This window comes from Gordionus sp. m RMFG-2023, chromosome 4 (genome assembly GCF_954871325.1).
Source record: "Gordionus sp. m RMFG-2023 chromosome 4, tfGorSpeb1-WG-v2, whole genome shotgun sequence".
Classification (NCBI taxonomy): Eukaryota; Metazoa; Nematomorpha; class Gordioida; order Chordodea; family Parachordodidae; genus Gordionus; species Gordionus sp. m RMFG-2023.
In genome coordinates, this window is record NC_088778.1 from 500,856 (window position 1) to 572,944 (window position 72,089).

General features: G+C 28.1%; 4 protein-coding genes and 1 long non-coding RNA gene across 7 annotated transcripts in view; 2 read left to right on the top strand and 3 right to left on the bottom strand.

Moving 5' to 3' along the window:
- The window catches only part of LOC135928282 (uncharacterized), a 15,095-nt gene extending 14,356 nt beyond the window's left edge, over window positions 1–739 (bottom strand). For both annotated transcript variants that reach the window (XM_065464699.1, XM_065464700.1), the window contains exons 1-2: window positions 436–739; window positions 117–320 (exon numbers count right to left, since the gene is read on the bottom strand). In XM_065464699.1, the coding sequence (XP_065320771.1) occupies window positions 117–320; window positions 436–649 (418 nt within the window). In that variant the 5' untranslated portion in view covers window positions 650–739. The remainder of the gene's footprint in view (window positions 1–116; window positions 321–435) is intronic.
- A 21,559-nt stretch (window positions 740–22,298) lies between these two features.
- Window positions 22,299–26,835, top strand: LOC135928964 (glyceraldehyde-3-phosphate dehydrogenase-like). Its single transcript, XM_065465425.1, has 6 exons — window positions 22,299–22,506; window positions 22,556–22,753; window positions 23,006–23,260; window positions 25,257–25,520; window positions 25,740–25,837; window positions 26,376–26,835. The coding sequence occupies exons 1-6, from the start codon at window positions 22,381–22,383 to the stop codon at window positions 26,455–26,457; spliced, it is 1,023 nt and encodes a 340-aa protein (XP_065321497.1). The 5' UTR covers window positions 22,299–22,380; the 3' UTR covers window positions 26,458–26,835.
- Window positions 26,836–29,876: 3,041 nt separating this feature from the next.
- Window positions 29,877–30,397, bottom strand: LOC135928969 (uncharacterized). Its single transcript, XR_010572431.1, has 3 exons — window positions 30,358–30,397; window positions 30,141–30,310; window positions 29,877–30,091 (listed from the first exon to the last, which is right to left on the bottom strand). It is a non-coding gene; the product is annotated as an uncharacterized LOC135928969 (long non-coding RNA).
- An 84-nt stretch (window positions 30,398–30,481) lies between these two features.
- Window positions 30,482–31,838, bottom strand: LOC135928089 (uncharacterized). Its single transcript, XM_065464421.1, has 5 exons — window positions 31,644–31,838; window positions 31,153–31,532; window positions 30,882–31,088; window positions 30,622–30,841; window positions 30,482–30,499 (listed from the first exon to the last, which is right to left on the bottom strand). Exons 1-5 carry the CDS (start codon window positions 31,836–31,838, stop codon window positions 30,482–30,484), a joined length of 1,020 nt encoding a protein of 339 aa, XP_065320493.1.
- An 8,606-nt stretch (window positions 31,839–40,444) lies between these two features.
- LOC135927829 (exocyst complex component 5-like) lies at window positions 40,445–52,322 on the top strand. 2 transcript variants are annotated; one of them, XM_065464029.1, is made up of 17 exons: window positions 40,445–40,518; window positions 40,563–40,805; window positions 42,163–42,453; window positions 42,502–42,601; window positions 42,850–43,067; window positions 43,194–43,238; window positions 45,184–45,324; window positions 45,988–46,070; window positions 46,429–46,539; window positions 46,817–46,912; window positions 47,424–47,607; window positions 47,701–47,809; window positions 48,174–48,315; window positions 48,685–48,898; window positions 50,686–50,842; window positions 51,426–51,592; window positions 51,870–52,322. In XM_065464029.1, the coding sequence occupies exons 1-17, from the start codon at window positions 40,471–40,473 to the stop codon at window positions 51,954–51,956; spliced, it is 2,436 nt and encodes an 811-aa protein (XP_065320101.1). In that variant the 5' UTR covers window positions 40,445–40,470; the 3' UTR covers window positions 51,957–52,322. The 2 variants fall into 2 exon arrangements, with proteins under 2 accessions (XP_065320101.1, XP_065320102.1); XM_065464030.1 differs by lacking the exon at window positions 40,445–40,518 and having other exon boundaries at window positions 40,609–40,706; window positions 40,753–40,805; window positions 51,870–52,321.
- Window positions 52,323–72,089: the final 19,767 nt, after the last annotated feature.

Here is a 72,089-nt window from a genome sequence, read left to right on the forward strand (position 1 = left end):
ATGGAAAAATTACCGACCAATCATATTTTGTAAAATTTAAAATAAATTCATCAATTTGAAATTTAACTTTAAACGTATTATTACTATTTTGGATTAGGTATAAAAAAAAATTTTACGTTGGCACGGGGCATATCGTTGTCTGTGTCTTCTCCCATATGTCTTTAGACATTCACAAACCTCTATACCCGCTCTGATCACACATTCTTCGTGACTACTGCATCCAGAATTGGTGCCTATAATACAAAGGGATGCTCCACTCCCAATCTCTTGCAAGAGCTCTCTATTGACATAGGCTATGGAATTATCAAAGTCCGGAAGCTCTAATTATATTTTTTCCCGTAAGATTACTTTTATAATTACTCAAAAAAATTTATATTGCTATATTAAACATCTAACACTAACACTAACCCTATTAGCTATAAGAAAATTGCTTACCTGAAACTCCTGGAGGTTCTTCAGAAACGGTCCTTATGGAAGGAGTCAAATTTTTCAGCGGATATGTTTGATAGGTGATTTGTTTGTTGTAGTCAAGATCTTCTGAAGCAACACTTTTTTCAATTTCATCCAGTTGACCTTCACCATTAAGATCTTCATTTTTCTTAGTTCCTTGAAAGAAGTAATCTGACGGTGAACTAACCGCATCTCTCATAACAATTAGAGATTGATCTGTTGAAATGTCATTCGGTTTGGAATAAATAAAGGAATTATTTAAGCCATCTACTGGATTCAGTGATGTCTCTTTTTTATCTTTATAAGATTTAACTCCCTCTATTATATTCAAAAAAACATTTTTGCTGGCGTTTGAATGAGTGGATTTCTCTACTTTCCAAATCTTAGGTCGACTTATTTGATCGAAATTTTTACTGGTAGAGCTCATAAATTTCATAACATTATTAATATCAGTAGCTGTAGTATCGAACATGTATCTGCGAAAGGTATCGTCTTTGATTTTTGTGACTAATAGTTTGTGCACCGGTTTTTGGAGATCATCAAAGCCTAACATTTTGAATCTTGTCAAGTTGGCAAATTTATTCCTCGATTTCGCTAAAATTTTTATATTATTTACCATATTTCCTTCATAATGGATAGCGTTCATTATATTTTTAAGATGATTTTGATTATAACTCTTATTTTTCGTGAAAATGTTTAACACTTTAGGAGAGTGCATTTCATCTAAAATACGATCTTTTTGGAGCATGGATATTGGTTTTTTAGATATCTCGCTTATATTTTTTGACAACAGAACATTACTATTTTTAGTTTTTTTTCCCACATAATTATCGATGCTAGAAGGGTCCCTTATAGTACTATATGAACTATGGTTTTCGATTAAATCATCAAATGTTCTGGCGTTGTCAGTGACTTTTAGCATTTTAGCATCGTATACCTCATCGATATAGCCCTTCCTTCCGCCATTCTTCATCGTCGAAACAATTACTACCGGTTTTGTTTGATACTCTAGCGTCAAATCGGTACTATTTTTTATTACGTATGTATTCGAATTGTGAACGGATTTCGTGTCATTTATTGGATTCTTTTGATTTGATAGGCTTTCTAGATTGCGATTGTAAGCCATCAATATTGTATAAACGCTATCTATTTGATTGGCAATATTTTGATTGACATCCCACTTTTCCGTAAAAGTCTTAGTGATTAAATACTTTTGCAAAGTCAAGATTAATCCCATTAGTAGTTGTAAACGAAAACATGTGAGCATCTTTTAAATATTTATAATTTAAAAAAAATATGTTTTAAACGCAAAAAAAAACATAATAGAGTTCCCTAAATCGTCACAATGTTTGTTACTGATTTTGAATATAGCTGCTTCTTCTGGAAAGACTCTAGGAACACTCTTTTCAGCTTTTTTTTCAAAGAAAATATAGTTGTTCGACACTAATGGAGTCCATATTTAAGATTAGCTTTAAATGTGGAATTATTTAATTTATTTTTTTTTCAGGGGCTAAATAAATTAAATTCTATTTTTTAGAGGCAAAACTATTTAAGAATTCTTGAGAGTAAAAAAGGATGAATCAGAAGGCAAAATTGATAATATGTTTGCGTTAACGTAGATAAGAACGGTCAAAACGCCATGTCGCTTCTTCCCATATCGACGGGAAAATAAGAAATAGTTAGTGTATACGCTATGTGGCATCTCTCTATTATTCCCTCTTGTAATGCCTCCTTTTATTATCTCCAAAATTTCTACTATTCTATTCCCTACTTTAAGTTCCGTCATAATCGTGATAAAAAGGACATGATTTTTTTCGCAAACGTTTTCGGCGAAATTTGAAACCTTTTTTATTCTTAAAAAAGTTTATATAAAATACTTTCTAAATTTCTTTCTTTCTTTCTTTCTTTCTTTCTTTCTTTCTTTCTTTCTTTCTTTTTTTTACTATTTTTTTTTCTTCTTTTCATTTCGCTTTTATTTCATTGTTACTTCCCTATCCCCCTCCCCTGCCTCCTTGAGATTCCGAACCCCATATTTTTTTAAAAATTTTTAGTAGAGGTCGCCACGGGGTAGATTAGTCCAGCCCGGCCCATAAAACGGGCTTTTGTTAGCGGAGCCATTTCCTATTTTTGAGAGGTATATATTTCATGTATATATAAATTTTACCGTTCTTGGATTTTTTTTTTCTTTAGAATTCCATCTTAGAAGGCCTTCCTAGGAGAAGCGAATCAAAAATGGTTCAAGCGTTTTTCGTCTTAGTCCTCACTTTAAAAATGGTTCAACAGACTTATTCGACTTTTTCGTAAATGACAGTTTAAATGAAAATGTCAAAAATTATTTATATATTAAAAATCTTTTTAAAAAAAAAGTGTCAATAATTATAGGTGTGTAGGATTTTGAATTTCTCATTGTGAATAAGAATGGAAAGAAAAAAAATTGATTTTATTCTCACACAAAATTACAATCATAAATCAAAAAGTATTTTATTATACTTATATATGTCGCAATTATTTTAAAATATTATGGTAAAATTAATTTTATTATTTTATGAGATCTTTAAATAATAACTACCAAGGAAAATAGGAACTTGATAAAGGGATTGGAAAATATGAAGTTTCATATTATGTGGATAGTGTATAAGAGGAGTTGTAATTAATGGTTCTTTTCATTCTACATATAAAAAAAAGAGGTGATGGGGATAGAGGTTGGTGACTTATTTCAATAATTATTTGGAACTTGAACAAAATGAACGTCTCATAAATCACAAAAAAATGATTGGAACGTCACAAATGTACATGGACATGTCCGGATCAATATCGATTCGTCCTGATCATCATGTAACCACTAGCAACTTTTGAATCCTCGAGGGTTTCAAGTCCTAATAAAAATAAAAAAAATTAAAGATTAATCGCTCGAGAATGATTCCTAACCTTTAATCAATGACTTAAAATTCATCAACAAATCAAATTTTATTTCTTTCTTCTTATTAAATCATTCCCTTTTTTATTATCTTAATAAAAAAAATTTTTATTATGACAATTTTTACGCTTGACACTTTGATTTTCACTTTTTAATGAATATATTATAAAATATTGAATATATTATTTAATATGATTAATTGTGCTTAAACTCAGGTTTGTATATTTTTTTATTAAAAATATCTTTTGAACTTGCCGAATTACGTGAACTAATTGGTGAATAGACTTTTGGTAACTGAAAAGTGAAGTATATGCGGGTATAAGATATGGATAAATAATAATGAATTCAGGGCAGGAGACGTAATTTAAAGATTTGCAGCTGGAGCAAGAAGCTATGACTTCTTAAAAAAATAGTAAGAGAAACCTCTAAGATGGGCAGAAAACATTAATTTACGAATCTTTGAGGTAAAATTATATAATATCGAAGTGTTTCGTAATTATTCTAGAAGACTTCGAGGGTCCTGGCGGCCCGAGACCCTTCGGCCAGTGGGCCGGATATGTACCTAATATTATATTTTCTAGCGAACTTGGAACGGTCCACAGGTTTTTTGAATTTTTTTTTTTAATTTATCGATTAACATAACTGCCCAATTCTAAAATTATAATTTTAAAAATATACAAGTTAATTTACTTCCTTATAAATTTCATAACTTTATAAAAACCTTAAAGCTAAAAAATTTTTAATAATTTCTAGAACTTTTTAAATATTAATAAACTTGTAAATTTCGGATAACAATTTAGGCCAACCTATTTTATATGCCATCAAAAATAGCCTTATATTAAAAATTATGTTTTAAAAATTTTGGAGGCAGCCTAGAGCGAAAAGAAGATTATAATTTGCATTTTTAAATGGATCTAGATACAGATACATCGTCTAAAATAATATCTAGATACAGATTAATCAAAAATCTATCTATATACAGATACAGATACCAAATTTTTATATCTACATCCTTTAACAACTCTGCAATTTTTATATATAAATATATCAGTTTTATGAATTGCATTTTTGTTGAATATATTACATAAAAATTATTAAATTTACATATTAATGTGAACAAATTTCAGGTTAATCATTAATTATGACCTCATATCAAAGAGCGTGACATTTAAATAAGATTGCTTCCATCAGGATTGTTTTCCTAAAAAAAAAAATGGAATAAATAAATTTTATCCTAATTTAAAGAAACTGATATATCATATATTTACAAATTAGAAACATTGTCGCAATTCTAACATTACGATAGGTTATGGGGAACACTAAAATATGGGCGAAAATTTTATTTTGGAATTTTCTATTTAAAAAATAATCAATTAAATTGTAATTTTTTTTTTAAATATACCCGGGTCGAGCCTGAAAATTTCTTTCAAATAAAAATATCCGGGCAAAGCGGTATATTTTAAAACCGAATATTTGAAATCGCCAGCTATAAAAATCAAAAATATTAAATATAAAACCTGGGACAGGGGTCCGGTTAGAAAAATGTTTTCAAATAATGAAATCCGGGCCGGGTGAGTCGTGGATACCTCTGCCGGTTTCTGAAATATTGCCAGTTGGATCTTGCATGTAATCAATATAGATCTATAGATTATGGGTAAAGAAAATGCCGCTGAATGATTAAATAAAGGAATAAATACGATATTCGTAAAGCTAATCATTTCCAATTATATTTTAATCTTTATCGAATGCTTCCTTCCTTTCTTTTCTTTTCTTTTCTTTTCTTTTCTTTTTTTTTCTTTTTTTCTTTCGACATTAAAAATGTAATTGAGGTTAAATTATTATAATCCTTGCTTTTGATGAAACGGAAGTAGAGGGCGAGTTATTCAGGTGCGCTCTACGCAATTCGCTTATGTGCTTTGAACACATACGGGATTTTTTCTACAACGGAATTCATCAGAATTTTCCCAGTCTATAAGAGGGCCGGATAAAGTCACTTGGATACCCCTGGGAAGGTGACAGGTAGTTGTGTCAGCAATCGCTTCAAATTATTAAATGTATAATTATAATTAGTTTTGACATAGCCAGTCAATCAACAATTACTGTATTTTTGCTTGAACAACGAAAATAATAATATTAATAAAGATAATTATTCCCCAAATTCCTGATGCTAAAAATAAAAATAAAAAATATAGTTATTTATAAATACCATTAAAAAAAATATTAAGAAGTCTACGACCAATAAAATAGTTTTCCGGGATTATACATGCATCGACCCTCTGGTCGTCAAGTTTAAACAAAGATTCCATAGTCGGGATAAGAACATGACTAATATACCGAACAAACCATATCAGTATCACATTGCCCCAGTCATTATGACCCCAATAGCGACTTTTGATTCTCAAGACATGATACAAAAAAAACTGGACTTTCTTCTTTATAAAAAAAAAATAATATATATGTTCGTTTTATATAAACGTAATTATTTAAGACGCAAAAAATAGGTATAGCGGAAAAACGCTAAAAAATGGGCAAATTAAAGGCAAAAATATTATTAACGAATTTTAGGGGCAATTTTTTTTATAAATTTTATATTTTTTATCGAAATACGAAGAGAGAATGCTTAAGGAAAACTGCTGACGAAGGTAAAATCCTTCATTTGGGGTCCCCCTTATAAATTATCAATTTCAGGAAGTTATATAAAAATTAAAATATAGTGCAAAAAGTATCTGTTTCCAGTTTATGTATCTCATGAAAGATAAAGTGTTGCGTTATTCTAATTTCTTAATCTTATTATATATTTTTATTTTGTTATAATCTAATTTTATTTTATAAACGGCGTAACCTTACTTTTTTAATATTATTTTACTTTTTTATATTTCGTTTTATATTCTAATTTATTTTTTAGAAAATGTATTTATACCTTAAGAAAAGTAAAAGAAATCAGTTAATAAAATATATTTTTACTGACTCGAACCTCGCGCCATATCGTCTCCATCCTTATTCTTTGCATGGTGCCCTTTGTGTGGTGGACTAGAAAAAGATGACTACCTAATCTGCTGAGATGACCATCTAATCTATGACGATTGTTAAATCCATTGAGATGACTCTATTTATATGACTACCTATTGACTACCTATTGTATTGAATGCTTAACCTATGGAGATGACTACCTATTATGACTCTACCTTGTGCTTAACCTATGGAGATGACTACCTATTATGACTACCTTATCTATTGTGACTACCTAATCTACTGAGATGACTATCTAACCTATGGAGACTGCTTAACCTATGGAGATGACTACCTATTATGACTACCTTATCTATTGTGACTACCTAATCTACTGAGATGACTATCTAACCTATGGAGACTGCTTAACCTATGGAGATGACTACCTATTATGACTACCTTATCTATTGTGACTACCTAATCTACTGAGATGACTATCTAACCTATGGAGACTGCTTAACCTATGGAGATGACTACCTATTATGACTACCTTATCTATTGTGACTACCTAATCTACTGAGATGACCAAGAATCAAACCTTAGTACGTCCTTTCATGCAAAAAGCTTCTTTCTTTATGGTGTCCCGGCTCTGGATGTTGGACTGGAATATGATAGCCAGCACCTAACCTAAGGTGGCAACCTAGAAAGAACCAATATGAAAGTTGGACGTTAGGTTATGAATTCTATTTTGTGAGACCAATGATGATTACTTATTATTCTAATCCACGTAAGAAGAAAAGTTATTAAAAATTAAAATTTTATGCCAGGATAAAGGCAGTTATAAATTTTTAAAATTACTAAAATGTAAAATCATAATGGATAATATTGATATTTTTTGATTTCTTGAATGATGACGAATTGTTGTTAATTAACAAAACCTAAAGATGAATTCTTAGATATAATTAAAAATAAACCATTAAAAATCCTAAACAAGAAGATAAAACTTTAATTTTAAATATATTAAAATGTAATTAAAACATGAATTAAAAGGGATTGATTTAAATAACCCTTATAAATAATACTTAATATGATAAAAATGTTTTTGGAAATAAAGCTTTTGAAGACAATATAAAAATTAAATATCATTATTTTAAAAAAAAATATTGTGTGAAATTTAAATTTTTTTTTAAGAGAGGGAAATGTGCATAATATTTGCATATTTTAACCTCGGAGTTTGAAAATAAATAAAAATAAATTAAATATTAAAACGCTAGTAATTAAATATTGAAACGCTAAAAAATGTAAAACGTAAAAAATGTAAAACGCTAAAAGTATAAAACGCTATGATTAACTTAACACCTAAAAAATAATATAATAATCATTTATCATTCCTTATTTTGGATTTTATTCCTTATTCCTTAAATTATCATTCCTTATTACATATTATTACATATTTTATTGTTCCGAAATTCAAAATGTTATTCGTGCATATTATTCATATATTTGATTTGATCAACTATTCCAAATTACATATTCTGATTTATTCCAAATTCCAATATTCAACTGGATTAATGATAATAACAATTTTGAGAAATACAATAAGGATATCAAGCCAACGATAACGTTCAACGATTTTATCAAACTTACGCGATTGATTCAAGCCTGAAGAAACCGAATACAATCGAAACGGGAAAAACTTCTAGAACAACAGTTTTAGTTAATCTACATAGTCCAAATTATATATAACCTTGTAAAGGATAATTATGATTTGTTGTTATTAATATTATTAATATTATTATTTCTCCGATGAAATTATCAGAAGAGGGAGAATGTTGCGTTATTCTAATTTCTTAATCTTATTATATATTTTTATTTTGTTATAATCTAATTTTATTTTATAAACGGCGTAACCTTACTTTTTTAATATTATTTTACTTTTTTATATTTCGTTTTATATTCTAATTTATTTTTTAGAAAATGTATTTATACCTTAAGAAAAGTAAAAGAAATCAGTTAATAAAATATATTTTTACTGACTCGAACCTCGCGCCATATCGTTAAGAACCATATTCTTTGCATAAAGAATATTTTTTTTTAAAGTTATACTGTTAGATTCAGTTAGTTTTCTAAAATATAATAGCTCTTACTGAAGACAACTAGGCACCCATTAGCCGTCCTACAGAAAGTATGCCTCATCCCGATATTAAATATATGAATGCCCAATTAAGATCCTATTTTATCCATGGCCTTTTAATTTTTTGTTAAAATAGAATAAACTATATATATAGCGTGCCGACAAGTGATTTAAAATGATTAACGCAAAGTAATTAGTAACATTGATGATTTCATCCAAGTCATGTGAATACTGGCAGGCCAAAAAAAAAATTCAAAAAGCCAACTGATCTAAGAAAAATCAAGCAAGGATTAACTATCCCCTTTGCATCTTTCGATTTCATTTCAATCAGTTTAACGATTGTTTAAAAAGTATATATGTTAGCTTGCAATGTGTATTTTCCGGAAATGTGCTATATTTTTTTTCACCAGGGAATCTTGGAGTACCTTACCCTATGATTTTCAGATAATTTTGGCCGTGAACCTTTTTTGAACTTATTATAATGTTTATATAACAAATTTTTCCGTAGAATTTTCATATGAATTTTAAATTGGCATAAAGAGTTAACAACGGTAAGATTAATCTACAATTCATAAGATGGGTATTATAAAGCTGGATCATATTTCCGGTAGCTATAAAAAATTAATTAAGGTTGGAAAAAATGACAAATTCCAGCTAAAACATGTACATATAATTAAATTTAAAAGGGGCAGTTGAATTGAAATAGGAAAAGAGAAAGAACGTGAGTATCTTAATTCCTTGTCAGTTGATTAATTAAGCAGGGTATTTAATTATTAAAATGTCAATCGATATTATTTCGATTTTAATTGGTCAAAAAAAATTTTCAATTATTTGATTTTAATGAACCTAAATTTTGAATTTGAAGAATATACGCCATTATTTTTTATCCGATGATATGTCGCGATTAATTTTTAATGTTCATACTTGATGAATATTGTCATTATTTTATGGAGGAAGAAATATTTATAAAGATTCATAAACTTATTTCTAAAGCAATTTACTTAAGAAATAAACGACAAAATTATTATTATTATATATTATTTGGGCAAATTTTTTAAACTTTTGGGAGTAAGGAAAGGGAGTCTAAAATATTAGAAAAATAGGCGTTCTTAAATCGAAATCTTCTTGGATTTTTATAAGAATCCCTCATCCTCGAATCCAATTTCTGATCATAATGCGACAAAAGTCAGTCTTGTGCCCCACCTCTTAACCTCAGCAACCATCTTAAAAATATTTCTAGCTACATCAGAATTGTATTGTAACAAATAACATTGGCTAAGGGTTGGCTCAAAAAATATATATTTTAATATTTCTTAGAATATAGTTTTTCTGATAATCAGCGCTATTTGAGCAGCGATTTTTAGGAACGACCAACTCAATTATTTAAGTAAGAAATATATTTAAAGGAGTTTCGAGATTTTGTCATCTATTAGCAAAATCATCAAGTTTGCGCGTTGATATTATGTCGGAATAAAATAAAATTGAGTCAATCAACCATTTTTTTTTAAATTGGGTTCTAATCGACCCATTTAACAAAAGTACTTGGGATCCATTTTAGCCCTTTTTTATTTATATAAAAACGTAAATGGAATTTTTTTAATATATATATATGTTTTTAATATCCTCGTAACGTGATGTACGATTTCAAAAATCTGATAATTATTTTATGAAATTGATACAAAAGTAAGAAAGAAAGAAGGAAAGAAAGAAGGAAAGAAAGAAAGAAAGAAAGAAAGAAAGAAAGAAAGAAAGAAAGAAAGAAAGAAAGAAAGAAAGAAAGAAAGAAAGAAAGAAAGAAAGAAAGAAAGAAAGAAAGAAAGAAAGAAAGAAAGAAAGAAAGAAAGAAAGAAAGAAAGAAAGAAAGAAAAAAAGAAAGAAAGAAAGAAAGAAAATAAAATCTAAGCAAATTCTTTTATAAAAATTAAATAATTGATTGGAGGTTTTAAAAAATAATTTTTTTTGGATAATAATGTTAACATGTTTAACTCGATTAAATAGAAATTTCAAAATTTAAATTAATTACGCCAGCTAGCGTAATAAATATTTAACAATTTTATTGCTTAGTTACCCCCTCCCCCCCCCCAATAATTAATTATTATAACTACTTTTATATAGATATTAACAAAGTCAGTAACGTTCTGTACTTCAAAATATTTACTAGAGAATACACGTTCGTATATTTTTTTTCTAAGGGTGCGGGAGTTGCCATTATTAGGAAAAAATATTATACCCATTTCCCTTATGCTTATAGACCACTTATTTAGGAGTATCATAAAAAACAGAGATTATAACAATCTCCTCAAACAAGACATCTGTCACATAATATGTAACTATATTAATTTTATTTTTATTAATACTCAATTTATATTACTTTTAAAAAATTGTTAATACGAGTTTGCAGCGATAACATAAAAAGATATATTTCTTATTATATATAAAGTTCATGAGAAAATTATAGTTTGATAGTAACAGATTTTATTTTTATGCTTAATTGAATAACATAAAGAAATCTTCCTTATATTCTAATTAAGCTAGATCCCTACTACTTATACCCATTCTACAAAGCAATTCCTCTCAAGACCCCAACCTCTAATATTCTATTTTAAACAAGACTTTTCCCCGCTTGGTCTTTTAACATCAATATGTATTTTTTTTAATGTAATTTATCAAATTACAAAATTAATCAATTGATGGTTTTTTGTTACGAGACATTTGTAAATAGAATTGTAAATCAAATGATTGCTTAAAACTCGAAATTGTTTTAGTAAAAAAAATAAATAGCTGCTTCATTTACATGTAAGTAATTGAAAAATGACATTTATAACAATAGAGCTCTAAAATTTATTATCAATTATTCGCTGTAAAGATTAACACAATTTTGTGAATCAACAAAGATTCATTGGATTGCAATTGCATATAAACATCATTGTAGAATTCTTAAATGAGAAACCATGCCTAAAAAATATGCTTCCGCCGATTGATTTTCAAAATATTTGGACAGCTTTGATAATTTCAATCTAAAAAAATATTTTTTTTAGAGGTTCACAATATTTTAAAATTCTATCAATGGCAGGTATTAGTGTTATTAATCTAATAGAGACATGTTGTACCAACTCACACCATTCCATATCATACATGGTGCCTCTGCTTGACATTTGCTGAAATAGGGATTGTTTCTTCATAATTCGAAAGCAATGCTATGTTTTATAAAACTGGTTATAATATAAATATAATGAATTGAGGTGTTGTGTTGTGTTATTACTGGATAAAACATATTATAAAATAGGAAATTGACAAACTAGACAAGTTTATTGAAAAAAATTTTTTTTTAAATTTATTTTAAAAAATATATAATCAATCAATTACTCTTTCACGAAATTATTATTTATGTATAAAAAAATGTTAAAATGCTAAAAAAAAAAAAATTTAATGAGGGAGAAATTTTAACATTACGAGAGATTTTTGAGGAGCATTTCCAATTGCGGGAGGGAGATGCCCACATGTAAATTAGAAAAGTCCTGCAGTCTGCTGATTGGGGGGAGGAGATCTGTTCTGTTAGAGGAAAGATCTGATAATTTAAAATATCTTTCAAGATTAAATTATTTTTTTTTAACTCGAAGATAATCATAAATTCTTTTAACTTTCCTCAAAATTGTGTAAGAAAAGAAGAAAAAAAATCTAAACTCAAAGTGAAAATTTTAATTAATATTCCATACTAAATAAAAATTAAGAACAAATTCCTTAAAATCGCCTTAAAAATTTAATAGTTTATTTTCTTATCATAAATTTCAACAATCATATTATTGGATTTATATAGTTTATAGTTTTGGAGGGGCGTAACAGGGTATAGGATAAATTTTTTCTTTAAATTTGTAAAATATATTCAATTTAAAAAAAAAATGTATATAAATTATCACATCATAAGAAAGTAAAAGAGCAAAGTGTTTTATATCAATTAATATGACAACATAGATTATTTAATTCGATTTAAATTAATATAATATAAAAGAAATAACAAAAAAAGTAACAGATAATTTTAAAGTAAAATAACAGTTTCATTTAAACTACAGTTGAGGATAAAAATGTGAAATATTTATAACAGAGACCTGCAGGCCCGGCCCTAAACCCGGCCCGGGTTTTAAATTTTTTAAATATAACCGGGCCGGGCCGGGCCTAAAAAAAATTTTTTTTAATATATTCGGGCCGGGCCGGGTCGGGCCTAAGATTGTTAAAACCGGGCCGGGCCTTAATATTTTTTATAAAAATTTTTACATAATGAGTTAATGGTTATAAGATTATTTTATATTATAGTTATGATTAATATAATATTGGGTGATGGTTAACACACCTAACACCCACAGATCGATCTAATTATTAATTTCCTGCAAATTTATTCAAAGTATTAATATATTTTTTTTATAATTCATATCTAAATTTTCACAACATATTTTACCAAAACAATCAAATAAAGGAATATCTTAAATAAGCCCCAATATTCAAGTATTAATAATATATATTTTTAACAATTCATATCTAAATTTTTAGAATATTTACCAAAACAATCAAATAAAGGAATATCATGGCACAAAATACTAACGATATAATTAATAAAATTAAAAATAATATTTATTCTTTTAGAAATACAAATCTAAATTTAACATCATCATAGATGAAAATAAAAAAAAACATTGGCTACGTACAATGTAAGAATTGTTCAAGTATATTATCTTATAATTATAAACATGGTACATCACATCTAAAAAGACATAAATGTGATGGTAAATTCATGAAAATTAATAATTTATTTTTACAACTGAAAAACCAACCTATAAATGTAATATAAAATATTTAAAAATTATAAAATAAATTATATTAATATTGTGCAATTAGATTTTTCAAAATACTATTTATTATATATGCATTTTTTTAAATAGAGATTTATTTTATTTTATAAATTAAATAGTAAATTAAATAAAATATATAATATTCTCAAAATATTTTCCATTTTTATAAATTAAATATTAATTTTATTTTTTTTAAATGCAATATAAAATATAGTATATGCTCAAAATATTATTACCATTTTTATGAATATTAGTTTTATTTTTATAAATGCAAAAAATATAGTATATGCTCAAAATATCCATTTTTATAAATAACAGTTTTATAATTTTTATAAATTCAATATAATATTCTCAAAATATTAGCTTTTTTCATGTATTTTTTAAATAATAAGCGATAATACTTGCTGAAAAATATGGTAAAATACCTCATAGGTGAATTTTTGTATATACCAGGTCGAATATAATTTTAAAAAATTCCAAGCCGCGGGCCTTTAATTTTTAAATCCAGGCCAGGCCGGGCTGTAAAAAAATTTTTTTAAATTTATCCGGGCCGGGCCTTAAATCTTTAAATTTGGGCCAGGCCGTAAAAAAATTTTTAAAAAATTTAAAACTGGGCCGTGCCGTGCAAATGGTGCCTCTGCAGGTCTCTGATTTATATTATTCTAAAGCAAAATATTTAAAAAATGAGTCAACATCATCAACAGTATTGAGATTTCAATGATTTGTATTATAAGGATTTTTTTTAAAAAACTAATTAATAATATATATATGTAACTAATTTCCATCTATAGCATTTATATTTTACGTATGAATGCCAAGCATTATGAGATTTGAAGACTTTTCAGTCCATATATTAAAGTATAATATTATATTTTATTAGATAATAAAAATTTTCTAAACATAATCATGTCATATAATTAAAATCTATATATTTTATTTATTTATTCTGAATATAAATATAACAATTATATTAAAATCATTTATCAGAATAAAAATCTTAATGGATTAATCATTCCCCCTCCTCCTGATCTTAGATTTGCATCAATGTCTTCTCCAGAAAATGTTCCTTGAATTTTTTCACAATTTGGATTGAATACTGAATAAGCACTAAGCGAGTTAACATCTTGATTTGGTTCATTCAATTGGATATTTTCATTATGGATTATATTGTTTTTACTCTTTGATTTGGTATTTGTTTGTAGGCATATGAATATTAAGATTGAGCATATTAAATATATAGCCCCAAATTGTGCATAAACAAAAAATAAGAATCCTGTTGACCATAAAAGAAGTTTTAAAAAAAAAATTTGACATTTTTTTGAAGGGGGCCATGATTTAAAATTAGGAATTAGTTCATTGATATCATTTTCTTCATCATTATCATTTATCAATACACTTGAAACATCATTATCAGACTGGGCAGAGTAACCATCACTTATGGTTTTTGTGAAATTACTAGTGCATACTAATTTGCTTTCTAATGTTTGACTATGGTTATTTTCATTTATCTTACAATTATTTTGCCATTCTATATTCTTTAAAATAAAAATGTTAACAGATTGGAATATAATTTTTGATATTTGCTTAAGCACAAACTTAAATGTAAAATAATACTTTTGTAAACCTTCTAATTAGCAGAGTAACAACATATAATTGATGTATGTTCATAAGTAAATATTAAAAATTGTTAAATTACAAAAGAAATGCTTCGGTAACGTGTAATTTACTCTACATATCCTTAAGTAAGATGTGCATTTAATATTACATTTTATATATTATAGAGAATACCTTTTTATAACGATAATTTTTTAAATCATCGTAGAGCTTGTTAATATCCATATGATATTTACGGTTCAACGTCTTTATAGAGAAACCATTATAGAGAATGTATTTTATAGAGAAACATTTATAGAGAAAACAATTATAGAGAATGCATTTATAGAGAATTGTTTTATAGAGAATGTAATTTATAGAGAATGATTTTAAAGAGAATTATTTTATAGAGAATGTCCTTTATAGAGAATGACTTCAAAGAGAATGATTTTATAGAGAATGCCGTTTATAGAGAATGTCGATTATAGAGAATGATTTTAAAGAGAATTATTTTATAGAGAAGGTCCTTAATAGAGAATGACTTCAAAGAGAATGATTTTATAGAGAATGTTGTTTATAGAGAATGATTTTAAAGAGAATTACTTTTATAGAGAATTATTTTGTAGAGAATTACATTGTAGAGAATCATTTTGTAGAGAATTACATTGTAGAGAATTATTTTATGGAAAATTATTTTCTAGATCTTGATTTTATAGAGAAATATTATATATGGGACAATTGTAGAGTTCAAAAAATTTATGCGGGATTTGAAAAATATATCAAAATTAACATTTTAATAATACAATTCAGTTTATTTGTTGTATTTTTTCGATGACTTTATTTGTTTCAACAATGGTTTTTTTGTAAAATCTTTTTAGTTCATATCAAGGTTTAGCTTGATTATTAACTCAGCTAAACCAAACCTAAAACTATTTGTTAAATATGTATTAACCGTTATTAAAGAGAATCTAAACTGAACCAACCAGTTTTAAAATTTTTATATATTGCATTTATATGTCAGCTACCTAAATTAGCCTATAGAAGGGTTCTTAACTTTACCCTTAAGGATATAATATGACGGACGAGAATCTTGATTTTAATTTTAATTAAGAAAAGGTTTTAACCAGTTGTTTGGGTAAAAAATATGCCACATTCCCGTTCGTTCTGCGTTTCAGAACACGTTTCTAAATATAATTTTCTTTCTATTTTATTATACAAATTTTATTCATAAATCTTTTTAATATAGATAACTAAGAATTCATTAATCTCTAATGATACACATTTAGATGTATGCGATGGCTTTAATATATTGAGTGTCGAAAAGTGCCGATCTCTATTTGGGGTTCCATATATTTATAGAGAAATATTTTTGATTTATAAGCACCATAATTTTGTCCTTCCTAAAAAACCAAAACCGTAAATTGAAGGTTTCTATATAAAATATTATAGCGAATGCATTACCGCAAATGAATTATCGCGAATGTATTATAGCGAACACATTATCATGCATTATAGCGAGTATAATATGGCGAAAATATTATAGCGAATGCATTATTGCAAATGTATTATCGCGAATTCATTGTCGTGAATGCATTATCTCAAATGAATTACATCAGTTGCTATATCGGGAATGGAGTTTGATGAAAACTACAATTTTATATTTATCGGCCTTTAGACAGACTTAGTTGAACCTGGAAATTAAGTTAAAGTTGGGCTTGGGTCTAAAAATATTTTTTTTTAAAATAGGGTTAAGGCTTTTGATTTTTTTGACTCAAAAAATATAAAAAAGATTCTAAGCAATAAAATAGATTTCTCTAAAGATTAGGGTAAAGGAATTAAATTTTTAAATTAATTGATTGTTTAATATGCGTTTAGGTATATTTTTCAATTAAATTTGGGACAGGACAAGATCAGGCCTAAAATTTAAAATTATGGCTAGGCTCCTAAAAATAAAGATTTTGGATGAAGCTTTGGCCGAAATAAATAAAATTTGCAAGGCACTAAGAAAAAAAGTTTTATTTAAAACATTGAGCCAAAAAGATAATTAGACCTTGGATTTATATTATTCTTTGACAAAGCATGCTTTAATTAGTGAGGGATTTAGTATGGACTTGATAAACATTTTTTGATAATAAATTTATATAAAGTTCTCTTATTGTTTAATCAAAAAGACAAGGTCAAAGCTTATCACAACAAGACATGAAACAATATTCAGCATCATAGGTAGATTGTCGAATTGAATTATTATCCATCTCAGTACTTAATTCGTGTAATCTCTGATGATGAAATTGCCACTATTGTGACTTAGGAATTGGGAAAAAAATAGATTATTTATTTCCTTGATTGATTCTTGCTAAGTTCTTGCTTCCTGACGAGTCTTTTTTCCAATTATGTGATCAAAGACTATAAAAATAGATATAGAAATATAATAAATATAAGTAGAGCTAAAATTGAATGAATTGAACATGCCTCATATATTATTAAAAATAACTTAGCTATTTTTAACACAAATTATAGTATATTTCCATTTCAGTTCAGTTGCTATATTTTATTAATCTGATGAATGTCGTAAATTTTATTAGAGTGGCGATAATAGTGATTGGACGTTACTATCATCGCTGAAGATGAGAAAATTTAATGGAATGAAATATTTACTTTGTGAGTTGTACTTCAAGGAGTAGATACAACTCTAAAAAATCGAAAGGTGGAAAATATCTATTTTTTACATTTTCTATGCCTTTATATATAACTGTCTCAGGAAGCTTAGATAATGAAAATCCTTATGCTATGCTGGAAAATAAAAATATTGCTTTAATCATGAAAATTTTTTTATTAAGAAACATCCACCCCTCCTCCCAGTTTGAATAAATAATTAGCCCTAATGATACGAAGAAATTTAAATATTAATGATAATTATACTTGCTTATAACCAAATCTATAGACCGACTACCAATAATAAAAAGACGCTTAACCATTCAAACAATGTTAAACAGGACCTTTTACCACAGGGGAAGGGGTTATAACTCATGATTTGCATTGAAATTAAAATGGGTAGTTTGTATTTGGAATTCCGTTCTTCTAATTTTGATGTGGTATAGGAAATAAGGAGAGTGGGGAAAGAAGGGGGTAGTATTATATTATATGATGAAAAGTCTTTTAATAATTAGGTATTTGAAATAACTTCTAAGTGTAAAAGAATTAGTAAAATATTGTGCAATCTGCTGCAAATATCAAGCTTCGATATTTTTTAAAGAAAGACATTACAATGTGATGGAAATCAGTGTATATCATGATACAAAGCTTCTTATAATCATATGATGACAAGCTTGTCTGTGAACCAACCATATTTAAACAAATTGGTATCAATAAATATAATCCCTATATATAAATAAAAAATTTCTTATAAATATTAAAAGTCTGATCTTCGGAATGTTTAACAAGTTCAAAAAACCTATAAAAAACATTTTAAACTTTTTGATTCACCTTTCTCTACACTCCTAAGGTGTTTAGGCTTGTAATAAAAAATTTTTATTTAAAATCAATTTAGAGAAAAAAGTGTATTATTTTAAATTTTGTCGATGTATAATTTTTAGGTAAGGGTTTGAACTATCATTTTGTATTTTGTAAATTCAGATACAATTATTTTCGGACCTATGACGATTTTGACAGAAATTGATCCAACCACCCCCTGGTCTTCCCTGCCTACCCTGTGAATATTAGACAGTACTCTAATGATCTTTTAACTAAATTTAATGTTGGTAAGGCGATAGTTTAATGGGTAATGTTTTATTTTTTGTTATTATTTGCATTTAAAATCATTAATTGAGTGCGTTTTATTAAATTTAAAAATCTGATTTTGACAGATGCACCTAAATAAGTGTAGAATACCCACCCTTAATGTTGCGCAATCGGTTAATTTTAGGCAATTCCAAAACGGTAGCCAAGTTTTTAGATTAAAAAATCGTCTAAGCATAATTAGGCTTGGCATAAAAATAGCGAAAACTAATTATTCAAAAATTAGGCATCGGCTAAGGAGTCGGTTAATCGCCCGTCATATATCGTTACATAATAAATATATAAAATAATTTTAATAAAGGCTAGGCTTAGTGTTGCGTAACGCTGACGGGCGATTAGCCTAGCTCCCAGTCCCTACATTTTGTCTAATTAGTTTTAGGCGAATTTTCGGTTAAGCCAAATTATGTTTAGCTGATTTTTAGGCTACTAACACTACTTAAATATTTCAGATTAATGTAAATTAAAATTTCTTCAGAAGTTTAATATAAGATCTTCTGAAATTTATAGGGTGGGTATATTCTACACTTATCATAATGCATTTTCGGCAAAATCAGATATAAAATTTAATAAAATGCGCTCAGTTTATGATTTAAAATGAAAAAATAGAACAAAATAAAATTATTAAATACAAAAATATTTTGGCGCAATCGTATGAAATTCCCATGGTAGATTCTCTTCGGAATTGGTAAAATCAGATTTATAAGGGAAATTATAAAAGCGCACTATAAATCAGAGACCTACAGGCCCGACTTTAAACCCGGGACGTATTTTAATTTTTTTAAATACACGGGCCGGGTCAAAAAAAGCTTTTTTTAAAAAACTCGAGCCGGGCCATATATTTTAAAACCAAATATTTTAACACCATTATTATCTAGGCAAATTAAAAATAATTAATATATTTTTTAAAAATCGGGGCCGGGCCAAGCAGATTAAAATAATGCACAAAGCAACTAAATATTGACAAAATTTTAAAACAATTGGCGTAAGGCTGGCTTTGTTGCTAATAGTTTTTTTTTAAATGGCTACTCTACTAGTTAAAGCAAAGCACTAATAGAAACTGATACAGAAGGAAACATTTTCATAATTTTAGTATTACTACTTCTAATTGTTCAGCGTATTTTAAAAAAAATAACAAGAGGAAACTCAAAAATATTATCATAGCAATACAAATCAGGAACGTGAATAAATTTTTTTATGATTATTTTTTCCCTTTTTCTATTCAAGGGTTCCGAGAATTTATATGACGGCATCTGGCTTTTTTTGAGAAAATTGATTTCTAAAATAATACTTAATTCATTTTCTATAAAATTCTATAAAATTATTCTCTATAAAATCCTTCTCTATAAAATAATTCTCTCTAAAACAATTCTCTGTAAAATATTCTCTATAAAATAATTCTCTGTAAAACAATTCTCTGTAAAATATTCTCTATAAAATCATTCTTTATAAACGACATTCTATATAATTGTTTTCTCTTTAAAAGTTTCTCTATAAAATAAATTATCTATAAAATCATTCTCTATAAACGAAATTTTCTACAAAATCATTCTCTATAAAGGAGAATCTCTATAAACCACATTCTTTATAATTGTTTTCTCTTTAAAAGTTTCTCTATAAAATAAATTCTCTATAAAATCATTCTCTATAAACGATATTCTCTATAAAATCATTCTCTATAAATGAGATTCTCTATAAACGACATTCTCTATAATTGTTTTCTCTTTAAAAGTTTCTCTATAAAATAAATTCTCCATAAAATCATTCTCTATAAACGATATTCTTCATAAACGACATTCTCTACAATTGTTTTCTCTATAAAAGTTTCTCTATATTTGCATTCTCTATAAAAGGTTCTCTGTAAAGACGGGATACCGATATTTACATGAATATTTTGGGACTAATATATTTTTCTAGATATATATCTTCGACACCGGTCACTTATCTAGTTGTTATTTATTTTTTAAGTAAATTATGTAGAATTATATTAAGAAAAATATGAATTAAAGATATATATTAAATGAAAGGATGTTAAATTATTAGTTTTCTTGTTTAAGAATCTAAATATAACTCCCAATCTATGATGTTAAACTATTTTCTCCATAAGTGCAGTATGTCCTAGATGACAATTCTACACAAGTATAACAGTCATGCGCGTACGTAGCTGAATAAAAGATCCCCCCAATCCCAAAAATATCAGATGCCGGCTAAAATACATTTAAAAATATTACTGATATACTACATCTTATTGCACATTTAGTTATTACATATTCACAGCAAAAACCAATATGCTACTAATTTATTCTATGATTAATATCAATTTCAAATTATTTGTATATTTTATTCCATCGAGATTACACCCCTCCTCACAGTTATGTTTTTAAAATGCCCAATTCTTTGCCAAATAGTCCAAATTTTTTAACCATACAAGCAAAATCTCAAGGCTTATATAATATTATTTTGGTTATAATCTTAATCGGACCACTTTTAAAAATCTTATATCGGACTTTTTAACTATATTATCTCTGAGGCAAGAATTTAAATCCCAATGCTGTTACTATGATAATTCTTTGTCTGAAAGGTAAAAAAATTAACCTTCTCCGGATGGTATTTCTCTCATACCCTGGTCTAATGGTCTTCCGCTAACATGGGATTACACTTGCGTTGATTTTGCAGCCAAGTCTAACCTCTCATTTTCTGCAATCGAAAAGGCAGAAATCCTTAAAAAAAATAAATACGCTGGCCTCGCCAACACTATGTTCATTCCCATCGTTACCAATACCCTAGGCATGTTTTGAAACGAGGCCCTCAATTTCATTAAAATTATAGGAAAAAAAATGAGACATACCTCAGGGGACCCCAATGATGGATTTTACCTTCGCCAGCAGATTTCCCTGGAAATTTGCCGGTCTAATTTTTTAAGTATTCACTCTTCTCTTGGATGATATATACCCCCCTTTTTAAAATATATATATATTTTTTTATAGTCCTTTTTAATGTCTTCTTAGATTATATATATATTATATATTTATTTATTTATTATATTTAATTTTTAATATATCCATTTTAATATATATTTTTTAATCCTCTGTAATTTAATGATTATGAATAAATAATAAAGTTATCTATAAAAAAAAAAAAAAAAAAAAATTACTTATATCATTTTTAATTACAAAAATTTGCTAATAAATTTATAGTATTATAGATTTTATAAAATAGTAATTTAATTAACAGTTTAAAATAGGAAATAAAAATAAACATGAGTATTTAACGGGCGATATTAAAAAATAAAGTTGCTCATAATAACAAGAAAAAAATATTATTTGAAGAATCTAATAAGATAATACAAAATTAAAAGTTAATAATATCAACATATTTAAGGTATTAAATGAAATTTGTTTCGCCAAATTACAAATTAAAATAATAAAATTATAACACTTATTAAATTAATCTTTAAAAATTATAAGGCTTAAGTTACACCAGAATTACAAATTTAGAACATTTTAAAATAATAGAATTGTTGTATGATAATAATTATAATTCTCACAATTTTTATTTATTGATAGAATTTTTTTCGATTTGGTATATTTTAATTTTTGCGGTGGTGATATTTTTGTCCCTCAATTTGAATAACTTCCAGTTGACCTTACGTTTCATTCATATTAATTTTTTTTCCTATATATTTGAATTTATCCTAAATAATGGCTGATTTTAAAGTTGGAATCAATGGTTTTGGAAGAATTGGCAGACTTGTGTTGCGTGCTTGTATCGCACAAGGTGTTAATGTGGTAGCCATTAACGATCCCTTTATTCCTGCTGATTATATGGTATGACTTCATTATTAAATCCAATTTATTTTTATTTGCATTATGATAGGTGTATATGTTTAAATTCGATTCAACTCATGGACGTTTTAAGGGGGAAGTATCACATAATGGTAATAACCTGATTGTAAATGGAAAACAAATCAGAGTGACATGTGAAAAAGACCCAAAAACCATAGATTGGAAATCTATTGGAGCAAGTTATGTTGTTGAATCAACTGGAGTATTTACTACTATTGATAAATGCAAGGTATAATCATCTTTGTTACTGTACATTTTTAATATATTATGGGTTAGATCTTTTCAGAACCCTCATGTGAGAGAGGAAGATTCAATAGCTAACTTTTATATTTAAATCATAAAAACGATTATTTAAAAATATTCTTATAATTGTCACCATTAACATATATATTTAAATAGTACACATCTATGTGAAAAGGTACTTAATTGGCTACCTAATGTGTAATATATCTTACGCCCATTTGTTTGGTAATAAATTTAGGCTCACTTAGATGCCGGAGCTGTTAAGGTAATCATCTCAGCCCCCTCTGCTGATGCCCCAATGTATGTTATGGGTGTCAATGAGAACAAATATGATGGAAGTGCTCATATTGTCAGCAATGCATCTTGCACTACCAATTGCTTGGCTCCCCTTGTCAAAATTATTCATGAAAGATTCACCATTATTGAAGGACTCATGACTACTGTTCATGCTTACACTGCGACACAAAAAGTTCAGGATGGGCCTAGTCATAAGGTTTGATGATTTTTTTCTTTACATTTTTTTTGCCTTGTTGGCTGTTAAATATTTGACTTTTTTTTGCTATTTTAAAAATATTCCATATTGTTTATTTAAGAAATTATTTGTATAGAATTTAATGTTTATTTTTTATAATTATAAGAAATAGATTGTTAATTTAAATTTTTTCAATCCAATTTGATGTATAAAAACATATGGTAGCCAGATGAAATCTTAGGCCAATATTTAAATTTAAATAAAAAAAATATAAATGTGCGATAAAATTTGTTTTCTTTCCTTTCATCAAATTTTCAATAAAATTGATCATCAACCAAACATGTTAGAATATCCTAGTTGTAATGTAATGACAAACTAATCACTTTTTTTAAATGATCATTTCACAAATCTATAAGCACTGTTTATTAAATATAATGTCGCACTCTTGTGGAATCACAAATGTGCTGGAATGTCCTTTCAAATAAATAAAATGTGGAATAGTGTGACATTAATATTTGAACGATACTATTTTAAATGCATTGTTTTTTATATAACGAAATACAAATGCTCAATTTGCTCGCGCTATAAAGCTAAAAAATACTATTTAAATTGCAGTTTTTTCCCCGAATTTGCAAATTGTAAAAGAAATTCATTCTTGCATATTATGATTTAAATAAAATGGGAGGGGGGGGGGTGTTGCAGAGTTTTTGATAGGTGTTCTCTTAATTTTCTAAGCACCTTTCATCAGGCTATCTAAATTAAATATATTTGAATGAAGCTTCTATCTCAACAATTATATTTTAAGATTTTTAAAATTAAATGAACATTTAGAGGCCCATACTATATCTCAGACGTATTTTAAGATTTTTTTTCTTATTTGTAATAATATGTTTAACGACAAATGTGTTATTATTTTGGCGCGTTTTTTTAAAATATTTAAAAATCTGATTGTTTGAAATACACATGTACAAATTTCAGATAATTTTGCCAACTTTTCAACTACTTAATATAATCAAAAGTTACTGTATCTACAAAATGAACATTGAAAAAATAACACATTCCCGCAAACATATACAAAATCTTGTAAAAATAACACATTCCCGCAAACATATACAAAATCTTGCAAAAATTTTTTAAAATCTGAGAGGATCAGGTTGAAATTCTTACGGAATTCATTATACGCAAATTTATTAAAATTTTTATAATAATCTCTACTTGTATGCACCTCCCTATAAATCCCCATGATATATATGACTACTTGTCATACTTTAAATTCAAAATTATGGCTTTTTTCCCCTATATTCATGACGTTTTTTTTAACAATAATATTTTCTTTATTATTAAATCTCGTTATTGTGTAGTGTTTACTTTCTTAACATATTTATTAATTACGCAATTGTAATTGACAATAAAATATTTACGGCACTCTCAATGACATATAATATTACTTGAGCTGACACAGCGTCGTTGAATGCAAATCAGCTGGACCCGCCATTTTGGTAACTAGTAATTATTCTCATGTTATAAACTGCTATTAAATTGATAGCTTGCTTTCTTATTATCTCGAGAATCAGGCAGGCAATTCTTTAATAAAGTTTGTGTCAGACATAGGAATAAATTGGCCTATTTTTTAAAAATTTTTAATAACGATATGGGTAATTAAAACGGCCCAGCTGTTTTCATTGATGTACACTTTTAATGAAAGCATCATCAATCTAGATTTTGGGACCTTCCTTTAGTTATATAATTATCGCCAAAAAAATTAAAATATGCAAATTCTAATAGTTTAATGACACCATTATTTCTCAATAGGTGTCGGGTATATTACGATGACACGATCTCTTCAATCTTAAAAAATTTACCCGTCTGCCCATCGTCTATGAGTTTTTTAAATCTACCATGTGCTAGCTGGTTAATACCCGCCCATAGCCCTCCTCCCTCTATAATATAATTTGGGATTACTTGCCACATAATCTTATATATATATTTATTGCTTCTCTAATAACAAAACACACAGGATTGGAGAGGTGGCAGAGGCGCCGCCCAAAACATTATCCCATCCTCGACCGGTGCAGCCAAAGCTGTGGCGAAGGTTATACCCGAGATGGCAGGCAAGCTCACCGGCATGGCTTTCCGAGTTCCGGTTCCGGATGTTTCGGTTATCGATTTAACAGTCCGACTCGAAAAACCGGCCGAAAGTATGGAGGTTATTGGGGACACCATCAAGGATTACATCCAGAACAAGGGCATGGCACGTTACGTGGGGTACACCAACGAAGAGGTTTATTATTTTTTACCAACAAAACGGTAATTAGTATGAAAAGAATGAAACCAGTTCAAAATGAAACAAATAAGTTGAAATTTTCGGATTTGCAGCTGAACCTTTTTAGAGATTTTAAAATATTTTAAGTGAAATTATCCCATTTCTTTACCTCTAAATGGCTATAATTTTTTATAAAAAAATCTATATCATTTTTTAAAAAATATTTATTTTGAAAAGGTTGTGAATTCTGATTTCATTGGCGACACGCATTCGTGCATCTATGATCACAAAGCTGGCATTGCCTTGAACCCGCACTTTGTCAAAATCATTGCGTGGTAAGTAAACTTTTTTTAAAACACTCTAAATAACATGCGTTTCACTTTTGTGACATGAACCTCGGATTGTTAATCTCAACTTCTGACTAATAGTCAAAATGGAGGGTATTTTACCTGCACATATTTTTACCTGTAACATTACAAAACAAATGTTTTCTCTTGGACATTTAGGAAGAAACGTTTTTATATAGGTTAATTTAGCATTCAAAAGTCCTATATCATTAAATAGATATAATTCTTCAAATTTCATTCTATTTATTCAATAAAATGTATATTTTGTTCAATATCAATTTTTATGATGTAAAGAATAGTTTTAAGGATTAATTGAATATTCTTTATTTAAGAAATTAAAAAGAATTCTTACAGTTTATGTAATAATTCACTTAAAAATTAATTTGCTGAATTATGACTAATTTCAAATCAAACACCATCCGAACATTTTGGGATCACTGGAAAATAAACCAAGGTCCATCTTAAAATATTTAAACTAAATTTTTATTCTAATCTAATTGTATTTTATTTATAAAATAATTTTTAGGTATGACAATGAATACGGGTACAGTAACAGGGTTGTTGACTTGATCAAACATATGGCCGAAGTCGATGCTAAAAAACACTAAATAGTCGAAATGCTAAAACAGGAAAAAAAGCCTAAATTTACGTGTTCCTTAAAAACAATTATATATTTATTTTTTTAAAAAATTATTTCAAGACAAAAAAACATAATCAGATTAATTAATTATACCTTTTTTTATTTAAGTGTGAAAAATAGGAATTTTTTTTTATTCTTTCGACGTTATCAAGAATATTATAATTTATATGTGAATTTTTTTTTTTAAAAGTGTTATTTTTTTGGTTTTTTAAATTATATACTCATAAACTAGCTAAATTATTTGCAATCATGTTATTATTATTTTTTTAAAAAAAATCAAATTTTAATTAGCGAATTTTAAATTGTGATCGTTCAAGAATATCAAATAAAGTTAAATGTCTATATATTGTTAATGTGTTGATCATATGTTTTTGTAAGACCTAAACTCAGGCTGGCCCCGAATTTTTGTTTGTTTGTAGACCCAAAGTATGAAGCAGCTATGCAAACCCGGACAAATTTTTGCCAGCGTTCGTTCGGTTTAAGGTTAATAAAGGTGGGTTCGGTTCAGGGAAATATTTTTGAACCCGGGTTCAGCTCGGGTTTAAGAATTTTTGAATTGATAAAATAAAATATTCTATATTTAAATCATAATTAAAAAACTAGACGTGAATTGGTATAAAAAATAAATTTTTTATTTTATTTATATGTTAAATATAGTTAAAAATACAAAGTCATGTGTATCAATTTTAAAAATTTTATTTAGACGTAAACAATATCCAATATTATAATTTTTACTTTGACTTGTTCACTTTCATTTTCCTCTAATTAATAATCTTTGAGAATAAATTAAAACGTATATGAATTAAGTTGTCTAAAATTTATTAACAATTCACCTAATTGGAAATTTGAAAATTTTGTAAAATGTCAAGTAAATTATCAATATTTAGTATTTACAATTATACAAATTTCTTATATTAATTTAAAACTATACATTGTTAAATCAAAATTATAGATTTAAATAAACATTATTTTTAAGCCTGGTTCTGGGTCATTTTTAAAAAAAAATTTTGACAACTAGTTCTGTTGCTTTAGATTTCTAGAAATGAAACATGCTTTGTTACTTTCGAATAGTTTATTAGACTTATGCCAGATCTGTGCGCCGGAAATACTATCGGCGGCCACCTTCGGGGACCTAAAAATAATACATCACGTGAGTCTAATAAACGCGGCCCATTCTTTTAGTTGCCGTCAACACAGGTGGCGTAAAGCTGTGCGCTGTAATCTTGTAAACGAAGTTCATTTTATTTCTGACAAACGCTTTCGTTTTTTTAACATTCTTTTACTTATAGAAAATCTTATTATTAATTTGAAAATAAAAAATTATTAATTTTAATCAGCTGTTTTCCCTTTATCACATTTGATTTTTTTTTAACCAATCACTAATAGTATAGTTTATTTTAAATATTATTTATAGATTAAACGTAGGCATGGGTGTTGTTATTTCATTAATATCTTATATCTTCAATAAACTAATTAAATCCTTCCCAAATGTAAAGTGTGTCCAACAACAAGTATGATAGCTCAAAATCTTCTAGTTCTAATTTAAGGAGATACTTGATTGTAAAATTTATTATTTTGTATAATACAACTATTATTCATTTTAAAATTTTTCTTTAGAAAATTAATTTTATTAGCATAATTCTATATCAGAACTAGAAATTGGTAGAACTGTGTCAAAAAAATAAAGTAATTGAGTACATTTTTATAGGAAGTATTCTGGATAACAGTTTTTTTAAAGGTATCATTTCACTATCTCTAAGTCTGGCTTTGTTAGGATTTCTAACAATCAGCTAATCTAACAACTGTAAAAATTTACTCAGAATTATATTCATTTCAAATTTCATAATTTTTGTGATTACAATTGTCGAGCTTATTATGACGTTTGGAGTCGTAATTTACTTATTAAACAAGTAAATTAAAAACAATTTTTTCTTTCTTTTCTGAACTTCATTTGACATCAATGTTACGTTTTGCTTATACAATATTACAAAAATTAACGATTTTTTACAAAGAATTAGAAATCAATTTTTTTTTATAAAATGATTGTTTAATAATTCTAAAGATAAATTTACAACTGAACTAGAAAATGTTATATAAATATAATATAGATTTTTTTAAAAAAATAATTTTATGAGAAAATGCATTAAGATAGAACTGGACAAGTTCAGAGAACTATGATGTCACAATTCCCATCAAAGAAGAACAATAATTTTTTCAAGATCCATGATTAAGGTTTAAAAAAAAATGTTTATATTTTAATGTATAAATACAATGGATATTCATATAGGTTGGTCTTTGGCGATCTCAGCTATTACCTAATCTAAAAATGAATTTCCATGATTTCTTTTTTAGTAAATTTAATAAATTTTGAAAAAATCATCGATGAGGTTCTATATTTCAGGCCCGGTCCTGATTTTGTTTTTAAGAAATTTTAACCACCCGCATCGGATTTTTCTAAAAAAAATTTTTAAATACCCCCCCCCCCCCCCCCCCACTAGAAATTTTTTGATAAACTTATTCGGAGTTTTTTTTTAGAAAAAAATTATAATCATTTTGGCTATATCATGCAAATTGTTTCAAACGGTAAATTAAAAATATGAGGAGTGTAGACCGGGGTTATATTTTGTCCATATAAAATATTGAAGTGTTGTAAAAAAAAAAATATATGAAGCAAATATTACAAAATTTTTAAAAATATTTTTTATTCTTTACGTAATATCAACGGCAGACAATTAATATTTAAGATAGAAATCTACGAATTATCAAAAACACCCGGGGTACCTATTATCTAGTGATGTTAAAAGTTACTTTTGAAACATAACTAGTTACAGTTACTAGTTACATTGGCAAAAACATAACTAGTTACAGTTACTAGTTACATTTTTACAAAAGTAACTAGTTATTAGTTACAGTTATTTTCAAAAGTAACTAGTTACTTACTTTATACATCATTCATATGCGCATTATTTATTTATTGACATTTATTTAATATAAAAAAAACAAAGTATAATCAGTTATTAAATAATATACAATTTATTTATATAAAAAATATCGCAAAATTGAATATTTACATCGAATACAAAAATATATATTTGCATTGAAAAAAAAACATTTATTTTTCATAAAAATTAGAATCTAATAAATGTTTATTTGCTTTTAACAACAAATTAATTTCAAAGTTATTATCTAGAAGACGTGCTCGTTTATCTTCAAATATGAGCTTACCTAGACTGAACAAGCGCTCTACGGGAGCACTTGATGTTAGAACAACATTATATTTAATAAAGAGTAATTTTAACTTTGGAAAATCGTTATATAAAGAAAACGTGTTGTTATTAGATTTGATAAAGTTTTCTATAAGTTCATTATCCAGAATATTTTGGCGCTTTAGGTCAAAAAATTCAACTACATCAAGTGATGTTGGTTTTGAGCATGATTCATTCGTCTGGGATTCACTCTGAGGTATTAAGGTATTTATTAAATTTAAAATTTCCTCCTTTTTTGCTTTATTCCTTTCTTGCCTAATCCAAGGCCAGTCAGTTTTAAATAAAGGGTGAAGAATTGAAGCAATGATGTTGTCATTATCATAAAGATTATTAAACCTATAACATGATATTATTAATTTATAAATAATTATTTGATTTAAGTTACCTTTTTTCAATACTAGCTAATATAGTATCCTTTAGAGGTTGACAATATTTTAATACCTGCACATCTGCCATACATATAATTATTTGTGTTATTGTTGGGGTATAATAACCCAGATACATGTACTTTTCACCTTCAAGAATATCAATGGCTTTGGACACTGGTCGCATAATCTAATTTTTAAATTGTAAATTTTTATAAGACTTTAATTTAAATTTACACTACAATATTCTTTTATAAAATCACGATCATCTGATGTGAATCTACCCAATTTTAATTCATCACATAATGAATCAAATTCCACAGGCACTTGATTTAAGAACGATAATATTTTGGCCAGGAATTTATAAAAGGAACCCCACCTTGTTATAACGGGATATGGGAGTTGAGAATGTAATTTTTTTAAAATAAGTTCGGCAGATGGCCCAGATTTATTTTGAAGGTTCCACAAACGTTGGCATTTAGATATAGCTAAGTTATAAACTTTCCTATACCCCTCATTGTTTAAAAGTAACTTGTTGGCATCTTGTGTTGCCACTAAGTTTAATGTATGGCAAGAACATCTTCGATGCTTGGGAAGGTAGTCGAAGTCATTATTATCATAACTGGAGAGCCCAGAAGAAGACATTATATCTTCTATTGAGATATATTCAATATCAGAAACAGAATCTTCCTCCATTATAATAGATGGGCAGCTAAATACTCTAAGAGAAATAATTTATAAAGTAAATTAGTTAGGCATACCTAAACGCCTTTGAAAAGTTGCTAGCATTATCCGTTATTGTGCAGATATTTTTATTTTGGATATGGAACTCCTTAAAAACAGCAGTTAAGGCTTTGCTGATCACATCATATGTATGCCTACCTTGTAGTCTTTGGCAGGCTAGAATAGCTGAACGCCTTTCCAATTTCTCCACATCAATCCAATGCACTGTTATACCAATATAGGAGCTATTATTAATATAACAAAAGATAACCAAATGTATTGTGCACTTTAGTAAAAAATAATATTTACCGATTAAATGCTGTCCAGCAGTCAGCTGTTGTACAAACATAATTAGGCTCTAACAATTTTTCTATTAGAATATCTTTCATTTGAACAAAATATTTTGATATTCTTGAGGTTAAGGTTTGTCTGCATATAATCTTCATATTAGGTTGCAGGGTGTTTATCAGCTCAACAAAATCTTCATCATCACAGGTTGTATATGGGTGATTTCCATTTATTATATATTTAATAATTTGTGAATCAAATTTATCTTTGCTGATACCTTTAAAATTTGATTTTCCACCAAAGTCAAGTTTAGTTTGTTTTAACTTACTTGATGTGGCTGAATTGTTTTTTTTATTATCTATGGTTTGTTTTATATTTACGGATTGGTTAGGATGCTTTCTCTATAGATATATGTTTTATTTATATAAATATTTAATTAATATTAATTATTGTTATAAAGTTAATTCATTTAATTATTCTATATAATATTAATACAATTTATATAAACTTACAGAGATATGTTTCCATAAATTAGCTGTGGATGACTTAGATGCTGCAATATACTTTTTATATGGTAGGCATAAGAGGCATTTGACAATAATATTAGTATTATTACCAGCCTTGTGGTATTCAAAATATTTTTCAAAACTTGGCCAAGGAAGGTCATTTTTTTTTGCAATTATTGTAGGAGAGTATAATTTCTTCATCTGACTCAGAATCCATATCCATATTGTATTCTGTTTCTTCCATCTAGGAGATAAATATAAATAGCACTATCTAAATTAGGAATAGAATAATCAATTAGAGTGAAACATACAGTTCTAAAATGTGTCTATTTTATATATAATTTGAATATAAATAAAATTCAGGCTAGACCAAAAAATAAATTTCAGAAAGCAATCATTTTTTTAAATTTGAGTCATGTTCTTATGCTTTTGTTAGACATGGTTCTTGTAAGTAATGATTAATAATTTAATATTAAATTCTAAAATAATCTGTCTTTGTTTTTCCTTATACTAAAAAATTTTTTTTATTACGTATGATATGAAGTTCCAATGCTTGTTACTTGACGGAAAAAAATATATTGTGCTACATTTGTAAATAAATATAATATTAAAATTTATTAAATTACTTGAATTTCCTTACAAAATTATGAAGCCCAGCAGCAATGTAACAATTTAAGAAAAGAAAATCAATTTGAACGGGAAATTATAACAATCAGACATTTTCACAAAATATTAAATTAATAAATTTAATTTAAAATTAATTTATCACAAATATTAAAAATAAAATTAATTATTTGAATATATCGTTAAAAGTAACTAGTTACTTTAGGCAGTTACATTTCAAAAATTATAACTAGTTACAGTTACTAGTTACAATTTTAAAAATATAACTAGTTACAGTTATTTTTTGTAACTAGTTACTTGTAACTAGTTACCTTAACATCACTACTATTATCCTTCCGCGTTGCGAGTCAGCTAAAAAAAATTATACAGAAAAATGTTAATTCTAAATAAATAAATTGTCAATTATGTCAAATTCACCAGGTCCATCTATATTATATATATATATCACCAGAAAGAACTTGTCAATTAAAAGTTAAAACTGTCATATAATTTACAATAAATACGTCAATCATCTTTATATTATCATTCGGGGTCCTAGACAAACTAGTGGCTTTCAGTGTTCTCATAAATTTAATCTGTTTTTTTTTAAATTCAAGATGAACTCTGAAACAGAAAAGAAGAAAAATTCTGCATTATAATTTTGAGAGTCAAAATACTTAAAAAAAAAATAGGATATTAAAATAATTTTGATGTAAAAATTTTTTCAATAATCAAATTAAATTGCTTTGTTGTAAGAAATATATTTTAGAAGTATAAAGTTATTTTCATTATTAATTGTTGTATAATATCATTAAAATTGTATAAAAAATATATAACTGCAAAATTATCATATTTAAAGAATTATGTTTTTTTAGTGGAATAGAGTGGAAGAATAGATATATTGATTTTAGACGGCTGAGAAACAAAATTTGCTTTGGATATCGAAGAATTCAGGTTTAGTAATTGTTATTTAAGTTTTTAAAAAAAATCGCAACTAATGTTCGTAAGCAATAATATTTATATGAATGCTTCTAGGATCATCTAGCTAAGTCTTTGGATCTTATATTCTATTTTCAAATATTTTTTCACTCACAATGAAATTCCTTTCACTTATACTATAATCTTTATAATGTTGCTAAGACAATTAGATGAACCTAAAATCTATTTTGACTTTATTTTTACGTTATAGATCAAAAATCAAAGTGAAAAAGAAGACGGTTAAAATTACTATATAAACTTTTTAACAATTTTTTTTTCTTCTTGCACAAAATATCTAGATTTGATTTATTCTGAAACTATAGATAATTGGTTTGGACATTGAAAAATTATTTTCTGATCTGTTGATTTCTGGGGAATTTTCCAGAGATTCTTTTCCAGGGTTCCGATAATAAATTAAACAAATCGCATCATTCATGAGTTTAGTTTTGAATACTACAGATAAATTTGCAAATGTAACTGCTTCTTTAAAAATATGTATCTTGAAATTTATTTACGATTTTTATAAAGAGAATCTGGAAATCATTTATTAATATCGAATCTTTAATTCAATGATTGATTTAATAAGTTAAGATATATATCTTTATGTGCAATGAATATTATACGAAAGGAGAGGGTGTAAAGATATGATATTGTAAAATACATTACCATAAAAATGGGGGATACAGCTGTAAGATGGCTTATCAAATTATATCTGTTAGGAGCAAAACAGTGGGTTGGATATGGGAAGAAATCAGGTTTAATTGTTATTTTGTTTGTTATTGGTTTATATAAATTATTTTTAAAAGATTTCAAGTAATAATAAGGCAAGGTTGGACAGCAGGTGCAGGAATACATTTATTTTATAAAATCTTTGAGAAACGTTATGGATAGTTTTTGACAAATTTTTTAAGATTTATGAAATCAGCCTAATATTTAACTAAACTAAATATGAGTTCTTAAATCTTTTTTTTTTATATCTAGGATTAGAATAGCTATAGGAAAAGAGTAGGATTAGATTAGATTAATTATTTTTTAAATAAATATATTGTAATTCGTAAATATTAGTAGAGTAGTTCGATATGGTTAATTTTTTATTGAAATTCAAAATAATATAGATCTCGGAACAGGATAATAGAAGATATTCAAATTGGAAATGGAGAAGGAATTCGAAAAGAGATAGATGAAAGAATTCCAAAATGGATAAGGGGGGGGGGAGGACTTAGAATCCGGAAAGTAGAAGGAATTCAATAATAGGTAACGCAATTCGGGATTAGAAGGGTAATTCAATACGATACAGGAAATGGATCTCGGAACAAGATATTAAAGGATATTCAAATTTATAATGGATGGTGAAGGAATTTGAATGAGGATAGGAGATGGAATTCGATAAAGGATAGGTGTAGGAAAGCGAAACGGGATAATGTAAGGAATTCAATAGTAGTTAAGAAGGAAACTCAATATGGGATAGGTAAAGAAGTTTGGGATGGGAATAGTAATTCAATATGGTATAGGAAATGAATCTCGGAATAGGAAAATAGAAGATATTCGCGTTCAAAGAATGGAGATGGAATTTTAAAGTGGATAATAGAAGGAATTCGAAAAAGGGACAGTGTAAGTATTTCAACAAGAGTTAGGAAGGAAATTCAATATGGAATAGGTAAAGGGGTTTGGGATAAAAATAGTAATTCAATAAGATACAGGAAATGGATTTTGTAAATATTTATAAATTCGAAAAACTGGAGACATAATTCAAAAATAAATTGGAGAAGGAATCGAAAAGGGAAAGCAGAAGGAAATCGAAAAGAGATAGATGAAAGAATTCTAAGATAGATAGGGGGGGTGGGGGGGGGGGGGGGGTAATTCGAATTGGTATATTTAGAAGAAATTTAAAAAGGGATAGGTAAAGGAATTCCGGATTAGAGGTTTAATTCAATAAGATACAGGAAATGGATCTCTGAATAGGATAATAAATGATATTCGAATTCAAAATGAGGATGGAGAAGGAAGGAATTCGAATAGGGATAGGAGATGGAATTGGAAAAGGGAGATTGGAAGGAATTCTAAATAGGATAGCAGAAAGAATTCGAAAAGGGATAGATAAAATAATTCTAAAATAGTTAGAGTGAGGAATTAGAATCCGAAAAGTAGATGAAATTCTATGAGAGTTAGGAAAGAATTTCAGTATAGGATAGGTAAAGGAATTGGGGATAGGAAGGGTAATTCAAATATAGGAAATGGATCTCGGAACATGATATTAAAAGATATTCGAATTCAAGAAATTAGAAGGAATTCGAATAAGAATAGTGGATGAAATTTGAAAAGGGATAGGAGAAGGAATTCTAAAAGAGATAGATGAAAGAATTCTAGAATGGATAGGGGATAGGAATTCGAATCTGGATAGAATAAAGTTCGGAAAAAATTTCAATAAGGTATAAATGAATAAATTCGGGACAGGAAGGGTATTTCAATATGATATAAATCATGCAATAGGATGAAATATATATATAAATTCATAAAGTGGATCCATTATTCAAAAAGAATTAAAGATGAAATTCGAAAAGATAAGTAGATAAATTAAGATATGAGAAGGAATTCGAAAAGGGATAGATGAAAGTATTTAAAATGTATAGGGGGAGGAATTCGAATCGTATTGTGTGAGGAATTCAATTAGAGTTATTCAATAAAGGATAGGTAAAGGAATTCAGGATCGGAAGTGTAATTATAGTACAGAAAATAGATCTCGAACCAGGATAATAGAACATATTCGAATTCAAAATGTGAAGGGAGAAGGAATTCGATTAGGGATAGGAGATGGAATTCCAAAAGGGAAAGAGAATGATAATGAATTTTGTGTAAGGAATTCGAAATCGAATGAGGAGGAATGAATTCTAGATAGTAGAATGAATTCAATAAAAGTTAGGGGAAAAATATATTTACTGAATATAGGGAATTTGGGATGTAGGAAGAGCAATTCAATACGATATAGGAAATGGATCTCGGAACAGGATAATAGAAGATATTCGATTTCAAAATTGGAAATGAGAAGGAATTCGAATAGGGATAGAACTCTAAAATGGATAGGGAGAATAATTCGAATAGGGGTAGTGAAAGAAATTCCATAAAAGTTAGTAAAGAAATTCACTATGGTATAGGTAAAGGAACTAAGGATGGGAAGGATAATTCAATAAGATATAGTAAATGGATCATGCAGTAGGATGATATATATAAATTCAAAATAGAAGATATATTATTCAAAAAGAATTAAAAATGGAATTTGAAAAGATAAAGGAGATGGAATTCAAAAAAAGATTGGAGAAGGAAAGAAAAGGATGAAAGAATTCTAAAATGTATAGGGGAAGAATTTGAATCCGTGTAGAAGGAATTCAATAAGAGTTCTGAAAGAAATTCAATAATGATAGGTAAAATTTAGGATTGGAAGGGTAATTCAATAGTACAAGAAATAGATCTCGAGCCAGAATAATACAAGATATTAAAATTCAAAATAGGAATGAAGAAGGAATTAATTCGAATAGGGTTAGATGAAAGAATTCTAAAATGGATAGGGGGAGGAATTCGACAAGACATAGATGAAAAAATTCTAAAATGGATTTATTTAGGAATTCGAATTCGGATAGTAGAAGGAATTCAATAAGAGTTAGGAAAAAAATTTATTGACAAAGGAATAATTCAGGATAGGAAGGGTAATTCAATAAGTATAGTAAATAGATTTCAGAACAGGATAATAGAATATATTCCAAATCAAAATGGAAAATGAGAAGGAATTCGAATAGGGCTAGACAATGGAATTCTTAAAGGGATAGAAGAAGGAATTTGGAAAGGGATAGGTTAAAGAATTCTATAATGGATATGGGGAGGAATTTGAATCAGGATAGTGTAGAGTTAGGAGAGAAATTTATTATGGGATTGGTGAAAAATTCGGTGTAGGAAGGGTAATTCAATAAGAGGAAATGGATCATGCGATAGGATATATATATATTGAAAAAATATAGAAGGAATTCAAAAAGGGATAGATGAAAGAATTCTAAAGTGTATATGGGGAGGAATTCGAATCGTGATTGTAGGAGGAATTCAATTGGAGTTAGGAACAATTCAATAAGGGATAGGTAAAGGAATTCAGGATAGGAAGGGTAATTCGATAGTACCGGAAATAGATCTCGATCCAGGATAATATAAGATACTCGAATTCAAAATGGGAATTGAAATGAATTCGAATAGGGATAGGGGATGGAATTCCAAAAGGGAAAGAGAAGGAATTCGATAATGGGTGTTGTTAGGAATTCGGAAACGAATAGGGGGAGGAATCGAATTCTAGATATTAGAATGAATTCAATAAGAGTTAGGGAATTCTAAATAATTCGGAATATGTTGATAGAAGATTTTTTGGAAAAGTAATTCGAAAAGAGATAATAGATGAAATGTGAAATGGGATAAGATAAGAAATTCAAAAAGAGATAGGTGAAAAAAATTTATAAAATTGATAAGGGGGAGGGGAATTCGAATCGGGATAGTAGAAAATTAATAAGATGAAAAAATTCAATAAGAGGTGGGTACTGGCATTCGGGATCGGAAGGGTAATTAAATACGGTATGGGAAATGGATATCGCAATAGGAAAATAGAGGAAATTCGAAAAAGATTTTTTTAGAAATAATTCAAAAAGGGGATAGGAGCACATATTCGGAAACAAGTATGAAAAAACAATTTTAAAATAAACAGGGAAAAGGGATTTAGCCAAGGAATAGGAGAAGGAATTTGAAGTTCTAATGATGACTTCTAGATTTTTTTTCTTAATATTAATTATTTTAAAAATGTTCCACAAACTTTCATTTATTAAATTTCAATTTATTTATTAAATAGGTTCAGGTTGTATTATGGCTTTAAATATTTTTAAAACCATTATACATCCTTGGTCTTGGTGTTTGTTTATTTTTTTCGTAAACCAAGACCTAAAAGCACTTAATCATGGTTGCCTCCAAGTTGGCTAAGAGCGGAAACATAAACATATGGCTAAAACCACCAATAAACCAATAATTGTTTTTTTAAATTTTGTTTACCAGTAACGCCACAGGGTGAAACTTTTCTAAATATTAATTATCCAAAGGTCTCTCTTTGTGGGAATAGAGCTGGACTCTTCCCAGGAGTCGCGAAATGACACATCTTATTCCCACTGATTTCTTAACTCAGATCTGGGTAAAAGGTTTTACGTATTTGAATTATGTTCCTTATATTTTATGTACATTCTTCACAATCATAAGACGAATTTCAACATTTTCTATTCAAAATTATTGGTTGATCAAAGAAAATATTTTTAATGGTTCAAAATACTTATACAACTTTTTGTGTATTTTTAGGAAAAATTTGATCAAAATTTACGGTTTAAATAAGCATTTCTCAAGAATATTTTCTCTCATTTATTAAACTTTTTGTTACTCGAATATTTTTAATCAGACAAGTTTATATCCCTGTAATTAATATCATTATCCATTCCTTATATCTTAAATTCTATGTAATATTATAAACTTGACCGTCTTATCAAAATGATCGCAATCATAATTAGGAATCGTCGATCTGGTATTTATCAAAATATGCTTGACTGCTAATTAAATTAGCGAATGTATATTTCGATTTTTTTATCAACATCTTGGTAAAATTATTATAAATTCGGAAATGGTACTATCAAGATAAAAAGATAGTATTTTTTTCTTTGTTAATATACTACTATCATCTCTCATATACTCGTCGTCATTAAAATAAATTCATTAATCACGAATCACATCACAAAAGTGATATATATATATGAAAATTAGTATTGTTAAAATGGCCGATTTGGTCGATTATTAAAAAGGGCCGGATTAGCATTTTGGTCAAAATAATACTATTTGAGCCTCAAAATTTGGTAAATAGATGCCCCCTCATGTCATCTATGAGAAAAATCTTTAAAAATCAACCTCGAACCTATTTATTAAAGAATGATAATAATGACATAATAAATCCATATAAACTGTAATATAAAATGTATGAAATATAATAATATCTTCTATAGCATTTATCACAACTTTGAAACCATTTATTAGTATATAGTTATATATGTACTTTACCTTTATGATAATTTGTTCCAACTCGTTTAGAATCCTTCCTTTTCTTCCCTAGTCCCTGTTTTGCTATATCATGAAATCTTTTTTTTTATTGTCCAAAATATTATATTTATAAATTCAAAATTATATAAAGTAATTCCTATAATTTTATTAAAGTTCATTGTTAAATAAGGTTTCTCTTATTTTATTTTAAACTAGTTCTTTTTTTTATCCCTCTTTTGCATATAAATTAGAAATAGCCTTTTTATATCTCTTTGGTTACATAAAATTAAATATAGTTTTCTCAAGTCCCTCTTTTGTTTGATTTTATTACATTAAAATGAAACATAGTATTTGTCTTTTAATGAAAGGTTTCTCATACTTTGGAATTCCTTAGTAAGGTGTTTATTCATTATAAATTAGATAGGTAGGCCCTGCAGATCGTCCTAAATCCGGAGGTTTAATTAGAGTTCCGAAAAATATAGGGGGTTAGTTTTATCCTCAATTATGTTATAAAACTAATACAACTCCTCCTGGCAAGGTTCCTTTTTCACTTACGCTATATTTTAATTTATAATTGAGCTCTTTATTTTCCCTATAAATGTGACTAATGTTTATCTTTATCTGACGATCTTATATTTTAATTTATAAATTTTTACTTAATTAATTGCATTTTATAAAAGTCTATTATTTTTATGGTTTAATAAAATATTGAGTTTTAAAATATTTATAAATTAATTATATTTTATAAAGGTCTATTTTATATTTTTGTAGTTTAATAAAATTAATATCGAGTTAATCATGATCCTTACCAGATCTCAAGGGTCAGAGGATCTTTAAGCGGCTGTTATCGTGAGTGATACTACGACTAATGTACCTGAATCTGAACTTCTTAAATTTTTATACAATATTATTTATGGTAATTAATTGTTAGCTGTCATGGTGATAGTTATAAATCTCATATTATTTTAAGGAAGATTCAGAATATTATTAAAGTCTTCTTTTCCGAATTCGTTTAGAATTCTTCTTATACTTTGCTATCATTCCTATATAAAGGTTCATTATGATGCGATATTATTTATGGTAATTGATTGTTAGCTGTCAAATGTTTGATAAATGTTACTAGTCATAAATTTTATCTTATTTTATGTAAGGTACAATGTCTCATATCGTTTTAAAATCAGCTTATTTACAAGATTTGGAACAGGCAATTTATTGATACAAATAATCGGCAAATATGACTTATTTTAGGAAAACTTTAAACCAGAAGTATTAGTTGAAAAGTTAGCGCTGAAAATTTTGGGTAATAGTACTACCTGGCGTCCAGATGTAATGCATCCTGAAATAATGAGGGAAGCTATGTATGAGGTGTTAGAAGAACTAAATGTTTTGAAGGTAGAAACTAATAAAAAAATTGATTCACTTGAAAATGAAACTTTAGAAGAAGAGAAAAAATTTATTGAAATGATTATTGGAGCTGGCAAAAAACATCAGGTTATTTTTTATTATGGTAAATTCCAGAAATGTGCTAATACTTTGGTATTAGTATCAGCCAATAAATTAGCTTATACCATTGGCCATAGGTCAATTTTTTAAATGGTAGAAACATAATTAGCTAGGGATTTCCCAGTAAATTTTATTGTAGAACTTCAGACCTACTTATTATAAATAATTTAGGGTCTGCTTTTTTTATAATTTAAAAGAATATTCTTATTTATAATGACATATTGGGATCTTTCAATTTTAAATGATTTATTCAGGGAGATTCTTAAAATTTGATTTTAATAAAAATATATTCAAGCATCAAACAAATTTCAACCAATTTTCCATATATAATTTTTATATACATAAAAATTAATATTATAAATCAAAAGTTCTTAACAAAATTGTCTGAAATTATAGTACAAGTACTCTATATAGTATAAAATTTAAAAATTTCCCTTAGTTAAATCATTTAAAATTATGAGATTCCATATCCTGGGGGAGGGGGAGTGTTGGGAAAAATTTCCTATTATTATCCTAAAAAGATATTTAAAACCAGGCAAATTTCTGAATAGCCCCTTTTTGCTATAACTATAAGCAATGAATGACTAGCATAGATCATGATTATTCTTATTTATCTAAATATGTGAGGTTTATCAAGATTTTAGCAAAAAATCTTATCTAAATTCCAACATTTTGTCAAAAGAGTGGCCAATATTAATATACCTTTATATAAATTAAAAATCACCCAGATTAAGCTATGAATTGAGGAAATAAAATATCTACAAATTTCTAAGCAGATGGGAAAGAAAAGAAAGAAAGTGCCATTAATTTTTTATCTTAATACATTTATTTTTTATAAAATAAAATATATCCCATACAAGCACGACTAAATTTTATAAAAGTATATAAAATAAATTATGCTTATTAAGTTTAATTAATATTGAAAGACATTTTTATGACAAAATGATAAAAAAAATCAAAAAATATTTCTGTGGGAAATGAAGACTGAAAATGTCATGTAATATTATTATTTTTTTAAAAAAATAAACTTTTTTGAACATTTCATTCTATACTATATTACAATGGTGTGCATATTTATCAATTTTTGAAAGTCATTATTTTATTTACAAATTAATCAAAAATATGGGATTTTTTTTCATCAGATCTGCACAACACTGTGATTAGTGTGTGAATGTTGGGGAAAAAAAATTTGGTAAATAATATGTCTGGTAAATTTTAAGCTTTACAAATAACATTTTGAAAATAATTTTATAATTAAAAAATTTAAATTAATTGAATATAAAATATTTGTTTAACTAGTCACCACACACACTTAATTTAATTCTATATTTATTTGATTGTTAAGAACATACTGCACAAATATCAGGATTTAGATGATAGAATAAATTTTGTGGCCAACAAAGTTATTCACCTCGGGGACCAACTTGAAAGTGTTAATACTCCTAGACTCAGATTGATGGAGGCTAGAAAGCTTTTCAAATATTACTCTGAATTTTTAAGCGAACAGTCAGAAACCCCAAATCCTGTAAACAGAGAAGCCTCTTTGACAGATACCAATATACCTACCATTGTTGTAACTAATAAAGATAAAGTTTCTAAAGAAGATAAGGAGTCAATATTCAAAGACCCTAATCAAGTTAATATTCCTTTAATTAAGACATACATATATATATATCAAATATAGTTGATGGAAGCTGCTGATATAATTCAAAAATTGCATGTCATATCTCAGGAAATTGTCTCAAATGATCGCCCTAACACCAAAGGCCCACCTAACGATAAAAGTAATTACATTTTGAATACATCGCAGAGAGATGGTTATTTTCTATTGACCAGGAGTGTAAAAGTCACCCTAAAAATCTTGGGGGCCAAGATGAACCCGAACCAGAGTATCGTGTATACAGGGGGTCTAATTGTCTCCAAATTATGGAGAGAGGCCACGTGATAATTTTTATGGTGAAGGGATGGAAGGGGGCAGCCAAATAAAGAAAAAAAATCACATCTTAAAAATTAAATACCGTCAATAATTTAGATCCTTTCAGCTCAACTGACCCAGTCAAGAACGCCTATGATGCTACTCTCGCCCGAGTGGACCTCATATACGAGCAAGTCGAATTATCCCTAATCGAGGCCTTTGTCTCTGCCTCGGCCACCGGTCTAGCTTCTTCTCTTCCGGAAGGAGCACAAGATGGCGATGGGGGAGAGATGGAACGCATGCGCGGGCTAGTTAGGACGTCCGTCAATTTCAAGGTGTCACAATTTTACATTTTTTCGAAAGTAGCCCCCCCCCCCAAAAGGGGGTGGGGGAAACCTTCTTAATTATTTACTTATATTGAAATTGTAATTTATTGTATTTTTGTTTGTTTGTAAAAATAGAATTATTATAGATGTGTTGACGCTTTCATGGAACAATGTCAGCTGGTATTATGCCTATTCCTTAATTTATTTATATTAAAATAATTTGTAAATACAGACAGATAGTGGATGGATGGATGAATAAATGTATGAGAAATTTCCGATTAGACTACGATAAATTAAGGAGGGAGGGGGGTGAGGAAAAAGATAAATAAATGCATATTAACCAGAATTTAGAACATGGAAGGTTCCCATTCCAAACTCTGGTTGCAAGTATAGTTGGGTAATTAAAATATATTTTTTTTACCGTTTAGGCGGTCGGCTAAACCAAGTTTTTTAACCGGAAGCTATCACTTTGGCCTCTGGGTTTTTCTTAAAAAGATAGCGCTTCAAATTTGGAAGATACTAATGTAAAATTAAAACTCCTTAATGTTAAACTATTTCCCCCTGAGCTCGTCCGATGATTGAACCCGATATTTAGCCATTACCCTTCTATAGTTATAAGAGACAGGTCGGGAATTGGTTGAGCAACTTTGAACTAGGGACATAGAAACTATTTTTTTTTTGGAGAAATGTTTATAAAAAAGTATATCACTAACCTTCCTTGTGGAAATATAAAACTAACTTTACAGACCGTTAACGACACTTTTAAAATGTAACAAAATCGATACAAATTACGATACATTTTTTTGGGGGAAAATAAATTTATTTATAATTAACAATTTTGTTCCGTATTGAGAAATTGGCGAAGCATTGTATAAAATAGTTGGAAAATTAATACTATCCACACTTAATAAAAAAAATCAAAAAAAAATGATGATATCCCATCTAACGGCTAACTCAATCCTAATATTAAGATATATCTCCCACCCTTTAGGGTTAGGGGTACTCTTAGTTCTTCTGAGAGTAGAGACAGCTGTTTTAAGATAGTGTCTAAGCCTCGAATATCTGATAATACATGTCTATAACATTGTTCTTTCTATGAGCATAATCTTCAGGCTGGCCTAGTATTTTTTTCTGGATGAAATATTGAGTCAGCCGTTTTTAAAAATCGGCTCAAAACGGGCCGGCCGTTCAACAACCCCGATTCCCATCTTTAGCTACCCTTCCTATCGAAACATTGCGAGCAAATAAATCGATTTGTTTAAAAAAAAATATTATTATTATCATTAGGAAGATACATGTATTTTTTGAAAATATTATATTATTATTATATGTATAATATGCCAACGTCAGTGTGTAATTTTCTTTTTAAAAAAATGAGATTTTACCGGGTGGAATACCTTATCGTCTTATGATAATTGTAAGGCAATTTCGCTGTTAAACCTTTGAGTAATTTATAATTTAATATAATTTAAAAAAAAAGAAGGTATCAACGGAAAATTTAAAATAAAATTTTCTTTTTTAAAGTTTTTAAAAGTTCTTGGGGGAAAAAAAAATTGTCGGAAATTCGTAGGGGTAGCTAGGTATTCCAAACAAGATGGCGCCCATTTCCGGTAAGAATCATATTTTTTTTTAAATTTAAAAAAAAAGGCGCCCAAAGAAATGATTTAAAGTTGAAAAAGTAACACATTCGACGTTAAACATATGTAATCAGAGAAAGAAAGAAAGGAAGGAGAAGAGAAGTAATTTAGATAAAGATATAGCTTCCAAATCAAACGAATAATATCGGATCAAATTGGTTATTTTTAAAAAAGAAATAATTGGTATGATTCGATTTCTTTAAAAACCAAAGATTCTGTGAATATCGTACCTGAATATATACGGTCCTTGAAGATAAAATCGAAATAATTTTTTAAAAAATATGGAGGTTTTTATCGTTTTTTTTGTTCTCGTTAAAGAGGATAAAACCGGTTTTTAAATATCGGATTACGTAATCGCCAAAACCGGGTGCGCCAATATTGATACCGTCTTATATCATCTATCGGTTCGGATCCGATCCCGTTTTTAAGAGTGAAATCGGTACATTTCTCCATTTTATTTTTTTCTCATTTTATATTTTAAAAAACAGGGAGCATTTTATAGGCAAGATATATTCGGAGACGCCCTCATACTCTGTAAAAGAACTTGCAAATTGATAGAGAACATTTTCCCCAACCCTCAACGAGTGTATTCCAAATTCATCATCAACATTTTCCAGGGAAAAATAAACGTAATAATCTCAATATACCGCCATATATTATAAAGGGTTTATCACATGAATTCTTCTCGATAAAAATAAACCAACTAGTACTTTTTCTAGTACGTGGGAAGATGTGATAGGTCAATCTGTAATCTTCTAAAGGCCGCATTCATGGTGGATCCGATCCGACATGATAGTAACAGCTGATCGATTTTTAAAATCTGTTTACGAGTTCAATTTTTAAAAATAAACCAACTAGTACTTTTTCTAGTACGTGTGAAGATGTGATAGGTCAATCTGTAATCTTCTAAAGGCCGCATTCATGGTGGATCCGATCCGACATGATAGTAACAGCTGATCGATTTTTAAAATCTGTTTATGAGTTCAATTTTTTTTTAAAAAAAAATATTAATTTTATCTTTAATTCTATGCATGATAATAACCTAAGAAATATTAGGTTTTAATAAAGAAAAATTGATTCTCGTAAACCGATTTAAAAAAATCGATCAGCTGTTAAACCGAAAATCGATCAGCTGTTAAACCGTACCGGATCGGATCCACTATGAATGCGGCCTTTAAGCCTGTGCCATTTAAAAATTGACTTTTTACCCAGAGATATTTCGTTAGGACATAATGGCGCGTAATCACGGATTTAAATAAATGAATGAATGAAAAATTTTTTTTTTATGGCAGGATCACATTCAACAAATCCTAGAGGAGAAATCTGCCAACAATACAGAATTGTATCTAAAGAATCTGCACGAGCTCTATACCAAGTATCAAATTATAAATAAATTCGGTTAAGCACGTTTCCACTTGGGTCTCCTTGGAAACAGCTGAGCGCTGAGTCACTCATTTATCTGGGCTCCCCCGCTTGAGAGTTTATTTGGACCCCTTTCTAGAGATTAAATACTTAGCCAATTCATGAACTAAGGAATCGGCATGGGCCGACTTAAACTCGTCCATTGCCCGGAAATTTTTTGATCGGGGTTTTTTTGGCTCGGCCCCATAAATTAATAATTTTGTACGGGGTAAGTTCGATCCCGAAGTAATTCATCTGCCTCGGCACGAAGATTGCTCAATTTTCCGGTAAGTTATGAACACAATCTTTTATTCATTTTTTTTTGTTCAAAGAACCCAAAATTTGTGCGATAATTTGATCGACGTGAAAATGGGGATTGACGAACAGTTCCTGAGTAGGCTCATCAAAAATTTATTCGGGAGATATCTGGAAAAATATATCAAGTTTGTTTTTTAAAAAAAAAATTTTTTTTTAATTACTCTTTTCTTATTTTCTACCTTTTTAGATCTTTGATCCTTCGTGCCCCACATTCGCAATTAGTGGGTATTGGCGCCAAAATATACAAAAATGTAACGTAATTTGTATATTTTGCCGCCAATTCGCGGTAACTTGCCAACGCGAGGTTAAGAAAGAAAGAAATATTTATTCAAAAAAAAATGCTCTAATCTAAATTATAAAAAAAAATATATATATTTAAAATATTTGTTTTATTTTATGAAGCATCGAAATCAAATTTTTTCAGGGCAAATGCCAAACTGTATTGGACGCGTTTTACTCAAGTTTGCACCACGAAAAAAAGCCCATACCAACCGGAGGGTATTATTTCTATATTGTTTTTTAAACCCTGGTTCACCCTGTCCCTTTTAAATATAACCTATTTCTAATTCTAGCCTAAACTGTCACGAAATTTGTTTTTTAGGGGGGGGGGGGAGTGTTAATGTTGAAGTTTACCGAATCAATGACCCGAAAAATAAGGTAAGAAAGAGGCGACAGTTCTATTAAGGGACACTTAATATGGCGGGCACATTTATCGCACGTCTAAGGAGCGTTACGGTGTAATACGGCTCTTCCTTTTTTTCATCCTTTTTTTTTTAAAAAATATAAATTTCGGTTTTCCATCGCCTGTGTGACTAACCTATACTAAATATAATGCATTAGGTGCAAATCCTGATGGGGTAATAAATTTACTTTCAATTCCATCAGCGTCAAAACCGCCAAAAAAAAACGATCCCTGATGGGGTCTCAAATCCCTTAGGCGGGAAAACCCTTTTAAATTGACCTTAGTTTAAAACGCTTTTCTATTTAAAAAAAAAAAATAAATAATAAGATTGACGGACTTTAAGAGGATGATAGGCGTGGGACAGAACGAACCCCTTTATATCTACAACGAATCGGAGCCGGATGCCATCAAATCTCGCCACAAGAAAATGGCGCTGCTTTTGGTTAGCGATGACGTCGTCTGCAAGAATATGTTGGAGGATATCAAGATTAGTCTGAACCGCAATAAAAAGGTTCGTTTTTTTTAAAAAAAAAAATCTGAAAAAAAAGAAAGAAAAGTGAACAAAAGAAAATGTCTAAATATATTTTGATATATGCCTAATAAGCTATCAACATCCAAAGCGGCAACCAACAACGCGTTTCTCATTTACGACGTTTTGGTGGAATATCTGTTTGTTCAACATCTGGAATACGCTATAGACATAGAATTGCAAAGTATGCCCCCCCCTTCTCTACCTCCTTTTTAAATGCGACGTTTATTCGATAGTTATTATGAGAGGCTTTTAAATAGTTTATCGAGTAGTGTCATTGATTTAGCTTAGAAATTTTTCTCGTAGGTGGCAGAAAAGTTTGGACCTCTATTTGCTAAATCTCGCAGCTTACATAATAATATTTTGGCTAAAATCTTATTCGGACCGTGGTTCCTGGAACTTATTTTGACGCTTGACTAAAAAGTGGTTAGGAGTTAGTTAAATATGGATATCTCTTCAATATGAGTGTGAAAAATAATGACCTCTCCACCCAAGAAGCCATTTTTGACAATAAAAAAATTTTTCCTCTTCCTCTCCACCCGTTACAGATTTATTGAACATCGATTCGAATTTGAACAAGTATTATCCGGATTTCCCTGAGGTGACATTCCTTAGAACTCTGAGAACCACGACCCGCATATTCCACAAGGTAGAAGAGGTGCACGACGAATATCTCACGCCAATTGTCAGGTTTTTTATTGAGTTTTATTTTTCTTTTTTCGTAACCCTACGCCAAAACCTGTTCATTGACGTATACTACTCTACCTAGACCGATGATCCATTCTTTTAACACGTGTAACGGGTATGAATCAGCTGATCTTTGAACGGCCTCTTTTATTACATAAGAATTTTTGTATTCAAGTAAGCGAAAGGGTGCCCCATCAGCTGTTTTATATTCAACAACGCTTCGAAACCCATTTTGAATGAATGAATGAATCATCGGTTTATCAAGCAAAACCCGAAAAAGAATCACGAATTCTAAACTATTTAAATTGATTATAGAGCAAAAAAAAATGTACCCATACTTAATTATAAATGCGAAATATTTAAACGCCAAAGTCGGGACCGGTCCGATTCGTTGACCCGCAAATGGCGCAAGTGGAGAGATAACCTGGAATCGAAGGCGGCCGCTGGGCTCGAAAGGTTCGCCCAGACCTTGGTCTCTCGGGCCCGTTATACGTTGACCGCTTTGCAGAAAAAGGTCGATTTTGAACCCAAAGGTGGCAAGGAAAACTCGGGAACTAGTTACACTACGGAAGCCGCAAAATCGCCTGTAAATTATTTTTTAAAGGGGTATTTTTTAAATAAGGCCAGGGAAGCAATTTTGAAATAGTTGCAGTTAATAGATGGAAGTTAAAAAAATTTTTTTATTATTTTTGGAAAGAGGGTATTGTGAGATCTGACTCGACAGATACTGAAGATAGAATTCTTGAAATCCCAATCTCAGGATTTCCTATCTTAAACTTATCATTCTTTTCTATGTTATATTGATAGTTCTTTAGAAAAATGTTGATTTCAAAAAGTGCCATGAATAGGGATGTGAATCCATTGACCAGAAAAACAGGGTCTGACTTCAGTGTTTTCGGAGAACAGAATATTGATTCAAAATAACACAATTTTTTTTAATGATTATAAAAATACGCATACATTAAGCTGCTAAATTTTATACGCCTATGTTTTGCAAAAAAATTTAGCCCAAATATATTGGCCTTTATGGCTTCTATATTTGGATGCTTTATTAGTAAAAACCAAATTTCCTACAAAGGTTATAATAAAAGTATTGGTAAATATATAACAAATAAAAGGATTTCTTAGGAACCTAAAAGAATAACAATGATTAATGGTTATTATAATCGCGGTATATATATTTATTAGTGTGGGGAAGATGTGTTCCTAAATGTTCATTGTTGTTGAGATTTGGTTTTTGTACGGTGTTGTTATCCTTGGTTGAGGTCGATGGAAATCTGGTCTAAGTTCCAGGATGTTGTGGAAGGTATCAAGAATCCCTATCGTTTAGGATTCGTAGAGTGATCTGCTGGCTATCTTGTTCAACCGATGGGAGAGTTATAGTTGGCTCATTGACGTTTTCGAAGAGCAGCTGGATGGTTCATCTGCTGGGTTCTCATCCGTAGGAACCTTTATGAGAGACGGTGGTTAAGTCAGGCAGTCCCATTTCCTCGAGAACTTGGGTCAGGACTATCTCAATTGATGGCGAGTGGAAGCCTCTCTTTTTTAGACTTGCAGATCGTGGAGTCGGTAAATATTACATTTTTATCAATGGCTTGGAGAGCACCCATTCCTGCTGATAGTACCTCTATGGCATTGATATGGTCAATGGCGTGTGATGGGATGTTGAACAGACGAGATAGACATGTTGTAATCTTAAAAGAAGATGCCTATATGCGAATCGGACCCATCTACATACAAGGCGTTATCGGCAGACTGAGTTGAATAGGGTGTCTTGTAGTGCCGAGATAATGACATCCGCCTTCTTGAAGCCATGTATGCTATGAGCGTGGCGATTTCTGATTCATTGTTGTGTAATGCGGGAAGAAAAGCCTGGACATAACGATAATGGCATAGGCTAAGTGGTTAATCACTCTCAGTCCTTGCGGCAATGATCCTTCCGAGATGCAATCTCTGCTAGGAGTGTCAGGAGGACATCCAAACATTTGACTAAGCGCTGCCTGAAACAATCACCTAGATGATATTCTAATCTATGGTGGAAACGAATTCGATGTGAAAACTAGATCTCTAAGATTTACACTGGAAGGCTGGGGACTCACAATAACTCTCAACAAGTCTGTTCTAAATCTTACCCCCAAATTACATACCTTTCCCTATCTATCGACTTTGTTTATAAATCCATCAGCGCCGACAACAACACCAGTTTATAAGATAAAGTAGAAATAAACCTAATTTTTAAAATAAACCCGCCCGAAGGCTGGGCAACCGTTAGCCCCCAGGCTTTTAGAAGTATGGACGCCCACGCCACTGCTCTTACCACCCCCACAAAAATAGCAGTTAAAATGTCGATATATTTTAAAAAAAAACAAATAGGCATGTCAGGCCGTGGTTACCTTCATGAGTCAACAGGTCAATTACGTGAAAGGGAATCTTGATGGCAAGAATTTGGACAATTTCCTGATGGAGCTGGGAGTCGAATTTCACCGAACTATTTTGGATCATTTCTTGAATTACACCTTCAACCTAACAGGTTTAGTTATTATCAATAAATAATAACACCTGGACTGATGAATGTATTTATTAAAAGTGTGTGCATGTATAGAATTCAGCTGGAATCGATGTGATTGGCTCTAGTAGACCCCCCCCCCCAACATTTATCTTAAATATCTTATCAATGACAAACGTCAATATATTTGCATCTTTTTAATGAAGGGATTGTCAATCTGCTTTAGTATTAATGTCATTGGTTATTTATAAGAACCTATTACGTTTGAAAAATATCGACCCATATTTTTAGCTTAATTTTTAATCCAAAATTTTGAATTAAACTAAAACGCATTCATATAAAATAAAAAAAAATCGCGAATTGCTTAGTCCTAATCCCATCGAAATTTTGATTGCCATTTTAATATTTTGAGCGAAGCCCGCATTTTATACCCTTTAAGCCGAACCTGGCACATTTTCTTTTTTAAAAAATTTAAGCCTGAACTCGGCTTTAGGCCCGAGCTCGACTCCGGGCCGGGTTTTGGGCCGACTTGCGATACTATTTGGAACCGTCACCCGAGCCTTTATTTATTCCAAGTTTTAAATTGTCGTAACTTTTACATTTATAGGCGCCATAACGGCCATCTGCGATATCAACGAATATCGAAACACCGCCAAGGACTGCTTCGACAATTTGCCGCTTATAAACAACTTATTCGATTCGCTCAAATCGCTCGTCAACTTGCTAGTCGTTCCGCCCCAAAACATTAAGCAGATCTGCTTGGGAGACGATTTGGTATAAAAAATAAAATGTCCGACCATATGAAAGAAAGGAAGAAAGATATCGATAATTTTTTTGAAAACTTTACCGAGATCGCAATAGATTTCTTATAAATGACAGAAAACTGCAATAGATACCAATTTTAGACCTGTCCTCTAAATTGTTGTTTATATTTTTCCATTCTAGACTTATTTTATGGCTCGGGTCCTGCAGTTCCGTTTTCTTTAAAATTTCAATCACATTTATTTTTGCAACGATTATTATATTCAATACGTTTTTTTTTCTCCAATAGGTAAACATGGATCGCACCATGATTATGAATTTCGTACAGCTACGAGCTGATTACAAAAGCGCTAAGATCAATGCTATGTTTCGATAGTATATTGTAGTTCCCTGCCAGAACTTTCTAATACTGGATATAGCGGTTTCTTGTAATTGCAACATAGTAGATGGGACAATTCAAGTTTAAACCGTGATATCTGTCTATTAAAAAAAAATTGCAAAGTATTTATTAAAGTATTAAAATTGTTTTATTTTGAATGATTATTATTATTCATTTTTTTTTGGAAATTTCATTTAATTGGTATATTTTTTATTTTTGAAATATTTCCATAACTTTTAATTTCGCATTTAAAAGAACAAATTTAAAGTTATCGAAATATTTCAAGAAATAAAAAAATATTACCAAATGATGAATTTCCATATTATTACTATATAGAAAAATGCGATTGTTTTATATTTTGTGTATTGATTGATACCAAGAGGAACGAATGCTTTATTTTTTATATAGCATATATCTTATAATTTATTTAATGTTATTGTTTGAATACAATTTATAATTGTGTTCTCTATAATAGTACCTATAATATAAATAATACCATTTAAACGATATGTTATTACCCGCGTAATTTATTAAACGAAAATATATAATAATATAATGCTCAAATACATTTTTAGTTGTCACATATATAATTTTGAATTAATTGTAATAAAATAGTTAAATAATTCTTCTTCTTCGTTTGATGGCGATTTCCAGGTTGCCCAGCTGTCCATCTGATTAAACATTAGGAAATTTTATAGCAAATCTCAGCAGCTCAACTGAGATTTTGACGATCTGAACCCAACCTGTTTTCCTGTTAGAAAAATATTAATTAATAACTACCAGTGAGGAACAATTAATTTATTGAAATTCGCGAATTTTGGTGATTTATCAATACATTTTTTTTTCGTATTAAATTTTTGTATAATCGTTATTTAAACTAAATTGATATAAATTGAAACTCCTTTTAACATGGGCAGCACCTCAGTGTCCAGACATTTCTGGACAACAGTTTTTCTCGTTTTTACGGGAAAGGATTTTAGGAAAAATTGCGTATCCTTAATAAGAATTCCTATCTTTAGTCGTAAACATAGTGTTTTAAAAAGATTGCAACTTTTTTTTCGATCATTTTTAGAGGAATATTCTAAAATTAGGATTACTAAATTGTAGCTTGAATTATGATAGGTTCTCTAAAACGTCACTCAGAACTGTTTCAAGAATTTTTAACTCTATTTATCTGAAATTTTTATAATCGGAACTTAATCATAACCCGGTTTTCTAAGAGAGGTCCGAACCATACCCGGGTCCATTTTACCCCGGGTTCGATGAGTTGTCCATAAATCGGTCTCCGCTAGGTCGGTGGTCTCATAAATGCCCAACCAAACAATTTTAAATTTCTGTATCCAGGTTGGAGTCCACATTCCTGGACAGCGCGTTCAAAACCAAATTATTTAGATTTGTCATTTTTTTAACCCTTAGTTTATCAGCAGAATTCTTTGAGAACCATGTTTGCAACTTTATTTTAATTGTACTATCATTTTATTTAAATAATATTCTTATGACTTTTATTTAACTATAAATGTATATTTCATTTTTAAAATAGGAGGGTAAAATTTTTCAACGAAGAGTACACAGATAGGAGCAGCGTCAATATCAAAAAGTAGAATCTCCTATAATATAAAATGGGAATTTTTTTTTAAGATCTTATTTTAGCGAGCAAACAATAATTATAGGTTAGAGTCTTACATGGATTCGTCTAAAGGATAAGGTGGGGCCGTTAGATGATTTCACTATGAGCTCCTCTTTATCCGAAAAATGCTAGATGTTAAGTTTCCTTCCTATTCTTCCTCTTCCTTTCTTTTGCCTGATTGAATATCACATTCATAAATATATATTATGGAAAAAATTTTTTTTTTACAAAAGATTAGATGACTATTCATTTTCATATCATAATTTTGTGGTTTAATTGAAAAAATATCAAAGTTATCGCTTGAATATTTAAATTAAAATTTGCAAATTGTTTTAAAACTTTCAGAAATTTTAATATATTAATGAAATCATATGTTTAAAAATTTGAAATGTGTACAAAATTTCAAAATTTTACCAATCTTATTTTTTTAATATTTGAGACTGAGCCTTATAGAATGCCATGTAAAATTTTGAATTTGAAATTTCTTCCTTAGAAACTCTTCTCTTTTTTATGCAAAATGGCCGCAAAGGCCAGGTCTTGATCTTAAAAAAAAAATTGGCCAGCGACGTTGGGTGAACTTGGGCCTCTTAGTTATTTTTATTTTCTATTTGGCAGGGGCTTCACTAGCAGTAGCACAATCTCGTCACCTTCTTTATCAGTCAACATTTTAAAAAATTATATTTGGTATTAAGAAAAAATAATTTATTTTTTGAGGTGGCGTTTCAAATTTTCTCAGCAGCTCTACTGCTATTTGGTTATAAAAATAAAACAAATTTTGAAAAAAAAATTTTGCCAACTTAAAAAAAAAAATTTCCATGAAAAATTAACATTTTGATCGCAATTTTTTGTTGTTGGAAGGTATCTCGAAATTTAAGACCCCTGGAAGAAAAAAAATATAACTTGTTTACAGATATTTTTAAAACACCTTATCACCTAGGTACTGGTTAAATTTTAATTGGTTCAATAACTATCAAACGGGTAAAACCAATTAACGTTTCAGGATCGTTTTGGATTAATGTATAGAAGCCACTAAATGCGAGCTCTGATCTCTTGGTTTAATCGTCGGTTATAGTCGATCCAGACTTGTTACCGATACTTTAAAAAGTATCGAGAACTGATACAGTCATAAATTCTAAAACGGGCCGGCCGATACCAACATTGATATATATATTTTTTTTTCAAATGTATTAGTATAAATACGATATATATGAAATCATCGTTACATTTTTAGGAAATAATTATTAACAATTAACAGATACATCTATATTAAATAATAGCAATATATATTATATAAAATATTTAACAAGCAAACAAATATTTATTGGATCTCAAGGAGATATTCCCTCCGATCGTTAAATTTTTTTGCTTCTGTATTTTATAAAAGTTCAACTTGTGCCCTGGCAAGAATGGTAGGGGTTGTATGTAATAAATAACTGCTTCATATTTCAGAAATTTTGTGCTAAAAAAAAATTTATCAAGGTTTTTGTTTTATAAATAAAATTAATTTTATCATAGTAAAAAGTGCGAAAGTAACTTAATCAAATAAAGAATTTTTTAATATTTTTTTTTATTAATAAATAGAGAACTATTAAATAAGATTTTAAAAAAATTCCAGATAGATACATAAAATGTATCGGGTTAAGATGACGTTACATTAATTCAAAAGTATTGCCGATACCATCATACAAAATGTATTGAATGTGCATTATTGTTGATACAAGACTTACTTTAACAATCTGAATAAATCTAAAAATAGCTACTTATTACTACTTTTCGCTGAATATTCTTAGTAATCCATTTACTGTAATGGTTTCGATTCACAAAAATTCAGATTTATTTTAGAGAATATATTCGCGAATTCTGGGCGTTAGTACACCAAGAAATTCATGCCAATACCGCTTGATAAATAAATTGTAACTTGATACAATAAATTGAAGACTAGAAAGGGTTTTACAAATTTAATTATATTTAATAATACTGAAAATTTAACTTCGGATAATAAAAATATAAAGATTGAAATTAGGCAAAAAAATAATAATTTAAGCTTTTTTGTATCGAATTAAATGGATAATGAAATCAAATAATAATTATCTTTTAAATCAAAATAATCGCCTTTTTATTATTTCTTATTTTAGTTTACTTTTTTTCATTTGTCGTAAAGGAAATTCGTTAAAAGTAACGTCTCTCTGATAACGTTACTTTTTAATACTGCTTTTGGAGAGTAAAGAAGAATGTTTCTCTTTTTTTAAAAGTAAATATTAGTAATTATCTTTTAAATGTGGAAGGACTCTTTCTTTCTTTCTTTCTTTCTTTCTTTCTTTCTTTCTTTCTTGAGTGTAAGATTATTATAGAGGGTCAAAATTTAGGAAATTACAATTAGCACAAGTTGATTCATTTTCGTAATTGGATCTTTCTTTTAATAATATGACCTCTAAGATTTAACAGGCTTTCAATAAAAAAAAAAATTTTGAATTTTATATTTAAAAAAAAAACCGTAAGCTATTATCTGAAAATTAAATTAGAGAAATATTTGTATCACCTAAAAACTACTGTTTGCTGTGCCAAGGACAGGTTCACTGGTGCAGATGATGTTACCGTATAATTAAATTTACACAATCAAAGGTTGATAAAATTGTAGCACAGTAATTACAAATTTTATTTGTCGAATTTTTTTTTATTTTTATTACATTGGATCAAATTTTTCTGACATTAAAATAAGACTTTGGTTAGTGTAACGTTCACACCACCACCAACTACTATTTTTAAAAAAGACTAAGTGTTTTTTTTTAAATCTAATAACGACAAGGGGCATTTATATTAATTTTGTGTTGTCACAATATGCCTTTGATAAAAACTATATGATTTATAAATTATGGTCGAAAATTTACACATATTAATACATTACATATTACATTTTTCGCTAATATTCGTTCAAGTGGTTTTACATATTGCATGTTACTACACAAATAATACATCTATACTACTAGGTTGGTGATTCATTTATTAATCGCAGTTGGCACGTCGATTTAAATGACATTTAATGTGCATTCATATAATGATGCGTAAAGACAATTGGTGTATACGCGCAAACCTTAAAATGGAGGTACAGCTGATTCCTATGTACGGACAATTTTAATAAATGAAAATCACAATTTTTGTACCCATTTACCGAACCCTGTCATCCTTTAATTTTTTATTGATATGTCTACCTATGGTCAAAATTCATTCTATTCTTTTTAATAATCCCATTTCTATGTGTTACAGGCCATTCCTATTAAACGCACCCAAGCGACAATTCGTTGAATATGGAGACTTTATAAAAATTACAAAGGGCAGAATTGAGGAGTGTTCCCCAGATTTTAGGGTCCAAAGAGAGACCAACGCGCATTCTTGAAAGTTCCGAAATCTCGCGGGTATTCCATTCAATAGTTCCTCATCACTTTATTATATAAAATACCAAGATATATCTCTCAAAAAATCGTTTTTACTTGAGATAGAATGAATACCAAATTTAATTATTAATTTTTTTTTAAGAAATATTGTTCTATCTACATACGATTTCTAAAATTAAAAATATTATTCGAAAATAATGATAATTACTTAATGTAAATAACACAACACAACAAAGAGACTAAAATTTTATTTTACGAATTTAAATATAATATTTTTAATGAGATGGATAAAAATCAATGACTTTAATATTTCAGTAATATCAGGAACTTTATATAAAAATATGCAATCAAATAAATATAATTCCATTTATGTAATAACTTGAAATCCTTTTAAATAATCATATGCTAGATGTCTTAATTATTTTTTGTATATGGAGTAATATAATTGTAAAAATAAGAAGAAATAGGGAGACCTATCATTAATTTGATTAGTTAAAAGTCTAAGATTTTTTGACGTTAAACAGATTAATTTATTCTTAAATCATCTATCTATCAAAAAAAAAAATCATTTTTTTTTCCTAATTCTCAGGCAACGACACGTGTCATTTTTATCATTAAATTGGAAAAATAATGAAGACACGAAAGTAACAATTTTCTTAATCCGCGAATAAACTATTGATAAAAAAATTGTAACACTTCCAAATACCTATTTATGATAAGTTCACATTTTAATTTACAATCTTCTATAAATTTACGATAGATTATATCACAAAGATTTTTATAAAAATCTGTCATTTTGCCTGTTTACATTTGTCGATAAAGCAATGAATTCTACTTTGTTCTTATCAATTCCTATTCAACACCTACGCCTGCTGAGACAATAATAAATACGCTGTACTTTAAAAAGCGTACTATTTTTACCGTTCGTTCCTATTAGGGAACTTCGAAGAAGAAATAAACCGTTTTTCAAAAATAATAGGTTTTAAAAAAAAAAGGATGCCCAAAAGAAAATCTATATACGAGATGGAAGATTTTACTAGAAATTATCAGATCCACTATTAGGGTAAACTCTTACCTCACCACTTCTTTTAACCTCAAAATATATTAATTTTTATTATGTATTTTATTGTTTATTTATATGTTGATGTGAATTATAATATAAATTATAATAATATATATATTAATAAAAATTCTTAATTTCACATATTTAAAATTTTTATATAATTCCAAATAAATTTGGAATCTTTAGTTTAAAGGTATTAGGGTATTAGGTATCATTTTCTTCAAACATAGAATTCTGGAGATATTAATATGACGATGACCAGGCCTAGTTATTATTACTTATTTCAAAACATACTATATTAATCCCAATTTTTTTCGTAATGTATACGATTTTGGCCGATCAAAGAAAAAAAAATTTTTTGGGGGACTTTTAATTGCTATAATAATAATAATATAATTTTATACTTTTTTATGTATTCAATTCACATGAATTATTTGCCGTTACAAATGAATTTAGTATAGTAGAGGAGATAATACTTTTTTTAGTCGAAAATAAATAAAATTGAGAGCAGAAAAATATGCAAGAAAATAAAAGAACGGTCAACGGGAGGAAAGTAATTAAAATTAAAATATTCTTATATAATTATCGTAATCAAAACATGAAAGTCTTAAAATTTAAGAAAATGACTATATAGTCTGGTTATAATTTTTTGCCATCTACCAGTATTGAACTTAAGGCTTTAAAAGTTGGGTTATTTATGTTGAAATGAATTACATCTTTAATAATATACTATATTTAGTAAAGATAAGGTTAATATTGATTTTGAATACTTGATTTTATTTGTACAATAGATCATGGCTGCATGGGATAGGGGTAAAAATTTTTATTATTAAATTCAAAATGGGTTTGAAATTTTTTTTTATCAATCTAAATAGTAATACCAATTTTATGTAAATGAATATATTTTGGTTTATACTATTTAATGTTCCTTTTACGTTTATGATTCAATTTTATTGGTTTACTATTGTATTACATGAAAGATTATAATTATTTAATATCTGTCAGAGACTTCGGCTAACGGGCTTGGCCGTATTAATTTTTATTAAAATATACGCGGGCCAAGTATGAAATTTTTTTTTAAAAAATATTCGGGCCGTAAAACCAAATATTAGAAATCGCCTTTATTAGCTATAAAAATTAAAAATAAACCCAATATATTTTTATAATGTCTAGGCCGGGCCTGAAAATTTTTTTCTTCAAAAAAACCGGTCCGGCCGGAAAAAATTTTTTGAAAAAAAATATCCGGTGGTGGAAAATTTAATTCTTCGATTATTTACACAAATTCATTTATGTTTTATTAAGGTCGATTAAAGAAATGTTTCGTTATTTCCGTAATGGATAGTATTTTAAAGAAAGTAAATTATAAAATTATTTTCGTAATGGATGGCCATTTCGAAAATAATTTGAAGAAAGTGTTAATGACCAATTATCAATTATTCAATGACAAAGTTAGCTAATGTAATGTTTTATTATAATATTAATAGAAAAAGTTTTTAACTTTAATAAATATATATTTTATTTTCTGAATATATTTCAGTAGCATTTTCATTTTCATTTTCATTTTCTTAATATGAATCGAGAATAAATTTAGTTATTAAAAGATACACTTTAAATGGATCTAGATTCAGATACATTGTCTAAAATAATATCTAGACACCGATATTTTAATCAAAGATACAGATACAGATACCACATTTTTATATCTAGATACAGGATCTAATAACTCTGTTAATTTGTATTCAAATATACTAATAAATGATTTGTAAATAAATATATAAACTTAAACACAAAATATATTATAAAATAGTTAAAAATATAATAAATTGTTCAACATTAGTTTTAGGCCGCATTCATAGTGGATTCGACCCGACACTATTTAACAGCTGATCGATTTTTAAAATCGGTTTATGAGAATCAATTTTTCTTTATTAAAACCAATATTTTTTAGGTTATTGTCATGTACAGAATTGAAGACAAAATTAATATTATTACAAAAAAATTGATCTCATAAACAGATTTTAAAAATCGATCAGCTGTTCGGATCGGTTCCACTATGAATGCGGCCTTAAACATGTCAATATAGTTCATTATATTTATGATCATTATAGATTGCAAATAATAGCAATTAAAGTTATATAAAATATTAAAAAATCAATTCCATTATTTAAAACATGATATTAGAAAAAGTTTTAACATTAATAGTATGTGTGTTTCAGTGGATTCTCATTTTCTTAATATGAATTGAGAATAAATTTGTTTATGAATTAAAAAAATTGTTCAATAAAATATTTTAACTTCTACTTTTATCCATTTTTCATAATATTATTTATTTATAAAAGTTAAAAAAATAAATAAAATTCTACCCTCTAGATGGCGTCATTTTAATATATTTAATTTTTTATCATTTAAAATTTAGAGAAAAAAAAAATATATTTTTGAATGTTTAATCAATATTAATTGGCAAAAAAGCTTGCTATATTATATTAAAGGAGAAAATTTTATAGATACAAAAGACGAATTCATAGGTATCGCGAACGCTGTGTCATATACAAAATATGAGATATAATTCGGGCTAACTGTGAATTCAAGGTGAAGCTGAACCGATATCAGAACTCTGAGCAATAATTGATTATGTTTTAAAATTGTAATCAGAGATACTGTTAAGCCAACTGAATAAATAACACTCACTTATCAATCTTTTTTAAAAAGGTTTAAAAATATATATTATTATAAACTAAATGCTAGCGCAGCATAATAAAACCAATCATTTGTTGAAAATACGTGAATAAGTTTTCCTAGAAATATTAGATCTAATTTGCTAAATATTGGACACCTTTTACAATGTAAAAATCAGGCATTTTTTTAAAAAAATTTATTGATACGATCGAGACTATTAGAAACTAACGGAAAGATTCTCACATATGATTTATAGGAGATGAGATGACTGCAAAATTGCATAATAGTCGATATAGAATTCCATCCATAAAAAAATATATTAATATAATATCAAAAACATTTTAAAAAAAAGTATTATGACATTGAATATAGTTTTAAGATTAGTTATTATTATATTTTAATTTAATTTAATTCATTAAATAAAATTGCCATCATTTTATATCAGTTCTTTTAAAATTCGCAATTTAAAAATTTCACCAAGAAAATAAAATATACTCTGCTTAATGTTATTCAAAGTTAGTTTATAAGTTATTTTTGTATTTAATTGTTATGGCTTTTCATTGAAAGTTTTCAAATTACTTACACATAAAAAGTGGAAAAATAAATTATTTTGCTGATGGTAAAGTGTCTATTTTAATTAATTTTTGAGCTTTTATGGTCATCTTTTAAGTGACTATAAATTATTTAAGATATTATTTTAAAATAGTTTTGTTAATTTGGTTTAATATTTTTAATTATCTAAAGGCGGAAATGAGGTATTTGTATCTAATCACACCCTTTTAAAAAGCATCTTTACTAGATATAATTTTAAAAGGTATCTCTATCTGTCTTTAGATACAATTTAGATACTTTTGATATAATTTCTTTGCTTTTTATATAAAATATTATAACCGAGTTTATTTCATTACAAAAACTACAAACGATTTTATTTTACACGATAGATGACGTCAAATATTTATATTAATTTTTTTTATATACATATCAATAATCATAGCAAAAAAAAATATCAAACTCGGCATCAGCTTGTTTAAATATTAAATTTTTAAGACCTTTTATAAAGCCTATTTTAAAATTCATCTTTATTTCAAAGATTTAAATGAAAAAAAGAAGAATTAAATTTAAAAAAAAAGGAAGAAAACCTAAATTAAAAGAAATAAACCAATCAATACAGAGATTAGTTGATGAACTATCAAAGTTTACAAGTAATTTTAAATTGATGACATCCGAAAAAAAAATTAGCAAATTTTTTTCAGTACCTCCAAGAGGATTGATAAATATTTGACACTCATCAAATTTTAAATGTAAAGATTATCGTAATGTATATTCATAAAGTATAACACAACACTGCCCTAATATACCCTTATAGAACGACTTTTTAAAGTGTCTAAAACAACCGTCTTTACAGATAAAGGTGATAAAATTTTTGAGAAATGTATAACTGATATTGATACTACTAACAATAATTATTAATAAATATTTAATTAAATATTTTGTTATGTTTTAATAAAGATGTGAAAATTACTATTTATTTATCATTTAATTATATATTTTGAACACATATGAGATATTAACTCAATAATTTTTTATTTTTGGCTCATATCATGATTTAATTTTAACAAGAGAATTCCAAATTAGACATTATGCACACCCTTATTACATAAAGTATAATAAAAATTGTATCGGTATTTAGATATATTTCGGGACTATGTATCTTATAAGTTTTTAGACGTTGTATCTTCAGCTAGATCTAGTATCTTATAACAACGATTAATAAAATTGAATATCGGATAACTAACTGGACACCTTCCCAAATTTCTAGACATACCGATGATAATTCTATGAAACTGACATTATATACCCAATTGACCAATTATTAGAATGTGTAATAAATATATTGGATAAAATTAATAATATATATAAATTTTATATAAATTTTAAGGTATTTATGACATTTTTCATTTTAAAAATAGTTTATATTAGATAAAAATTATTATTTTATCAATTTTACAGTGTTGAGATGATTTAATGTAACATATTGACGTTTTAATTTAAACACATGCATATATAATTATATTATTTCATTTGTTTTACATTTGTAAAGATTATAATTATATATTATGTTATTACATTAAATCATCAAAACAACTGTATATGTTAGCCACAATGTATTTTTTCCGGCAATGTCTTTTGCCTCTAATCTTTGAATTAATCATAGATATATATATAAAAAAAAACTTCTATAGAAAATTAAATTAAGTTGAAAAGGTTCATGGAAAAATTGTCTTGAAATTCATAGGTTAGGTATTCCAAACATGATGGAATTCATTTCTAGTAAAATCAAATTATTGAGAAATGATTCAAAGTTAAAATAAATATCCCATTGTAGGGAAATACACATTGCCGCTAATATATACAAATATAAGAAGTATCATGATAATTTAGGCATGATCATCTCTCCGATACTTTTTTTATTACTAAAATTTAGTATAAATTTTTTTATAGTCAAATTTTTTTTAAAAAAAAACTATATTCGAGCTTGAATGGAACTGAACACTAAAAACTCAGTAATTATAGCTAAGACAGATTTCTTCGATATTCTTATTGTCCCATATTTTTAGTCCATGATAAGAAAAATTATCATTTTTTAAACTAAAGCATTGCATCTTATGCGCATGTTCCAATATTAGAAGAATTCTATTTAAGTTATAAAAACAAAAGGTTTAACAAATGTTCTCTATTTTTAAATTTCCGTTATAATTGTATAGAAATTATGCCTTTTTTTAAAAATGTTTCTAATACATTATTAAAAAAAATACTTTTGCCTGGGTATTGAAAGACTTTTCAGAATTTAAGTATAGGTTTTTTTTAAATTAAAATTTATGGTTTAAAATAGCTCTGAATAAATATAATATTTGATATTCAAAAAAAAAATTATAATCACAGATACAGATAAAATATAAAAAACAATTAATTTTCGTATGTTTTTTTCCGTTCTGTTAATGGTTTTATTAATGTTTTTTTTTAAATTTTCTATTCTTTGAATAGTTAAATTTATTATTCGAAGCCTTATAAATTGCCAAACTTTAAGTATAAAAAACGAATCTTTATGGCTATAGAAATAATTATAAACATAGTTTAATAAATATTCTTTTAAAATTGTTTATTATAAAACAATACATAAAGGTATATAAAATATATTTTGACAATCAAAGTTAAGAAAATCGTAACTGTGTTCTAAAACAAAAAGGAACAATAATTAAATTTGAAAATGTTCATTTGTACGTTCAGCCCTGAAGAATAATCCTCTGGTGTTCAAGTGCTTCCATTGTAAAATTGTGATTTTATCATTGTTTATTATTATACTATAGAATTTACAATGTAATGCATTGATAAAATTATGTGATCAAAATTAAAGAATAATATTAAAAAACAACCAAAAAGAATCATCAAAAAATAAGTAAGTGAGTATTTTTTCAAAATATGGCTCTAAAAAAAATAAATAGATAAAGTGGTAAGTCGGAATTATTAGTGTCAAAATTTTGGCATAAAAATATGATTTTATCTGTTAAATTATATATTTGATTCTATGCCGTGATTAATATTAAATTTTGGATTTTTTAAAAACTTTTCCACTTTGTTTATTTAAGTGGAATTCATTTTCGAAATATCTACAATCCTAAATTTTAACAACTTTAGTTTGCAATTCTTTTATATTTATTGGACAAAGATATTTTTCACGAGTTTCCTGAAGTTCTCGTTGAATATCATAAAAATGTAGAAGGAGAGGCAATGATTAGCCATCATCAGAATGTTAGTTAACACTAGGTAACTCCTAAAGTTGCAATTCAAATCGTTCATCGATTTGCACATAAAATTGTAGTAAAATATAGATGTTATCGCCTGAGGTATTTCACAAATGTAAAATTGAATGACTATAGTTATTTGAGTCAATGTTGCCTTAGACTCCTCAGCGCTCAATTTAAAGTTTGTTCTATTACCGTGAATTTTAGAAGTATTATCATCTCTGACATTATTATTGTTTATATTGTTATTTTTATTTTTATTCATATGAAACAATTCTTTCATCTTTTTCCTGTTCTTAAAATAGGCTCTGAGAGCAACGACTATGAAATAACTCAATACTGCTATGAGTAGCATTGGAAACCCCACGGTTAGTATCTCGCTCAAGATTTCAAATATATGTAGTAATTTGGTCTCGGGAACAGTTTCCAAGAAGTATCCATGGTACACATTGATATATTGGATACTTGATTTCACAAGCAGAATCGAAGAATTACTCTGAACTAAAGTAGGTTGAATATTTGAAATATTAGAAATATTTAGGGAAAGCCAAGTGTTCGATATATTTATCCGACAATGGGTTGTAGTACAAGTAATTCTTCATGACGATGAAATGGACATAAGCCGTGCGGAACCAAATTGTTGTTCTACTTTCTATCATACACCGAAGCTAGAGTTATGATTATCAAACATATCTTGCTATTCTTCAGTGTAGATAGTGATTTGTATCTTAAAGGCATCTTCAGAGCTATGAACCTGTCCACTGTCATGGCTAACGTAATTCCTGTCGATATTTTCGAACAAATATTTCTTAGAGGGAACTCTATGTTACTCATGAATAAATTATAATATTTGGATCTCCAAAACAGAGATTGATTATAGGCCCCCCAATAATATAACAAAGGCCATGGGGTGAGCGTTAAACAAAATATAAAATTATTAACAGACAGAATCTCGGCGTAAAAAGTGGTGACAGTGGCCAGACCTTTGTTTCTGTTAACTATCTTCCAAGCAATAGAATGAATCTTGGATACCACATGTGAAATACACAAATTGCTAGAGTGCAATATTTTAGATGTTACTAATTTATCAGCATTGAACTGTTGATTTATTCTTTGAGAACCTTCTTTATCTTTTTTACAAAAGTCCTTCTCTATTTCACCTTTTTCGATATCCTCAGTGACTGTTCTTTTTTCGATATATTTACTAGAAAAATCCCCAGTCAAAGTAGTTATCTGGTCAGATTCGATATTTTGTTTTTTCCCGCCACCTTTCTTCCTGGAATTGTTGAAGCTCAAGTACATTAGAATATTCCCTACCATCCCCAGAACTGCTAAAACAAGTGAAATGTAGCAATATCCTATTTTTTCGAAATTAGTCACGAAAAAACCAGAAACAGTTTCCAATTCAATCATATGTGAGTAATTATTATTTTTATAGTGCGAGAATTTTAGTAATAGAAATTTATTTTTATAAAAAATATTCGTTATTTTTTTAATTTTGACTTTAATAATTTGTAATATAAAGTATAAAAGCGCGAATTAAAATAAGTATTATATTTAATAAATATAGAATATTTATTTATTTTATTTTACGATATTTAACTTAGACTCGAAAATATTGCTAAAGGCCATCAAAAACGATGACTGGCATTTTTGTTAATGGCATTATGTCAAATTTAATTAGTGTTCTTAAAAGGCAAACTCAATATTTTAGCCTGAAAAATATTTTCTAAGCCTCTAGATTTTGTTAATAGATGTTCGAGTGTTTGATGTCAATTCGAGACCATACCGTCATAGAAGGGGGGGGTTAACATAATATCGTCATTGTAATTGAAGTAAAGTGGCAAGAGTCAGAAGGATTTTTGGGGGAGTTGGGTTGGGGTATATAAATGTGAAGGGTATGATAATTATGATTTGGATATCCATAGTTTTGCTATTTTAATTATATGTTTTTGTTACAGATATCGTAAAATGAGTTAGCTAATGTGTCGATATATAGATCCACGTAGAAAAAATTATTTATTTATTTTCGGTTTGAGTAAAAGCATACCCCTCTCTCCCTCCACCCCCCCCCCAGTGAATTATGCAATTATACAAAGTTCGGAATTATAAAAAAAAAATTTACTATTAAGCGATTAGATCATTACTATTATATTAGGCAAAAAAATGAATATATCCAATTACCCTTTATAACAGCACTAGATATGACACTTTTATTTAAAGGATGGCACTTCCGGAAAATGTTAAATCTTTAAAAATTCAAGATTTTTTGATCCCGATCATAAGATCTTTTACTAAATAAAAGAAATCAAGTATGAATAACATAAAAATGGGAAGATAATTATTTTTTCCTACAAGGGGTATGCACTAATTCTAAAATTATATATTCTTGTAGAAATATATCTATATCCTTATTTATACATGCGTGTAATCTTTTTCAACATAAAATCATTTTATGAACTTTGAAAATGATTTTATATGAAATGTATTTCAACATGTTTATTAAAAGAGGAAGGAAGGAAGGAAGGAAGGAAGGAAGGAAGGAAGGAAGGAAGGAAGGAAGGAAGGAAGAAAGGAAGGAAATAAGGAACAAAAAATAATAAATTTTTCCCTAAAATATATATCATATATAAACTATAAAAAAATATCTTAATAATAAGATATCTCTTTTTTAATAATATTTATATTGTTTATATAATTTAATGTAGGCAACTATTTCATAAACTTTTATATACATTACCTGAACACATTGGATGCTAACACAAATAATTTATAAAAAATAATATTATTATGAGATAAGACAAGATATAAGATATTTTTATGGATAATTTTTTTTTTACTTATTTTTATAACAACAATTTTTGATTTTTCAAATTTAGGATAAATAAACTAGACGCTCAACTGGCGCGGGAAGGTTGCATTATATTGATAAATGAAAATTTTAATTGAGGGATTTATTTATTTTGAAAAAAAAAAAAAATCTTCGCTCAGATCCTTATCCACTTTTTTTATTATTATTATTATTTTTATTAGAAAATAATATGTAAGTGCGTTCTATTTTTAGAAGGAATCAAGTCTGCCTTATCTTTGTCAAGATCTTCTCTCAAAGCAGGAAATAGGTTCAAGCTTCCTTCCTTCGCTTACATCTAAGTTTTAACCTGGGGCCACTCTGATTTTAGCGGGTGAATTATTGCGAGACATTTATCATTCAACTGAGAATTAGAATATAATCAAAATTAGACCTTTTATCTTTGTCTTGCAGAATTGCATTAATAAATGGCACACAAAATGAAATTATTTAAAGCCCACTCTCTAAAATCGAAAAAGCCGTAGGAACAAGTTCCATAACCTGTAAATCAATTTAAAATTTTAGAATTACAATTTTAAGGAAAACCAAAAAATTGTCAACATAATACAAATTTATGACATTTAAAAATTTGCTAACTTCAAAATGAATAAAGTAAGATGTTAAATTTATTTCGAATTAAATATGAAAATATTAAACATTTAAAATATAATTTTAAAGGAGAAATATATAAATATATGGCAATTTTAAAATTTAATAAAATTTAACAACTAGTATTTTTTTTCTTATATATCAATATTCACAAATATACACGTGACACGATTATTTCCCCCCCCCCTTATAGTAATAATTATTATGCATAGTAGAGATCTGCAAAGTTAAGCCCGGCCCGTACCTGGCCCGAATCCGACCCGGCCCGAATCCGACCCGGCCCGAATCCGACCCGGCCCGAGATTAAAAATAATCGGGTTCGGACCGGGTCGGGCTTGAAAAATAAGGCCCGATGCAGATCACTAATGCATAGCTTTCAATTTTTTTGAAAATTGAGCCCACCATTTTAGATTTTTCTGAGTTTTCAGTTCGATTTTGCATATACCCATCACAGATGTGGGAAAAAAAATATACCAGAAAATTTCTGATTCAATTACGTTACCGTTATTTTAATATAACTGGCAAAATTGTGAATTTAGATATTTTTTTTTAGAAATAATAGTATAAGATCATAAAATAAATTCGATTTTTTATTAATTTAAAAATGTTTTGGCAAATTTTTACAGTGCCCCCCCCCCCCCCTTTCTTTCTCTTTCTTTCTTTCTTTCTTTCTTTCTTTCTTTCTTTCTTTCTTTCTTTCTTTCTTTCTTTCTTTCTTTCTTTCTTTCTTTCTTTCTTTCTTTCTTTCTTTCTTTCTTTCTTTCTTTCTTTCTTTCTTTCTTTCTTTCTTTCTTTCTTTCTTTCTTTCTTTCTCTTCTTTCTTTCTTTCTTTCTTTCTTTCTTTCTTTCTTTCTCTTTCTTTCTTTCTTTCTTTCTTTCTTTCTTTCTTTCTTTCTTTCTTTCTTTCTTTCATTAAAATGTTATTTTTTAATTAATAATAAATATCTGAGCCTTTTGTCCGCTTTAAACTGAGTTTGGAAGCTCTCAAAAAATAAGATCTTAAATTTTATAATCTTCAAGTTATTTATTTTTTTAGTTTCATAACAAATATTTCAAACTCTGTATCCAGAATTTACTATTCGGAAAGAAGAAAAAAATGCAATCAATCAGAAACTAATCTCCTGAAACTGAACATCTAAATAAATCCCGAAATAAATCAAATAAATCAATAATATTTTGTGATTTTCTAAATTAGTATTGTTGAACGGCTGCAACTCAATATTTCATCTGGAAAGATATTGCGCGAGCCTGAAGATTTTGCTCATAGAAGGAACTAAGGTTTAGACCAGAGTTGTTAAAAGATACTTTTTAAATGGATCTAGATACAGATACATCGTCTAAAATAATATCTAGATACAAATATTTTAATCAAAAATCTATCTAGATATAGATACAGATACCACATTTTTATATCTAGATTTTGAACTAAGGTTTAGACCAGAGTTGTTAAAAGATACTTTTTAAATGGATCTAGATTCAGATACATCGTCTAAAATAATATCTAGATACAAATATTTTAATCAAAAATCTATCTAGATATAGATACAGATACCACATTTTTATATCTAGATTTTGAACTAAGGTTTAGACCAGAGTTGTTAAAAGATACTTTTTAAATGGATCTAGATTCAGATACATCGTCTAAAATAATATCTAGATACAAATATTTTAATCAAAAATCTATCTAGATATAGATACAGATACCACATTTTTATATCTAGATTTTGAACTAAGGTTTAGACCAGAGTTGTTAAAAGATACTTTTTAAATGGATCTAGATTCAGATACATCGTCTAAAATAATATCTAGATACAAATATTTTAATCAAAAATCTATCTAGATATAGATACAGATACCACATTTTTATATCTAGATTTTAACAACTCTGGTTTAGACCTATATTATCAAAATCTCCAAGCTTAGATGGAGTAACGAGCCGTTTAACAACACTAATTTGAATTGGAGTATTACTATAAAATATATGTATCATTTTAATTTTTGCAAAATAAATATGATCTCATAAATATAACGGTGACCCAATCCTAATAATAAGGCTGAAATATGTTTAGGGCCTAAAAACGATTTGCGATATTTGGTCAATAAGTTCTAAGAACCCCGAGTGGAAACCCTAATAGGGAAGAGTTAAGTAGCGGGAGCAATTTTCTCGCTTTGATTTATGCCGGTGTGACTTCTATGGATATACGTTATGTGCATAATAAGGTAATGTGCAACAGAGTAAATATCAAAACCACAGATATCTACATATATTAATCGATGTCGATAATCGATACTTAAATAAATCCTATATATCGCAAACAATTATTAAAACATTTATTAAAATTTTATACAACAATATATATATATAGGAAGTGATGAATATACCGAATTACCCTTTGTACCACACTAGATACGATACTTTTTAACAATGTTTCACAAACGCATAGATCCAGAATTTATTTATCGCAAAGCGGTAAGTCAGTTTATGGCTATATTAGTTCATTACTTATCTTCTGATTCTCAAATCGTACCCCTATCACCTGTCTCTTACGGAGAATCTCCTAAAGAAATTCTATAGAAATATAATTAAAGACTTGGACGCAACCCTCGAATTCAACAGGAAATGCACTAGTAAATGATCTCACAACCCTTCATATAATTTAAATAATTTCTAAGGATCCTTAAATCATCTTTATGATTCCTTATTTTTATTTCTTTTATTTTTTTTTAAAAACCCTTTTTACACATGTAATATATTGATTTGTTTGTCATCTCATTACGAATCTTTTATATCCGGGTCCTAAATAAATAATGAAATTAAGTATATTTTGGCATATAGTAATTTGAAATATTTATAGACTCAATGATTATAATATTGTTTAGATGATCTTACGGCTGCTGCCATAACATATTCCGATGGTAAGATGACCATTTTCCAAAAGAATTTACTATTGCACTCCTTCACCAACACCACCTAGTCAAAATACACAAAACTCGTTCGTTAAATGGTAAATTAGTGCTAATTGAAAGTGGTTTTTTTTAGACACATATGGATTGCACACTTGATATTATCGCCATCTAATACAGATCTATATAGTTGGTCTGGTTTTCCCAGCCTTAAATGACTAATAATTTCGAAATTGACTCAAAAATTTTAGCATTTTGGGTAGGCCATATCATTACCGATTGAAACAGTTGTAATAATGGTGAATGACTATTCAAATGATTTATTGAGTTATACGTATCCCGATTTGTGTAATTTTACCGATCCATCCATAGATTTTATATCATCAACTTCAAATGATCAAAATATTTTACATATAGTGAATGGTAAATCTGAATGTAAATCATCAAGTTTCTTAGTTGAGGCAACTTTTACGATCAAATCAACTGCAGTTTTCGTAATGGATTAAGCATATATTTATATAAATTTTAGAAAAGCTATAGGAAAGATATATTATATTATGTCGTAATTTTTAAAGGGATAATGATTATCCGGAATCTTCAAAGGATTTAAAGGGATCCCTTTAAAATTTCAATTTTTTAAAGGATAAAGAACTATACGGCATTATCACGTTTTAATCGTGATAAAGAGAATTCTTATTCTAAAAGCGTTTTCCACGCGTTTCGTTGCGTTTTTTAATATTATTGTTATTCATTAATTTTCAATGTTGCTTTTTTTGGCCTTATGATATAAGATATGTCTAATATAGGTTATCAATCGGTAGCTAATCAAAAGATCTATCAATTGGAGGTCAATCTCTCTCCTATGGGCGAGTCTAGGTCTTCGGGGGTCAGAAATATTTTTATCAACACAAAATATCGATATGGGAATCAAATAAAAGCTAATTTCAATATGGTTTGACTGAAAGTCTTTATTCTTGGTCTTTATGGGTATGACTTGGTCTGGGTGGAAGAGGGAAGGGGGGGGGGTGTAAAAAATAATTTTTTTTGATATGGGTAACGTCAAACCATATTGAAATTAACTTTTATTTGATTCCCATATCGATATTTTGTGTCGATAAAAATATTTCTGACCCCCCAAGACCTAGACTCGCCCATTATGGTGGAGAGATTGACCTCCAGTTGAATAGATCTTTTGATTAGCTATCGAT

Excerpts from the sequence above, each read along its gene's own strand:
- LOC135928964 (XM_065465425.1), top strand. The coding sequence starts at position 22,381 with ATGGCTGATTTTAAAGTTGGAATCAATGGTTTTGGAAGAATTGGCAGA. Across the intron at positions 22,754-23,005 it reads CTACTATTGATAAATGCAAG|GCTCACTTAGATGCCGGAGC; the intron begins GTATAATCATCT and ends TAATAAATTTAG. Across the intron at positions 25,838-26,375 it reads TTTGTCAAAATCATTGCGTG|GTATGACAATGAATACGGGT; the intron begins GTAAGTAAACTT and ends AATAATTTTTAG.
- LOC135928089 (XM_065464421.1), bottom strand. The coding sequence starts at position 31,838 with ATGAAGAAATTATACTCTCCTACAATAATTGCAAAAAAAAATGACCTT. Across the intron at positions 31,533-31,643 it reads ATTTATGGAAACATATCTCT|AGAAAGCATCCTAACCAATC; the intron begins GTAAGTTTATAT and ends ATATATCTATAG. Across the intron at positions 30,842-30,881 it reads AACTTTTCAAAGGCGTTTAG|AGTATTTAGCTGCCCATCTA; the intron begins GTATGCCTAACT and ends TATTTCTCTTAG.
- LOC135927829 (XM_065464029.1), top strand. The coding sequence starts at position 40,471 with ATGTCTCATATCGTTTTAAAATCAGCTTATTTACAAGATTTGGAACAG. Across the intron at positions 43,239-45,183 it reads TCATGGAACAATGTCAGCTG|GGAGCATTTTATAGGCAAGA; the intron begins GTATTATGCCTA and ends TTTAAAAAACAG. Across the intron at positions 48,899-50,685 it reads CGGAAGCCGCAAAATCGCCT|GCATGTCAGGCCGTGGTTAC; the intron begins GTAAATTATTTT and ends AAAAACAAATAG.